The sequence below is a fragment of the Zychaea mexicana genome (genome assembly GCF_025766255.1).
Source record: "Zychaea mexicana strain RSA 1403 chromosome Unknown BDB00scaffold_46, whole genome shotgun sequence".
In the NCBI taxonomy this organism is placed as follows: domain Eukaryota; kingdom Fungi; phylum Mucoromycota; class Mucoromycetes; order Mucorales; family Lichtheimiaceae; genus Zychaea; species Zychaea mexicana.
In genome coordinates, this window is record NW_026516709.1 from 1 (window position 1) to 54,506 (window position 54,506).

The window sequence follows — 54,506 nt, forward strand, 5'->3', positions numbered from 1 at the left end:
TTCCTCCACTTCATTCATTTCGCCATCCACCACCTTTTGCTCTTACTTAAAGTAATATCGTTAATAAACCTGAGATCGTGTAGCAGTAATCATTATCTTACCTTCTTAATATTAGATGTCTTCCAACAACAACACCCCTAACAACAGCAACACTGACGCGCGCCGTCAGCAACACGCGCAGGATACGGAGCTCGGCCGTATCAACGCAAGCGTCCTCCTCCTCCAGGATAGCTACAATCTGCAAGCCGAGAATACAATGATGCGACAGCAGTTGGCATCAATGTCAACTTACTTGGCACAACAGCAGCAACAGCCTACGTCTATGGCAGCACCTGATGTTGACAGACGAAGAGTGGAGGAAGTGCTTGTAAGATTGTCGAGTTTTCATCTTGCCTGGTTTCTAGGACAGTAGAATTAATTCCTTGAGTTGTTAGGCCAAATCCACGCTCGTCATAGCCGGTTTTCGTCCGAGTCTGGTTATCGTTTGGACGAGGACTTTAGATCTGCGCACAATAAGCTGGTCACAAAGATCATCATTGACCACTGCAACGGCGAGGGGGACAGAGGTTGTGTTCTTGGGGACAAGGCCTTACGGGCTAAAGTGCACCAGTACTTTTGCGGCCAGAGGGATGTCGCAAAGCGTAGCCCTGAGCAAAGAGCTGCAATTGCCCTACGCAGTAAGCGCGGCAAACGAGTATGGCAAGTCAGTATCAAGAGAATGTGGTTAAGCAAGAAAAAGAGGTTTAAAGTGGTAAGTGTTTAAAAAGTCTTACTTGTATATATCGCATATTATAGAAAGCCAAAGAGCGCAAGGTCGCTCATACAAGGTATTTGGCCTCTTTGGATGGGCGGTACCTGCATGGTGAGCGCCTTCTGCGTCGTGAGTGTATGTCGCCAGAGCTCTCGGACGGTGAGGCATCAGGCGTGCTTCGCGTTTGCAAGCCGTCGTTTCGAAACAGCAAGGTACATAAGTCCTGCTTTCACATTTTACAGTCAATGTAATATAGATAAATATAGGTCGATGAGTTCTTTCGTGAGTTGGATGTCTTGATCGACAATGGAAAAAAAAAGAAAGTGGAGAAAAAGGAGAGACGCCCTGGCCCGGTCTTTGAAGCTGTGCTTGAAGAAAAGGTGTTGGATAATTTGCCCGCTTGGGCTAAATAAAAGTTTTGTTTTCTCCTTGACAACTACTGCTTTTATTTTATTTTGTGTTTTTACTTTCTACTACTCTTCTACGTGTTAAAGGAATCACAACGATTTTCGCGGACTTAGGATCTGTTTGGTCACTATATGCAACGATTGACACCTGTGAGAATATTCGATGCACCGGCAAGATGGACTGATAATCATCCTGGCCAAAGGTGCTTTTCCATTCCTCGAGACCCTCGTTGGCGAATCGTTGCTCTGTTGTTTCTGTGCAGTACCAACAGACGTATGCGAAGTAGTGGATGGTAGGGACGCGGTCAATGACAAGTAAATGGCGGATGTAGTATTGGACTTGTCCTGTCTAGGCAACATCACGGGTACCTTGGATAAAAAGTACCTAGATGTGCGAACCACGGATCGACCTGGCTGTTGCTGATCGATATGTTTGACCAACAATTCAATGGTACGTATTTTTTCTACCCTATTGTTGGCAAAGATGCGTCTTTGTTCGTGACTGGCACCATGACTAACTCCTTGTGCATAATGGTTGTTGTAGTGTTCTAACAAGAGCGTGTAATGCTCTTCCACCAGTCTTGTTGATTGACCGCCTTCCATTGATCAGTATGTATCTCCTGGTAAAGGCTCACAACCGATGACGTTTTTACTCGTATCTGAGGACAGTTCGCGGAATGCAAGTGGATCGAACGAGGTAGTGCATGGTTGCTGGAAGGGTCTTTGGGATGTGTTGGCGGAGGGTATTACCAGCAATGCTGCCAATCAGTACTGAAACAAAGCTGATGAGGTGGACTGCTGCTCGTTCTGATATGTGGTGCAATTGAAACAAGATGAGAAATGCAAAAACGAAGATCAGTGGATGGGGGATATGGTCCAATGGATCATTGACAGGTATGTCGATTTCTTAATCTATCTATTATTTTTTCGTTATTATCTCTACCTGTATTGATAATAACCTTTTCTCCAAGCGCCAATAACAACGTTTTCTTGTACCTTCTAGATCGTCGATCTCGCCGTTGAACTCTATGTCGATTACCGGGTTGATGTCGTTCTCGCCTACAGACCCTGTTGCAAGTGGTTCCTCGGGCAGATCAAAATGCTGTATCTCTAGCTCTCCTTCCGGCAGTACCACGCTCTGCAGTTGCAGTGCCTCGGGATTCTGTGCATTGTTGTCCCCAATGTCGAAATCTCGTTCTCCTTCTCCATTGTTGGAATGGTCAACAGGGCTATCATCTTTTATTTACCAAAAGTTGTTTGTATATTAGCTGACCGCATGTCTAAACTGGCAACACATACTCATTCAGGTGTCAAATAATATTAACGTACCATTAGTAGCCATTGGAACTTGATCGTCAGTCTCGGTAGCACCGTCAGAAGGCTCACCCATTGCTGTATCACCATCTGGTCCGTGCATATCATGTTAGACCCGTGCAATTCCCCTTCCTTTGAGCATCACGTTAACACCAACACAATTACAGGCGTACCATTATTTACTCGTAGACCAAGGGCAGCAGCAAGCGTAGCCTGCTGTAAAGCTGCATTCTGATGATCAGTATACTGCCGTGGAGTAAGAAGATCATATCGAAACTGTGGATATCGGCTATGGCACAGGTCGCAAAAACACATCATGCTGCGTTCAGGATTACCGGTGTTAGGATGGGGCATGGACATGTTGGATAAAAATTCAAAAACGGTAAGTGTGACAGAGGATGATAAGTTTAAATAATCGTACTTTTTTTCTTCTTCTATATCCTTCTTTTATACAGTATGTTTTTTTTTCTTTTCATCAATCAAAACAAATATTACACATGATGTATAGTGAGCGATGGATATAAATTGTTGGTTTCTTTATTGATACAGCTTAGCAATGTATTTTCAAGCTTCTTGGCAATGTGCTTTTCATCCAGCAAATATGTATAACTTCTTGAGCGTAAATGAGCTGCATCAAAAAACGTGTCGGATCAAATTTCTTTGAAAACGTGTAATATATTAGAAATAGAAGCGGCACCACCGTTTTGCTTGGTATTAGCTCTTTTATTAAATGGTTTTATTATAGAGAATCATTCACATCATCACTCAACTCAAACTTTTGCAAACCACTGCTTTTTTCTCTTTTAATAGCTTTTCTCTTTGCCACTGTTTTGTTATTAAATTCGCTAGCTTATGCTGCACGCTTTGGATGTGTTTTGTAGTATGCACATAACATAATAACACCCCCAAACTGATTCTCCCCCCAACGAACGAAGATGCTATTGAACTATTTTTTTGTCTCCACCCCCAAACTACTATTGGACCTGACTATTAACTATTGCTACACTCTTTAAAATTCGGCTTATAATACTACTCCTCATTCCATCATCGCTTGCCATTGAGAAAAAGAATGCCATTACAACCCTTGACTCTTTTTTTCTTCCCTCCGATGTCAGCGCCGGCATGTTTCGAAATAAAGGGAAAGGATTTCTCTTCTTTATATTTTAAAAACATATAGCAATACACATGCAGCAACGTGTATATACCTACTTTTTTTAACGTCGCAGGTCATTTTTGCATCCTTATCAGGCGGTGTTCCTCTCCTAAAATTAATTCTTAAGAATCAGGTACTTTTTACTACCTGATTCTTCTGCAGTTTGCGCAGTGCCAGGACATGTAGGTGCTACAGTGCACTTTAGAGGAAGACAGTTAGTACTTTGATTCCTTAATATCAATAAAAGAATCCAATTTGCCACTGTATTCTATGCTGTGCAATAGTCGTGCTGTTAATGCGTTGATTGACTCTAGTGCTACTGGCTCGTATGTCTCAGCTAGAATTGCCGCTGGTTTGCCTGCTCGCTCGGTGGTTGGTCGCAAGGTCGAAACTGCCAGTGGTTATGTACTGTCAACTTCCAGTCAAGCCACGCTAACATTGAACGCTCAAAGTTACGAGCATCAGGCGGATGCGTACATGCTCAACACCAAGTTTGACATCATCCTCGGTCGCGATTGGCTCAAAGCCGTACAGCCAGTGTCCGATTGGGAGCAAGACACATAGAGTATTAGTAAGGGCTCTCATACTTATGCCCTTAAACCTCGCCACACACACCAAGTCCCTGAGCTCTCTTACCTACTGTCACATCTTCAAGTCTAACGCTTAGAACGCAGTAAGGGGATTGATGAAGTGTTTGTATGCTACGTCCAGACAGAAGACGCTTAAGACAAGCTAACAACCAATGACTACTTCAGGACATCCCTAGTCAAAGACTTTGGAGATGTGGGATGTTAATTCATATTTATTAACTGTCAAGCGTTCTAGTAAATTTCTAATTTCATTGAAATTTATCTGAACTTAAGGCAGCGACTGTAAAGGTCTAGCTTATATGTTTAAATAGAAATGGTTATATGCGTTCCAGATTAAACACATTTATATAAAACATAATATTTAGAATTATTATAATAAAAAATTAAAAAATTTAATTTGTTTTTATTTTTATTATTTATAATTCACCGTTAATATTAATTAGTTAAAGTTCTAACAAATCAAAATTTGTTGAACATTTAATTATTAATGATTAACTCCTATGTTCCATGAATAATTACCTGGATTACTACCAGACCGTGGTGTCCAGCACGTCATTGACACCGAAGATGCTGACCCCGTCTCCTGAAATCCCTACAAGATGAGCCCACTCAAGTTAGATAAGCTGCGTCAACAGCTGAAAGAGTTGCTTGACTTGAAGCTCATTCGCCCAAGCTCATCGCCTTAGGGTGCACCTGTTCTGTTTGTATGCAAGAAAGATAGGTCTATGCATATGTGCGTTGACTACCGTGCAGTAAACCATTTAACTCGTCGTAACACACACCCACTGCTGCGTATCGACAAATGTCTCGAATGATTGGCCAATGCTCGCCAGTTCACAAGCCTTGACCTCAAGAGCGGCTACTACCAAGTATGTATTCGACCGGAGGATGAGGACAAGACAGCCTTCAGCACTTGATACAGCCAGTACAGCTAGAAAGTTTTGCCATTTGGCCTACGAAATTCGCCACCGGTTTTTCAAGCCATGATGAATAAGGCACTGGGAGATAGCCTCGATACGTGCTGCCTCGTGTACTTGGACGATCTTCTCATCTTTAGCACGAGTGATGATGAAGAAGCGCACCTACAAGACGTTTGACGGGTACTCAAGAAACTGCATGAGGCGAAGCTGGTAGCCAACTTGAAAAAGTGTGAATTCAACAAGACCGAGTTGGAGTTCGTTGGTTATCAAGTGTCTGCTCAAGGAATACGGCCATCCACGAAAAAGGTGCAAGCAATTCAAGACTGGCCGGTACCGACAAATGTACAAGAAGTACAGCAATTCGTGGGGTTGGCAAGCTATTACTGACGATTTTTAAAAGGCTTCAGTACACTGGCGGCACCTTTGACGGATTTGACGAAGGGTACAGGAGCGAAGAAAAGGGCGATTGTGTGGACGCCTGAGTGCCAATAGGTTTTTGACACAATCAAGGCCAGAATGTATGACGCGCCCATCCTGATGCCACCTAATCCGGACAAGCCGTACATGATCGAGACTGATATGTCCGACTTTAGTGCTGGTGCTGTACTATTGCAAGAAGGATCCGATGGTCTCCCGCATCCTCTAGTGCTCGAATCTAAAAAATTCTCATCTGTAGAACGATCATACCCTGTACAAGAAAGAGAAATGCTCGCTATCCTTCACGCCTTACGAATGTGGTGTTGTTTTATTGACAGGCGATAGTATACTATATACTCGGACCATTACCCGCTGAAGTATTTCTAGTCTAAGACAAAACCAACGCCACGGCTAATGCGATGGATAGCCGATATAGAGCTCTATGACCCAGACATCCAATACAAACCTGGTAAAAGCAACCATGTACCCGATTTGTTATCAAGACGGGATGGCCCGATTGCTGTCACCAAAAAACCAAGCTTGGAACCCGAATTGCTCTACGCACTCAAGGCGGTGCAGGAATCAGACTGGCCAAAATTCTATGCTTTTGCCGAGGACCAGAAGCCAGCAGTCTACAAAGATTTACTAGAAAACACCAAGATAAGTTTGTGGTATGGAACGCTCAAGTCTACTGCAAGGTCCGAGTCGGTAACACTACCCAAGAAGTGCACTACGTCTTATTCGCTCGCTGCGCCGATTTAGTCGAGCAGTTTCACCGCGCTTTTGCGCAGGCGCAGAAAACAATGGTATATGATTTGATGTGCAAACGATGGTGGTGGCCTAATATGCGTGCGGACATCGAAGAATGGTTAGCCTCCTGCCAGCAATGCAAACTTGCTGCCACTGCTGATTGCCATATCCACCATGCACCAATGAGGCCTCTGGAAGTGCCACCCATATTATCTCAATGGCATTTGGATTTTGTTGGTGAATTACTTACTACCATCAATGGCAACTGCTGGTTACTTGTGGCCGTAGACTATGCCACGAACTGGACCATCGCTCGTGCTGTACTGGATGCAACTGGTGAAGCAATTGCCAACTTCATTTATGAAGAGATCGTACTACCGTTCTCTTGCCTGGTCGAAATCTTGACAGATCGTGCACTAATTTTATGTCCAAGGTCCTCACGTACTATTTGGGCCGCTTCAAGGTCAAACATATCTTGTCAAACAAATGTTACGCAAGTATATGCAAGAGGAAATCCTTCGTTGGGATCAATTCGTCCAGCCTACCGTGTCCGAAAACACTGTACGTCCGGTTTTTCACTATACCTTTTGGCATATGGTGTTGAGCCAATATTATCAGGTGACCATTTGCCCCTTTTTTTGCTACTACCTGAATCAAACACAGACGACGCTCCCATCGTTTCCGGCCGTGTCCCTGAGGTCCGCCGACTGTGCGAAACGAGGTTACTTGCAGAAAGCCGCCTCAAGAAAAACACTGCCAAGGACAAGGCGTGCTGGGATGCCCTACTCAAGCCACAACAATTTGCTGTGGGTGACCATGTCTTGATGCAGTACGAGAACAAATTGAGCCTCGAGCTCAACTGGAAGGGACCATATAAGATTCTGGCTGTAAAACTAGATACGGATATCTACTAGCTGCAAGATTCACAAGGACAAGTCTATAATTCCTGGGTCTACACAGATCACCTCCACCCGATACATGTTGTGTCAAAGATCCCTGACGAGTCTTGGTACGCCCCCACACTCACTCGTGCAGCCAAACGCCGTTACCTCGATGCTGCGGGTCAGATCGCTTTGTTGCTCGAGGATGATCAATAGTCTGCGGAGGGGATATTGTCATAGCGAAATTGACCAGCCTTAAATTATTCTGTTTTGACGGCGCTAATGAGTTTCTGTAGGCAAATGTGGCATGATTCTATCGCACCATTGACGGTATTCCGTTTGCTTGTTAACATAGGTTTTCTTCATATTGGCTAGGCGTGCTTCGAGTGCTTCATGGTGTGTTTCATTCATAGATTCATGCATAGCCGTTTGTGAGGCCTGATACGTAGAGGAGTTGGCAGTGGTGTTAAGAGACATAATTGACAAAGATGTGTTAGAAAAAAGTGTAGAGCTTGAAAAGTTGGAAATGTATTGCAAAAAAATAAAGGCAACATTTTTGAGAATAGTAAACAGTCTTTTATTTATATCATTTGTGATAGCAAAGAAAACACTGATGCTCATCTAATTGAGAATGAGTCAATGTACATGTTATTGTATTGCTACTACTATGCTTGTTGAGCCTAAGGATGTATGGCATGTCAAAGGCATATACAAGATGTGGCATAAATGATTCATAGCGGTGACCTAGTGCGTACTCAATTTTTTTCTACAATGTGATTATTGTATGTAAGGTCACAATTTGGCTGGTGACTCAGTTTTGTGTCCCAAGCCAATCCCCGAAGATAACTCCTTATTATATTATATTATATAAACTGGTCCCTCCGCTTCGCTTCCGGACGATGTGAGCCCCTCCGCTTCGCTGCGTGTCAGCATCTGTCCTCCAGGGACCAGTTTACTGGGGCTCTGCCCCAGACCCCGGGTGGGGGGCAAAGCCCCCCTACCGCCCCCCAAGTGTTCTTCAAACAATGCTGAAAATATGTTCTCAAAGTATTCTGCTTAAAAGTGATGTCGAAAACAGTTGTGGAAATTGTTTTTATTGTTTGGTTAAAAAAAGGATACCGTCACTGCTTTAAAAAATGCCCAAAGTTAATACTTCATACACAGTAAGAATATTTGTATGATTTTACCGTGTCAACGCTAATTACCCGAGTTAATGCATTCCGTACTCTCAGATGATTCATGCCCAACACATCGGCAATCCTCGCAAATAATGAGGTGGTCGTGTAATTCGATGTACACCTCGCAACTGAACAGATCGTGTTCAGTTTCTTCGCAAAATTTACACGTTAGAATTTTCAAAGGTGGAATTCTCTTGCTCTTGAAATGGGTCTTAGACATTTTGTTGAGATAGAAAACTTTGGACATTATGAAAGATGCGATGGTTACACGCTCAATCAAGCTCGCTCTACTTACTAAAGCAAAGACCGAAACCCAATTCATTGTTACGGTCTAGAGATGCTTTTGCTAATATGACATTGATGATCATATTTGCGTCCCCCCAACACCCCCTCTAAACCCGAACCCCAACCTAATTATATTGTATTTTAGAATCAAAAAACAGGGCGACAGATGATGCTTGACAGTGGAATAGAAAGAAATAGATGGATAATAATAATAATGGAAATAACAGAAAAAAAAGAAATCTATATTGTGATGATGGGTAGCACAGCGTAAAGCTTTACTCGTCGGTGGTAGTGGGTTGTGTGTGTTGTGATGGTTGTGATGGTTGTGTTTGCGGTTGTGGAGGAGGATTTAGAAGCACCTCATGGTAGACAATGTTGATAGTGGAAGCTGTATTGAGGTCGGTAATGTTTTGAAGGTCGATGGCAATGCGGATGTTATTTGGGTTGGTGGCGCGGGAAAGTGCAACATACAGTTGACCATGCACAAACACAGGTTCTTGAAGGCGAATGCCAACATATTCTAATGTTTGGCCTTGCGCTTTGTGAATGGTCATTGCGAAGGCCGGGCGGACAGGGAATTGACGGCGCGAAAGGATGAAAGGATAATCACCCTCAGCAGTACACATATAGATGCGAGGGAGATAATGCACTTGCCCTGCATGGCCTTGATCGATTCGCTTAACAGCAATCGAATGGTCGAGAAGACGGGTGACAAAAACTTTTGTGCCGTTGCACAGACCTGCATCAGGATTGATGTTGCGCAAAAGCACCAATGGCATACCCACTTTGAGCTGCAGAGAATGGGATAGAAGTCCACTGGCACTCAAACTGTTGAGGAATTCAACGGGATAGTTGGCTCGAGCATAGTCAGGGTCATCCGCATCGACAATTCGATCAGTAGAGTTATACTCTCTGCCTTCGCCAGGGAAAAGTGTGTACGCTGTTTCATTAATGTCGTCAACGTCAACGTTTTTAGCGGCTAAAATAGCGCGGCCATGGTAGTGCTCTGGTTGCGGATCAAAAGCTCGAATGGATGGATACACGACATCAATGAGTGACATAGTGTCACTTGCATCCATACGCCATTCTGCAGGAATCTGAACAGCTTCAGTATAAGGTGGCTGCCCATCACCGATTGCAAGGAGGGTATCAGCAAATGCAGCAGCATCAGGGCCAGCCTGACGCACGCGCATATTGACAGTGAGGTGCAAGACCTGGACATGATTCTCCCAAAAGGTAGCTGAACGGATGGTCTCGCCTACTATCTCTGAACGTGTACCCCTCTTGACAACAGGAAGCACTTGACGGAAATCGCCACCAAACACCACGACCTTGCCACCAAAAGGAATCTGTCCATATACTGGATCAATGGCGCCCATGATGTCACGCAATGACCGGTCGACAGCCTCAAAATTGTGCTTACTGCACATAACAGCCTCATCCCAAATAATGAGAGAGGCTTGTTGTACCAGATATGCATGTGGTCCACCAAGACGAAGGTTACATGTCGTATCAGCATCAGCGTTTATAGGAATCTTAAAACGACTGTGCGCGGTACGGCCACCAGGAAGCAGAATTGCAGCAATACCCGATGTAGCAACAGGCAGTGCTATTTCACCACGCGATCGGACACAGCTCAACAGCGTTTTAAACAACTGCGATTTGCCAGTACCACCGGCTCCATTCACAAAGAAAACGCGAGAGAAGTAGTGTGGAGCGAAAACATCCATTGCATTGGTGATAGCATCATATGCAGCTTGCTGTTCGTCGTTGAGAGTAGGTAGCAGCGTTTGCAGGATGCGATTCTGCTCATTCACCTCATATTCACGACCTTCAAGGAGTGCCAGACCTTCAAGGCGTAGTAGCAGATCCAGCTCGGTCACAAAGGTCTGCAGCAACGACGGAAACTCGGAGAGATGATGACTGGTGACCTGCAACCGGGTCTCAATGTCACCAAGGGTGCGCTGGTAGATCTGTTCGAGTTGTTGCTCAGACAATTCGGCTTCATTGGGAATAGAGAGCGTCCTGCACATCTCAAAGAAGTAGTCGTCTGCCATACACTCGCAATAGGTGGTCCACAGGGATGCTGGGTCAGCAGGAGAGCAGTTCGTCAGAATATAGACAAAAAGCTGTCTAATTGCTGCAGCTGATGGGGCAACCTGGACAACCTCAGCCATACAGCGATCCCATTCCTCGTCGGACTCCAGAAGGCCACAGGCAACAGCAGCTTCCTAGAACGTCGCATATGTTGTTCCCTCATACTGCCTCAGAGAAACAAAACTAGTGGGAGCACGGACAGACAGCAGAAGGAGGCGAAGGCAATATAATTCCATGTTCGAGAGGGAAGCATGGAATATATGCGTAACAACATTTTGGACGGGAGGGTTGGTGCGAGGATTCCAACGGCGATTTCTGTTGTCCCAGGTGTAGTGGCATAGGATCTCTGAGTAAAGATACTCTTCTGTTGCACGATTTTCGCTGTAAAGGCGGAAAAAGGCAAGAAGCTTAGTGCCGGATTCTGCCGCGTCACGCGCTGCACGAACTTCCTGTGGTGTCATATCGTCACGTAGATTGACAATCTGTTCGCCAGGTAAGTGAAGGTCCAAACGTACGACTGTTGGATAGTGCATATGCACATCAAACTCGAACGTACGATGGATAGCCTCGCACGGACCAATGTATCGAGCGTTTTGAAACTGCTCTACTTCATTGACCGGCTCGGCAGCGGCATTATCGGTATTGGTGGTGGTTGTGGTGGCGGTTGCGGTGGTTTGTATTTGTGCTCGGTCGGTGCCCTTGGTGATGTATTTGCACAAATACTTGATGGCGCGGTTGGATGTGCAAATTTCAACGTTAATGTGTGCATCGTACTTGTGGCTAAGGTAGGGGTTGTACGGCACAACATGTCGGTTGTCGGCGAGAAAGTTGGAAGTAGGGAAGAGGTGGCGGTTTTGTTGATTTTCACGGCGTCGGTAGATGGGATATCCATCTCGGTTGACGCGTGTCTCGTTGGTAAATGGTTTTGGATAGCCTTGTGAGCACCGGTTATCCTTCATGCACACAGCATTGGTGCCTGGACCACATGGGCCGTGTATCATGCACGCTGTCACCGTGCGATACAACTGTGGTTGTGTGACGGGATTCGGCAACTCAGCAGATACAAATTGGTCGTAGTCGGTGGGGTTGCGTGGACGGTCTTCTTGCTCCAAAATGACCAGGATATGGACGTGCGGCAAACCACGCTTCTGGAACTCGACAGTTGCCAAGTATCCAGCGACTTGACCAAAGCATTTCGACTCCTTGATATCCTTGAGCAACTGGGTGAGTTTGAGGTGAAACACCCGAGTTGCAATATCTGGTCGGTCGTATGCTTGCTGGCTAGGAAGAAGCTCCGCAACGATTTCAGGCCATCTTGGATTGCAAGTAAACGTAACGAAAAGCGTTGGGTTACCCCGCTGGCGAACGATTGCTAACCCATCCTGTAGCATCTGCTTCATGTAGCGAGGGCCACCTGTAAACGACGCTGGCAAAATGACTGCACGACCAATTTGCCTGAGATCGACGTTATCACCAACACCACTATACAACTCAGCATGTATCGTTCGTTGGTGGGTGAGGATGAAGTTAAGGCGGGAAAATTCGATACGTGCGTAGTTGTCAACCACCATCTGCTGGAAGAGACGCCCATAGTAGTGCAGGAACGATTCGTGGTCGCTATTACGGATCATGAGCAAGTACGTGTAGTGCTCACGCAGCGTTACTTGGATCGTGTCATGCGACACCGACTCGCAAGTCAAACCTTGGAACCATCCATTATCGCCAAATGGGAACATCAGGACGTAATGGAGCGGCATATACGATGCGTGCAAGGAGCTGATACGACGAAGACCTTCTGCACGATCGTGAATGACGAAGTCATGCTCCCGTGCAGTGCCATCTACAGTACGTTCTACCACCATTGCTGCTACTTCAGGGTAACCCTGTTGATCGTAGCGACGGCCCAAGTTGCTTTGACGAATTACAGCCTGAAGTGTTCCAAGTGGCTGATCACCGTGGGTTTCGACAGCAGAAACGAATGTGCGCGCCAAAGGATTGTGCGTCTCCATTACACCTTGCAGCATTTCGATCGTCTCGCGGAGGAGCCCAGAATACAAAGTCGTACGTCTTGCCAATTGCTCCTGTGTATCCGCGAAATAGATCTGCGAATAGTTCGCTTGCGCCTGGTTATCAGGTCTTAGTGCACCAACAGCATGATACAATGTACCATTGATACGGTAAGTGGGTACGCCGCCTGCACCACTTGCTAAGACAGGATCGACGTTGCCACCAAGAATGGATGCAAATGCAAACATACTGTTATATGCCCTGATGTTGGTATGGAAGTTGACACTAACGGGATCATTACTGTTACGATTCGTTAGGAGGTCACGGAGAGGAACAGGAGGAGCGCGAGGAATTGGCAGCTGGATCTTTCCAGAAAGGCAGCAGAGACCAAAGCGAGGATTGCGTATAGATGATATCGTGAGCTTTTCATCCAACCATATTAGTGCACCACAATACGGACAAACAGTATCCATACGTGGCAACACATGACGATGGAAGGAGTCGCCGGCAGTATAGCATATGTTTGGCCCAAAAACGTCTTCTAGATCGAAGGGGACTACATGCGCAATGCGGTATTGCGCCCCATGCTCATGCTCGACATTGCTTGGGTTAAATGGACAGAGGCGGTGGGTGCGGCGCGTGTGCGTTGGTGCCCAGCAATTGGAGCAACGCGTAACTGGTGGGGTGGCAGTAATAGCAGCAGGCGTTACTGGAGGAGGATTGGCGGCAGGTGTAGGTGGAGGAGACGGAGAGTTGGTAGCGACGACAGGAGGCGGCTGAGCGTTGACAGTGGCGGGTGGTGCTGGTAGAGGAGGAGCGGATGGCTGAGCATCGACGGCAACAATGGTGGCAGCTGCTGAAGACAGAGAAGTAGGAAGTGTGGCAACTGTAGTTTTATCAGCAACAATATTATATACCAAACTGATCAATTCAGGTAAAATACCTTGGTTGCGAGGGTTAAGGGGGCAAAGCCCGTAGGAACGTCTTTGGTAGGTGGTTGAGCCACAGACGCAAATTCTCGAAGTAGCAGGAGCGGTGGGGTCTTCAAAAACAATCTACATACCGATTTCTCAAAGTAAACAGACTGCAGTAATACAAATATAAATATATATAGACTCGCAAAACATACATTGCCTATTCTACGACGAACATTGCGAGAATGAGCTGGGCATGGTCCATTGTCGACATTTGAACCACAGTTACAGTTTTGATGAGTAGTAGATTGCTTCAACACCCCAACAAAAAAAATTAGTTATCATAGTGATTTAAGCTTTTTGCAACGAATTTCAAGAAAATGCCTCAAATATTGTTGGCGGTTGATTAAGTCAAGTAACACACCTCTTGCGAACTCATTGTACTATTGAATACAGTATTTTCAATAAGTAATGTCGCAGCCAATGAAAATCAATGTCGCGCCCGATGAAAATCAATGTCGTTGTCCAATGGAAATCAATGTCGCTAGCCAATGAAAATTTATGTCGCATGTCCAGAAACGGATGTCGCTTGCTTAGAAATCAATGTCGCATAGGTCAGCAAGGAATTTCTTGGCACACTAAAAATATATATAGGGGTGCGCTGCCTTTTTCCCCAAGCTTTTTTTTCTTCCTCACTACATCGCAATTCAACATGAGTGCACAATTTTTGTACGAAGATGGACAGGGAAATGTTGTTGATGAACATGGCAATCTGGAACCTATGGATTATATTGTTGACCAGGAACAATTTGTCGTTGAAACAATTACCTCTTACACTGAGTACTTAGAGAAGACGGCTTCTGTGGGATCTCAAAGCATCGCAATGCAGGTGGATAAACCAAGCAGCGAAGATTCTCATATGAAGAAAGTGGGTGAAAAGCGAGAATATGTACGCTACACTTGCCAAGATAAGACCAGGTTCTTTAAGCTGAAGATTGACAAGTGCTTGACTGCATCAGCTGCAGCAAAACAGCTTAGTATTCATGTTCGCACTGCCCAGAGATGGGTTAAGCAGTATGATGAACGACCTGATAGTATTTTCGACAAGGGTAAAAAGTCTGGTCGTAGACCCATTTTGACTGCAGAACACAAGCAGACTGTCACCGACTTCATTGATGATAATCCTTCTACTGCAGTCATCGAAGTAGCTGAACATTTAGCGAAGAAGTATAAGGACCTTCAAGTTTCTCGCAGCACTGTTTACAACTTCATGAGGTTTCACTGCAACCTTTCGTTGAAAAAAGCAGACTTTCAATCTGTTGAAAGAAACAGTGTGGAAAAAATATAAGAGCGATATGACTGGGTCCGTCAGTGGGAACAAACTGACTTGAACTTCCTGACAAACTGCGTATTTCTTGATGAGTCTGCATTTCATATAAACATGAAACGCACAAGAGCTTGGTCAAAGAAGGGTGTTCCTGCTGTTGTTACTGTTCCTACAACAAGAGCGAAAACAACGTCTATTTTAGGTGCCATCTCTGCTTCAGGCTTAATTAAGGTAAGCGTGAGAATCCCACAGCCTCGTAAGAAGAGAAAGGCTGATGACCAATATGAGAAAGTGAGCACTGGCACTGTAACCGGTCACTACATCAGCTTTTTGAAGGATACTTTGGATGAAATGGACAAGTTTCCTCACATGAAGGGACACTATATTGTTATGGATAATGCACCTATTCATGTCAACAAAGATATCGCAAAGTATATTCAGTATCGAGGATATAAATGTGTATATCTTCCTAAGTATTCTCCTGAGCTTAACCCAATAGAACAATTCTGGTCTGTGGCGAAAAGCAAGGTTAAGCGCAACCGGTTCCTGTCAGAGGACACCTTATCGACAAGGATCCGCGATGCATGCAACAGTGTAAGGTCAAGCGACTTCCAAGGTTTTGCTTCACATTCTCACAACTGCTGGGATAAATGTCGGAACAAAGAAAACTTGTAATATTGTACAGCCTCATTAACAACTAATAATATGCATTCAGGTAAGTATCAATCTTTTCTTTTTTTCAGTTGCGCAATATAGGTAAGTAGCAGTGGTAGAAGTCGAATATGGTCAGGAGAAAAAGGGTCAATGACCTGGAAATGGGTCTGCCAAGAAAATCCTAGCTTGGCTATGCGACATTGATCTCTAAGCAAGTGTAACGACTTACTCGTGACACTGTGATGACTGCGTATATCAATATCTGTAATGGCCTCTTCATGACCTCGTGATGTTTGCACACATATTAATTCACGCGCATCCATCTTCATAATTGAATCCATATAAATACCCAACACCCATTCATCAAATAGAAGTCAATTCGATTGTCTTGCTATATCTTGTCTTATCTGGTAACATCCAGTCATTCGACTATCTATCCGGAACTATCCCGTTCTTCCTGTCTTGTTCTGCTCGATCTTCGTCTCACCCTTTCAGTGATCTTTCAATCCGATCTCTGATTCTTGTCTTGTCTCGTCTTATCTAGCGAAAGCACCTAGTACCTTGCCGTTTCCCCGGTTCCCATCTTGTCTTGTTTTGATTAATCTCTGGTCTTGGTCCTGTCTTGTCCTAGTCCTGAAACCTTACATAATTATAGCAAAACGATCTATTGCAAAACAGTTTACAGTAGTTTGCGTTTGAAAATGTAAAAATCGAGATAGCAAGATGTAATTTTTAGATCGTATGATGTAATTTTGCCAAACACATTGTACTTTAAAAACGGTCGATGTCATTTCTTTGAGCCTGATGTAATCATTGACAACAAAATAGCCGCACAGAATTTGGTAAGGTCAATTAACGCATTGGTACTGTTCTCCTGCGGCTTATTTGACGTGGTCTATTCTGACAAATACGAGTTCAGAATACGTGCATTAAGAAGTATTATCAGTCAAAGGAACAGCTCTTGAGAGACAAAGTAAAGATGCATTTATGGGATAAAGCAACATGAGTACAAAAAAAAATGAATGGGGGTCGGCCAGGTGATCCATTTAAATGTTCACAGAGAGTTTAGTCAAAGGGGCACTAGCACTATGGTATCTATCCACATGACGTTTATCAACATTGATCCCTAGGCAAATATGACTCGACAAAGAGGTATTTGGCAATGTATAGAAAGTTAGTACACAAAACTCGTCCAGAACCGTCAACATAAGTAGCTTACTGATTCGACGGTAGCACTTGGAAGAGCAAAAGAGAGTATTGACCCTGGAGCCACGGCCCATGGTTTGGTTGTTGCAAAGAAGAAAACACATGGGGCGCTATTGTCTTCGGTAATTGGGAAACCGAGCGAGCTCCCAAAAGGATCAAGCTGACCAGAGACATACGCCATCACCATAAGGTGTCCCAAAGGCGTACGTAGTCCTATTGTCATCCCGTCTTCATACCCGACATCGAGTCAGTTCGAGATGGGCAAAAGGCAAAATATTTTTACGCTGCTCCAGTTTTAATTCCCACAGGCGACGTCATAGGCTTTTGAAATAAGAGTCCGACGTCAGCAAAATATGCTCGCGACACTTTCGCCTGCCTTCACTTGCATTACACATGGACCTTAGCGAGTATTACGATACGTACAATGGGAATGACAAGTACCGTCGCTTCTTCGCCGCAAATAGCCTTAAGGATTGGGGATTCTATCACTTCAAAAATCATTTTAAAAAAACAATGCGCAATCCTCCTTCGTCCAACACGCTAGAATCTTCCTACCAGAGGTGTCTCGACGCTATCCAGAAGGATTCCTCGACACCAGATAGCGTCAAGCAAGAACTAAAGGAGTTGTTAAAGGAGGTATGAACAAGATAAGAATGATCCACGTTACCGTTTCCTCATCTTTTTCGTATTAGAACGACAATGGCACTTCGTCACCAGCAGTCTCGTCGAACACATATCACTTACACCAAGGAGATAATTCGTTCGCATTCGTCAACTCTACTAATTACGGGGCTAATATGGTTGGGAAGGAAGGTCCCGGTGACACCACCACCACCACCACCATCACAGAACCACGCTCCGAAGGGTCTGTCCTTGGCAAACGAGGTAAGTTTTCCCGTTGTGCACGTATGTGTATACTTAGAGCTGATGATCTCATACAAAAAAGCAGCAAGTTCTGAAAACCAATCCGACCAGGATACGCATCCTTTACCCGCACAACGTGCCCGAATAGTGGAGATGATGTACAACGCGCTGGCTTCGAACGAGCTACAAAAGACTCCAGAGCCAATTACGCCCAAAGATTTTAGAAAAGCCGTGTACGAAGCTGGCGTCAAAGTGGTAAGCGCGCAGTTGGCTCATCGATAGTTGTGGATTAACATACCTTTTCTAGCTGAATAAGCAGCTGTCTCTCCAGGATGCCAGCAACCTGCGCAAGCTCCTGAACAATTTCACCGCATCTGATTCGCTTGGAGAGCAGCTGGACGTCATGTCGGCCAACCTTGCCCTAAAGATAAACTTGTCTGAAATTCACCAAGTCAACGCATTGAAGCTTTCCTTGTCACGGATCGTCGATACCGTCAATAGCTAAACTGAAAAGATATTTCGCAAGCATATTACCAATAGCAGCTTCTGGGAGCGAGTTGCAAAAGTACAAGAAATTAACCTTGGCCATGGCATGGCCCCAGCGGTCAGGGCACTTTATGGTGAAATGATTGCCTTGGGCACGGATATCCCACCTGACATGAAGCAGATGTACCAAAACGCTGTAGAATGTCAGTCGTTATCAGCTAAAGAGGCAAAGCAATTGCACCTTGAGTCAGTAGCCAAAGCTGCGCCTATGTACAAGAAACTTGATACGAAGCTTTTGCGGATCGCGATTGCCGAGGAAAAGGTGGCTCTACTGAAATCTGACGACACCCAGTGCTTGCAATTATTGGATATCCTTGAAATTGTGGCCAAGGCTTGCCTGACTGACCCCGCCGCCTCCCCTAATGACAACGACAGTAGTGAACTCACTTGCTACAGGAAGTGTACGAAAATACTTGATGAGGTACTAAACGGTAGCAGGCTGCAAATCTTCGATGGGGATACGACGTGCAAAGCCTCCAAATCGATCGCAAAAATGCATAAAAGGGTTTTTGGTTCGAACATTCCGTTGAACAAAGGATTTGGGCGCCGGATCGATCTGATTCTTTCTGCTCAGAATGAGGAACTATCTACGAGCGAATGGAAGAGACTCAAAGTATCACCGCGAAAGTCGCTGATCCAGCAGGCCAAGAACATTAGGATGAATACAGGATTTTTCCTAATGATTGGCGGGGCTTTTTTTCCCATTATGGCGGGGCTTTTTTTTCACTTTGTCGTTGGGGGTGTTTGTGATTGGCGGTGTGATTTTCGTGAATGGCAGGAGGAAAAAAATACAATGGCGGCCGAATTACAGGTTGATGGCAGAATAATAAATTCATAATGGCGGCCGTAATTTCAGGTTGATGGCAGAATAGTAAATTCATAATGGCGGTTTGAATTATATCATTAGCGGCATCATTTTTAAAAAATGACATTAGATACTAAAGCAGTTCATCTCATTAAATACATCACAAACATGGGAAGATGTATGAGACATGATAATAGGAGTGGCAAGTTTCTACTAGATGATTAGCACATCACCCTTATATAGCAACATAGATGCTCTGAGAACCATAAAAGAATCGCAAAAAAAGATATCGAAAACGAAAAATAATGATCATGTGTATGTAAAAGGTTTTATTTACAATACAAGAGGTACTTCACATCACAAGAGAAACTTCAATCTTGCGAAAATTTCTTCAATCCACAAAAGCCGATCCTGCATTAGAAGCAATGTCCAGCGGACTTCATTCCATTCGGCCAAAACTCGGTGAACGGTTCTTTGGTCTTCACTGGCAGCTTGACTGGTCGTCGCCAGATTACATCCAGCAGCTCCTCTCCATCTATTTCATCTAGTAGGAAATATAGTTCTTTGTCGAAGTATACGCGATATTCGAGATCTGTTTGATGGCGCTCTATAATAGAAGTATAAACAAAAGAAGAATAAATAAGATTAATAAGAATAGATGTAATACCTTTTATTTGCAGAGCTGTGACGATGTGATACGACGTAATGAAGTAACGCCAGAGATTAAGCGACATCTTGAGAATGAGTGAAACAATTCTTGCCATTGCAGGTATGCTGCTTTATATGTTTTTAAAATGTAACCCAAGCTCAATCTCACATGTCACTCACACCCGCACCCACACTCATACCACAATATAAATCTATGGTTACAGGAATATATAAAAATAGTAAGACTAGATGTTATATCATATTTTTAATTGATCATTATTGCTATCTACAACCATTTTGTCCCTGAATATTCCTATAGTCCTACTCACTCATACCACCACCATTTATCTATGACTCAAACCAGTCAAAGTAATTTTTTCCAAGAAAGCTTATTTATTTATTTTTTTTATTTTTTTATTTTTTATGTATCTTTGTGCTGTTGATTTCGGGATCTTTGCTTCCTCCGCTGCCTTTCGTATTGACCACCCCATATTAAAGTAGAGGTGGATCAAGTATGCTTGTTTGGAGTCAGTATGAAAGGTTCTGTTAACCCCATAATTGTTGTTGCTGACCTGGTCTTCCTGGCTACCTTGATTATGGACCAGTTGACCTAGACAGAAGATATGTTTTTGTTACATCAGTAAACTAAAAATTAACAAGTTGCACGCATCTTTTGAATAATGGTAAAATGTGTTTGGGACGTACTGGTTTCCATTTTGTCAACTACAAGGTAAACCAGGTTGCCCAGGTCTTCTTCCGGAAGAATATCCGTAGGTGTAGCTATATATAATGGAAATAGATGAGTAACGCGCTGTTTTTTGATAGTAATGTTTAGTTGAACTTACTCGGATCGAATGGTTCCAACATGGATTCATCCCACAATTCAAATTCCAGAAATTTTGTAAAGGAGATGTTGTTGTTGTTGTTGTTCATTGTTACGAAAAAGATAGAGTGATTTATACATTCGGAAAATAGACTTGTCTTTGGTTTAAATAGTTTATGGTTTTCTCTTATGTAACCACATGCTTTTGGGATACAAAATAGTTACAAACGGCTTAGTTTTCTTACGCATATGCCGTTAAACTATATTGCTGGTTTGTGACACCACCAAAAAGATCCAGTAATAGATGTTTGTAAGGTTATCTTATCCAGTATTTGTGATGATTCACAAAAATAAAGAGACAGACTACTGTATGAAGAAAAAAAATAATTTTTTGACAAAAGAAATGCATTTATTTGGTTTTCAAATGATGCTCTCGCAAAACTGCTTGACCTTCCTCAGTATCGATAAATTGCATAACCCAGCGATGCATTGTAGCTGCTGGAACTTTGGTTCTACCGTAGTCGCGTCTTTCAAGGGCACAATCTTTAATTGCTTTCTTGATTACTTCATCATCCTTGTTCCATTTACTATATGTTCGTTTTTTGACAGTTGTCAGTGTTGTGATTTCTTCTTGGAGCTGTTCCACCAGTTGCACTAGATCTTGAACTGCCTTAACACAGGGGAGCTCGTCGACTGGTTCGTAATCTTCTTCCAGCCGCATTGCATCTAAGGTTCTTATAAATTCCTCTATTAAAGCATTAGAATAGTGGCCAAAGGATATAATCTTCGATTATATAAACATACCAATGTAAGGGTCTTCTCCCTCACTGACATTGACAGCTTCACGTATTTCTTTATGAGAAAGGACAATGCTTGCCATGCTGGAAAGGACTATGTAGTGAGAATTCAGACAGATAGAGTAAAAAGAAAGTTTATAATCAGAAATTTTCAGGTAGGAAATAAATAAACTATAAGTAAGATATGATCCTTGCAAACCTACAGTACTGTAGAAGAATAGGGTAGAGTATCCACATGAAGATCTAGCAAGAAGCATAATGAAATGTTGCACGAAATGGGGCGGCATAAAGTACGGAAGGTGATTTCATTCCATTATCTGTATATGAAAATAAAATATAACGAAGTGTTGCACGAAATGGGACAAAAAAAATCACAGCAAAGTTTAATAGCTTGTATCCATATGAAGATCTAGCAAGAAGTATAATGAAGCGTTGCACGAAATGGGACAAAAAAAAACCACAGCGAGGATCTAGTAAGAAGTATAAAGCGTTGCACGAAATGGAATGCAATCACCCTCCGCTATTACTTTATGCCGTCCCAGTTCGTGCAACACTCCATTATACTTCTTACTAGATCCTCACACATACACGTAATTATACTTTGCTGTCGGTTTTTTGTCCCACTTCGTGCAACGCTTCATTATACTTCTTGGTAGATCCTCACGCATATACGCTACTATGCTTTGCTGTTATATTTTATTTTCTTATTCAAACAATGGAATGGAACCACATAAGATGGAATGGAATCACCCTCCACTATTACTTTATGCCGTCCCAGTTCGTGCAACACTGCATTATACTTCTTACTAGATCTTCACACATACACGTAATTATGCTTTGCTGTGATTTTTTTGTCCCATCTGGTGTAGCATTCATATATACTCTATGTTGAAACTTCAAGTCTATGCGTTATAATGGAATGTTGTCATCTGTTGTAGATACCATTGTGGATTGCTTAATTATATATATCTGTAGGTACGGAACAAAAAAGTATATAAACCGATGATTCAAATCCATTGCTTGTAATAACTCATTCTAAATTTACTATTAATCATGTCCGATATCATTTCTACAAACGACTCCTCCCTCGACCTCATGCAGTTTGAATTAGACGTGGACATGCAAGGCAGTCTCGATGTATACAATACTCAGGAATTGAGCAAGGCTCTTCCTTTTGGTGACTTTGAAGAAGACACTACAACATCACCATCATCATCATCATCATCAGCATCGCGGTCTCCATCCTCCTCCGCCTCCTCTGCCTCCTCTGCCCCATCATCGCCATCACTACCACGAAGACGGCAACGAGCACCCCGCCGCGGGTACAACCAAGACGAGGTCGTAGTGGTGCTGCGCGCCTATTTTTGGGATAGGCTTACAATCGAGCAAGCCGGCGCCAAGGTGAAGATGCCGAAGGGAACGCATCAAGACTCATCTGCATCTACCGCCCCCACATGCCACCACCACCCAAACGGCCCCGTGCTCCCAAGAGTAACCACTTTTGACGAAGGTTAATGATGATATTCTGGAGGCAGCTTTACAACATCCGTAGTTTTTTTTTATTAATAAATATTTTTTTCTCTGCTGGTTGTCTCTAAACAAATACTTGCTTTATGTAACAATGGTGGGATACTTTTTATAATTAGCTACAAACTGTATCTTGCTTAGTGGGTTTAACATGGGTGACATTATTGCGAGTTGATCTGATGGATTTAAAAAAACTACTATTTTTTGTCCCATTTGGTGTTACCTTACAAGTTCTGTTCAATAACAAATTCACAGAATTGAAAAGTATGAATCATTTTATTTATTGTACTTGTCCATACAGTATTATTATCACTCGATTTTTTACATCAACTATCACCATGTTATCCATCAAAAATTTAACGCTACCATACAATACTGACATTGATATGCATGAAGAGGAGATGGAAGTAGACGACGTGTACCAAATCGTATCTGATGAATTTAGTGGCCATACTGGTGGTGGACACTCCCTTGTATCGATGACCAAGATAAAAACTACATCGCAGGTACTTACAAAATATATTGGTCAATAATTCTGTAGAACATGATATGTATTCTATATATTTTATTAATTAATGGTTGGTAATTCATAGGAAATTTCTACATCCAAGGTAATCGATCCTCCAACGTCCACTTCGCCTGGTACTGAAGCCGCAGAAAACCAAACGGAATCAGTGAAAAAGGGAAGGGGAAGACCTCGCAAAAACCCTCCAAAAGAGCCTGTCATCCCAAAAAGTATGCTACTTACTATTACTAAACCTTACTTAATAACATTAAACCTCTAGTTGCTTCTGATATCTAATCCAAAACTCTTAATTCCTATAGGAGCTCATCGAGTGTATCGAGATCCAGAAATTATCCAATTGATCGATAGAATCCAAAATGTCACTTTAAACGCTGCAGAGGCTGGGCGCGACTTGTTGATCCCTGAACGAACCGCACAGCGATACTGGAAACGATTTGTCGACGGTGAGCCATATCTCCCAAGTACAATGGGTAAATCTCCCGGTCCTCCACCAACCTTGACACCCGAACACACAGCATTTCTCCAGGCGTATTACGATACCAAGTCAGATGCGACCCTCAAAGAAGCACAGCAATTGCTTGTTGATCGATTCGGCATCAGCATCACTCAAAGTGGCCTCCAGAAGCACCTTGTTAGCAAATGCGGGCTTACTATGAAGAAGTTGGAACGGATCTCTGAGTACCGCAACTCCGATGAAACGATCGCTTCCCGGATCAACTGGGCACACGCATTTGAAGCCAGTGGCATTAATTACCACAAATGCGTCTTTATTGATGAGGCTGGCTTCAACATGCACATCAAGCGTAGCTTTGGTCGATCGAGACGAGGTGAGCCCGCCAAGGCCTTGGTTTCTAAGTCGCGTGGGGTCAATATTACGATCTTGGGTGCCATCACTGGTGAAGGTGTAATCAACTTGAGTCTCCGGAGACCTCAAGCGGTTGTCGCTTCCAAGAAACGCAAGACGCGTGACGGTGAAGAAAAGGTGATGGGCAAAATCGGCACTCGGGCGGAGCATTTTATCGAATTTTTGGAAGTGATGATGAAGGTGCTCACCGAAAATGGTATGGGTGGAAGGACCTTGGTATTGGATAATGCCGCTATCCACAAGACTGATGAAGTTCGGGATGCCATTGCCAAGCAAGGATTCGAGATCCTCTTTCTCCCGCCCTACAGCCCATTCCTCAATCCAATTGAGGAATTTTGGTCAAAGCTCAAGGCAGGTGTCAAACGCCATTTACTGACCACAGACGACACCTTGCTGCCGCGCATCATCAACTCCGCCCATGAAGTCACCGCCCAAGATTGCCAAGGATGGATTCGCCACTCCCTTACGTTTGTGCCTAGGTGTATAGAAGGAGAGAAGATGCTGTAGTTTTTTTTCATATTTTATATGTTTTTTTACTACCCTTCTATATTTTTTCCTTTTACTTTTTTTTTCATATATATATATATGTTTTTTTTAATAAAATATAGAGTTGTCGAAAATCATTAACTGTCATGCTGAGAAAAAGAAGGCAAAACGATTACCATAATTACCCAACCGCCATTATGGATTTACTATTCTGCCATCAACCTGAAATTACGGCCGCCATTATGAATTTATTATTCTGCCATCAACCTGTAACTCGGCTGCCATTGTATTTTTTTCCTCCTGCCATTCACGAAAATCACACCGCCAATCACAAACACCCCCAACGACAAAGTGAAAAAAAAGCCCCGCCATGATGGGAAAAAAAGCCCCGCCAATCATTAGGAAAAATCCTGTAAGGCCATCCTTTCCTATCTGCTGAGTCTTCCCATTGACGATAATCTCATAGATAATGTATATACCGTTGGTATGGACTTCACCGGCCCGATGGGGTATATGTTTGCGGTGAAACGCATCGAAGATGTGTATGTCTCTCGCCGTCTTTCAACGCTTGTAATACCTACATATCTCGATGAGCTACCTTCATTCATTGATACGCTGGACGGTTGTATGCTTGGCGACAACACCACTGCAATCTCAAGGATATTGTTCTCCCGGCCATCCAAAGTCAAAAGCAAGCCGCACATTTCGCCAACATCTGCGGGTCTGATGATGCCGGTATTCCCGGATCACCAAACATTTACTTGACACCTACCAAAAAAGCTCATGGCAGATTGATTGATAATGACATCATTGAAAATGACGATGGTGATGACGCTGAGGAAGACTATGATAGTGATTAATTGTTTTCGCCGGGAAAATCTTACACGCTCATTTCTCCTTTATACCACCACACTGTACATTTTAGCAACTTTTAGTCCAATATTCTCATCCTGCAGCATCAGTAAAAAAGGCTACACTCATTGTTCTTGTAATTAGGGTGGCAACCGAAAGTATATGTCAAATATGTTTTCACCAATAAAACTAGTTTCAGCTTCTACAGAAGACGCTACGGAAAATACATCTTCAGTCAAGCTGATATTCACCAAGTGCTAAATGGAAATTTGTTGCATGCTAAGACGAAAAATACTGTCAGGGCGGGGCAGGGTTCAAGGCAGGGAGAGTTGATCTGTTTTTACAATAGGACAAGAGACGAGGGCAATGGACGGGGAGCAAGGTTGGCTTTACTAGGATACAAAGGGTACAAGATACAAGATACAAGATACAAGATACTTCTCTATAGCAGTCTATGATCCTACTATTTATATTCTAACACTAAGCAAAGAGGATAAGATATAGAGGCTTGAGAGGGCTGAGGGATAACGGGCTGGTGGATAACGGGCTGATGGAGGCTGAAGAAAAGGAGGTAGGAGTAACACGTGATCCATGCCATGGCTCATGGTTCATGACAAATACTAAGCGCCAATCATTAGGAAAAATCCAATATTAGATCCCATGATTGCCTTGATTACTGATGCTTTGATCCGGGGGATATCATGCTACTTTGGTTCCTCTTTTTGGTATTCCCTCCTTTTTGGCATGCTAGTGACGCCTTGGATTCAGCACCTTCTCGACATGGGGTTGTTGCATACATCGAGTACTCCAGTTACTCAATCCAGGCGAGTCAATCTTACCCATCTAATAGCTCTGACATGTTTATATAACCCTTCTTAGCATCCTCAGCTTACCGACCGTATCAAATTCTGTGTGGCTATTTTCTTTCTGTGTTGCAGAAGAAGCTTTATGCCAACCTCCAGGCACATGCTCCACTTTACGTTCTGTTGCCATTAGTTACATCAAGGTCCAAAAAAATGACATCGACTGTTTCAAAACTACAATGTGTTTGGCAAACCTACATCGCAGAATCTAAAAACTACATATCGCTATCTCAACGTCTACATTTTCAAACGCAAACTACTATATCTTGCAGCAATGGCGAACGATCTATGGCGAGAAATGGCGAACGATCTATGAGAGCAATAGCTAACGATCTATGGCGAGAAATGGCAAACGATCTATGGCAACAATGGGTAGACCATTTTTAGTATGCCAAGAAATTCCTTGCTGACCTATGCGACATTGATTTCTAAGCAAGCGACATCCGTTTCTGGACATGCGACATAAATTTTCATTGGCTAGTATAGCAGTGCAGAATAGTGTGACTTGTGTCACTTGGTGAGTCGACCATTGAGTAACAAGCCTAGCTATGCATGATAGAAAATTATAAATTCTCATCCCATATGCACAATAAAAAAAACCCCTTTTTCTCTCGTACTTTTCGTTTACTATCCTTTTGACTCCGTTTAAGTCAAACCGACCGTACCCATTGCATACTGTATGTAACGATATAAGAAACCAGACCGCTCGTTCAAGCTTGAGAACTATTATTGATGGATTTTACGGACATATATAGCTTACTATCGCTTCACAACTTTGTACCTCGCCCTAGCTTGTAAACCTCATATATTTTATATACTTGATTGATTCCACGGTACTTATACGCTTTTCTACCATCGTACATCCCCTTTATGCTGTATATGAATCTCATGCGCTATATGTTTTGTGGCATGTTTAGTCGTCTATTCCAATCTCAGACAATACAATAAAACTGGTGGAGAAGCTGAGCATAGGCCATCCACATTGCCACAACATCGTAAAACCTCAAAGAACAAAGCCAACCGGCGAAAATACAAAGCAACTACTTCTGCCTGTGCGGTGGTGATAATGTCAGACCAAACAGGAGACGAAACCGCGCGTGACCAAAACAACCGCATTGTCGTGCATATGGAAACATCACGCGTAGATGCACCTAAATTTGGAGGAGATCCCAATCATGACGATCCCTTGAAGTTTCTTAACGCATTCAAAGATGCTGCAGTAGCGAACAATTGGCAGAACGACAGACGACGTATCGAAATGGCAGGACTATCATTGTATGCCCATGCCAAAGATTGGTTTGAACATGATCTGAATCTCGAACGTAGCACCGCTTTTGACGACGAATCCGACGACTGTTTTGTCCAACAATTCAAGAACGAATTCCTAACAGCACGATGGCAGGAGCGCTATCGGTGGGAATATCGGCAACGCATACAGCTGCAACATGAATCCGGACTACAATATACAACAAACAAACTTGCCTTGGCGAGTCGATACGAAAAGGGGTGCAATACCCAGCTATTGGCCAGTGACAAGATCGCTGATGTCATTGAAGGCCTCAGATTGGAATATCGAGAGCAGCTTCGCGGTGCGGCACCTACCAGAATCAGTGAGCTCAAAGAAGCCGTCCGAGCAGCCGAGCGGCATATGGAGGTCATACGACACACTGTCGGTCTTGGCAACTTGCCTCAGCAGGCAGTGCCACAACATGACGGACGCCAAATCGTTCCTGTCTATCAAACCACTGCTCGTCAGCAAACGAGGCCACCCAGAGGCGACCGCTAAGACACATCGACTTTGCAAGACCATTTTGATAACAGTTTGGCGAATGCGTTAGACAAGATGGAGGCGATGATGAGGTCGTACGCATCATCACAAGCACCAAGGCAGATTCTAAAACGACCTGAGGCCGGAGGAGCCGCACATGCAGGAAACGCATACAGTGCGGCGCGTTGCTACAATTGTAACAAGACCGGTCACCTAGCTCGCCAGTGTCGAGGCCCTTGCAGCACATGTCCAGAACAAGAGCACAATGCTATGAACTGTCCTAGAAGACAAGCAGGAGCACAAGTAACTGACGCCAAGAGCGCGAACAGAAACAATGCAGACATTCAAGGCGGAAACTCCACGACGGATTTTCAGGGCGGCCGCCAGTAAAGGCAGGCACTGCGGCCGAACCCTCATCAATGACAAGACCTGTCAACTTTATACAAGGGGTGTACGCTACTGGCGACGGCGATACACCTGCAACTAGCACCAGAAGTCGCAAACGAGAACATGACAGCAACATGGAGGTCGACTCCTCGCAACCACCCGCTCAACACAACAATCAACAAACATCACCAAATGTTCATGTCAGCGACGAAAGATACAACAAGCTGTTGGCAAATCTGGAAAAAGCACGTCAAGCAAAAGCACAATACAAACGAGCCGATGATGAGGCGCGAGCGCGAGGAGAGATCCCGCCATCATTGCAGCATAAAGCATCATCTTAATTCCCCTTGATCGTGGATCAGAAGGGAAACGTACAGCAATTCGATATCTGTCAAGCCCTCAAAAACATGAAAATTGAAGTGCCATTTCCTCAATTGATGTACTATGCACCGGTCCTGCGGCAAGAAGCGTTAAATGCCATGGGAGCCACCAGCAATAGTAGTCATCGACGCAGGCAAGAGCCTCTGGTATCAACAGTAAACACCACTATCACCGCGAAGAAATTGCATTACGATACCACTGACAAGCAAGAAATGCGAGCGCTTCAGGCAATCTATGCAATCATCGCAGATGAACAGATTGAGGCGTTGGTTGACTGTGGGTCCAATGTGTCTATTTTGCCGATATCACTGGTCCAACGAGTGAAGCTGGATATGAACATTCGTCCGACAGAAAGAGTCATCCGCTTTGGTGGAGGAAGTCTCGAGCATCCCGTTGGTACCATTGACCTGAACATCACGTTGAGCAAGGAGCTTGTTGTCTACCACCGGTTCATGGAGGTACAAAATCACAATACTCCTCTAATTCTTGGGCACGATTTCTTGTACCACACTTGCGCCAGCGTTATACCGTACCAACAACGCATCACCTTCCTCAAACCAGACAGACATCCAGACGACACGTCAAATGATGCTATTTGGGAGGTACCAACGCATTGGGGGTTTGGGCCTGAACCCTGTCGAGAAGTGCTACCAGTTTCGGACGAAAACGTCGAGATGGAGGCGGTCTATGCACATATGGCCATTGAACGAGAAAGCGATAACAACAATGCGGACAGAATAATCACGCTGCACAATGATCTGGTCCTTGACAAAGGTGAAGTCCTGGCGCTAAGACTCAAAATCCAAGGAGACTCAGCAGCAATTGGCGAACACCTCGTCCTCGAAACTCACCCTGTCGGGCACCACGACATAGTGATTTGGCCATCAAAGATTGAATCAGATCAATCTGCTTTTCTGTTTATCGCGAACCGTGGGCAGCAGCGTCTTGGGGTAAAAGCCGGGGATATCATCGGTGCCGCCAAGAATATGTTGACATTGCCTCAGCGGCCCACCACCACTGACTTGGATGAGGTAATGCGGCAACTACAAGAACTGACGTGGTACCCAGATGCACCAACACCAAGCGGCGACAGGGTGCCAATCTACCAACAAGATGTCAACGAAAGCATTATAGTGCGCTCAAATATGGCTATCGCAGAACCACCCAAAACACCTGCGACTAAACGCTTCAACATCAATCCAACGCTATCATCCCACGAACAAAACCGACTGCAAGCCGTTTTGGACAAGCATGAAGATCGATTTGCAACATCGCTATCCGAAGTGGGAGAGCTTAACGTGCCACCGTACCATATTCAGCTGAAACCAGGCGCGAAACCTACCAAGGTTGCACCGTACGCAATTCCTTTCGAAGCAAATCAATGGTTAAAAGGGTACCTAAAAGATTTGGAAGCCATGAATCTGATTGAGCCCTGTTCAGGCCCTTGGGCAGCAGGCACTGTTCTGATACCTGCTGATGCTGAGAAGCGTAAGCCGAGAGTACGACGAAAAGCCAAGGCCCTGCATAAAACGCCACGTGTAAAATTGTCCCGACAAGGTAAACCTATGCCGGTTTGGTCGCTCCTTGCTGGAGAAGAAACCAATCGCGACCGGAGTGATGACGAGTTGAACGGCGATAACCAAGAGCTATACATGCCGGCATTTGCAGCGAAAAATGGTCAAGAACGAATTGGCTACGATGCGCATGGGAACGCTGTGCAGTACAGTTGTGCCGCGCCTGTTGCAGATCACGCAGGAAGCAAGGATCGCTACCGGCTATGCCTCAACTACAAACCTGTCAATGCCGCTTGCGAGGACTCAGCGTATCCAATACCCAACACGAACTTTCTGTTTACTCTACTGTGGGGATCAAAATACATATCGATATGTGATGCGCTTCGAGGATACTGGCAGCTTCCAATTCAAGAAGACGACCGTGATCTCACCGGTTTTGTGACACAGTACGGGCAATACAGGTGGACTCGTTTGGCGATGGGCTTGAAAGGTGCTCCAGGCGCTTGGCAATCTATTATGGACGACTGTTTCCGAGAAGTGTTGTATGACTATCTCTTAGTCTACATCGATGACCTGATCATCTTCAGCAAGACTTTTGAAGAACACCTGGAGCATATTGACAAGGTCCTCTCAATGGCGGCGAAGATAAATCTATCACTCTCCCAGCGGAAATGCAAGTTTGGGTATCAAGAATTACGAGTCCTCGGGTACATCGTAGGCGAACAAGGATTTGAGATGGAGCAATCGAAAGTCGACAAAATCGTCCAATGGCCACCGCCGAAAAATGTTCATGAACTAAACCGGTTCATAGGCCTGATTCAATACTACCGTCGGTTTTTGCCTAACCTGTCAACTAAGATGGCACCATTGAACGCGCTCAAAAAGAAGGATCAGCCATTCGTGTGGGGTGATCAAGAACAAGAGTGCTTCGATTTATGCAAGAGCCTTGTCAGCACCGAACCTGTTCTTGCACATCCTGACTTCACGCGACCGTTCACCTTGTTCACCGATGCTTCTAATACCGGGATAGGCGGACTCCTCAGCCAAGAGAGCAAAGAGCATCCAGGCGTGTATTTGCCTATATACTTTGGAAGCCGTGCCCTTTCTGATGCCGAAAAAAAGCTGTCCACATATGAAAGGGAGTTTATGGCCATTGTATACTTTACTCATTTCTTTCGCCTGTATCTACTTGGTCGTCATTTCCACGTGGTAACGGATCACAAGGCGTTAGAGTTCATTGCCAATCTCAAGGAAGGAACATCTGCACGAGTCGCACGTTGGCTAATGACCTTGGCCATGTACGACTTCACCATTAGTTACAAGCCAGGCAAAGCGAACGTTCAAGCAGATGCCTTATCAAGGCTACCCCAGAATGTGATGGACAACATTGATCTCGATGAGGTCATTGTTGACGACTACCTTCCTGTACACGTGATACAAGATCTCCCCGAAGAAGCTCGCAGAAAACGCCCGCGTATTCAGGATGATGGTGAACAATGGGGTGGAATGGCTCGGGATCGTTATGCATCATTGGTCAAATACTTGTTGACGTTGAGCATGGATGAAGGCATCAGCGAAAAAGAAAAGCGTGCGATCCGATAAGCTGCGCGGTACTACTATTGGCATGATGACAAACTATATCGACGATCTTCGAAAAGTACAGGCGTGCGTATGGTAGTGCGACAAGGCGAAGTACTACAGATATTGCAAGAAAATCACGATCACCTCCTGGCAGGTCATCAAGGGGTTGGACGGACTTTCGCGCGAATAAAGGACAGATATTATTGGCCCGGCTACTTTGCCGATGTGAGGAAGTACGTGCTCTCATGTCCGACTTGTCAACAATATGGACCACGCAAGCCGCCTACACCACTGCACCCTTGGGCTCCTGCAAAAGAGGGTCCCTTTGGACGACTCTTTATTGACTTCCTGACCATGCCGACATCGGAGCACGGAAACAACGCCATATTGCTTGGAGTCGACAGCTTTAGCGGCTGGATGGAGGCAATGCCTACAGCAACCAAGAGTAGCGATGCTACCCTGGTGTTCCTATTCGAGTGGATCTGTCGATATGGCCAGCCTGAAATCGTGATCAGCGACAATGCAAGCCATTTTACTGGGCACGACTTGAATCGACGCATGAAATATCAGTATGGCTTAACAATCAAAACGGGCGCAGCACATCATCCCCAACGTCAGGGACAAGTAGAACGAGCAGTGAGAACGGTGCGCACAATCCTACGCCGCCTTGGCACACATTACCTCGGATCTTGGGAAACTTGGCTTTCAGCAGCGTTATTTGTCATCAGGACATCGGCAAGGCGTGACCATGGTTGTACCCCGTTCTACTTAGCTTTTGGGCGAGAGCCACGATTGCCTATAAGTATGACGGCAGCATCTGAGAAGATTGCGGCTCCCTTGGATGATGTGGATGAAGAAACGGCATACGCGGTTGTTTCCGAGCGCATGGAGGATTTTACACGGATGCAGGCGACGGCGCTAACTTTTGCCAAACAACGCATGAAGGAGTACAAGCAAGCGATGAAGATCCGGTATGATGCGAAGGCCAAAGCGAGGCAATTTATGGTGGGCGATAAGAGATTGGGCTACGACACATACAAATTGCGCGACGAAGCATTATCTCTTCCTGGGGTATTCCATGCAAACCGGCTCAAGTTTTATTATACTCGTCCTCGATTGGAACGAACATCCATCCGCCACGAACATGAACTGTGGTATCAGTCCTAATCAGCTGTCGATATATCTTCTTATCTATGTCTTTATTCTTTTTCTTTTCTTTCCCTGACGTCTCTCCTATTCACTTTCGTTTCAACATTTCTTCTACTGTGGATTCCATCAAGAATTTACTTATGCGAGGTTCTTATGTCAATTTCCCCCCCCCTACGTTCGTATTGTTCCCTATATGTTGTTTCTACATGTTCTATTCTTACCATGTATCTATCTGCCCGATTCTGCCCTTCTCTTTAATGATAACTCGCTTGGGGACCATAGCGAGTCATCAAGGCCCTCTTTATAGCAGTGCAGAATAGTGTGACTTGTGTCACTTGGTGAGTCGACCATTGAGTAACAAGCCTAGCTATGCATGATAGAAAATTATAAATTCTCATCCCATATGCACAATAAAAAAAAACCCCTTTTTCTCTCGTACTTTTCGTTTACTATCCTTTTGACTCCGTTTAAGTCAAACCGACCGTACCCATTGCATACTGTATGTAACGATATAAGAAACCAGACCGCTCGTTCAAGCTTGAGAACTATTATTGATGGATTTTACGGACATATATAGCTTACTATCGCTTCACAACTTTGTACCTCGCCCTAGCTTGTAAACCTCATATATTTTATATACTTGATTGATTCCACGGTACTTATACGCTTTTCTACCATCGTACATCCCCTTTATGCTGTATATGAATCTCATGCGCTATATGTTTTGTGGCATGTTTAGTCGTCTATTCCAATCTCAGACAATACAATACTAGCGACATTGATTTCCATTGGACAACGACATTGATTTTCATCGGGCGCGACATTGATTTTCATTGGCTGCGACATTACTTATTGAAAATACTGTACTTGAAAGCACAGTAATAATTGTTTTGAGACAACAACGGAATATGCACACGTTCCTGACAGTGAAAAAACACAAACAAAAAACATGTTGCTATTTCCAAATCCGGTTTTTACGCTGGGATTGAAAAGCTGTTTTACTGAGGAATTGCCTACAGGATGACCATATTTGGATTTTACGCTGGGATTGAAATCGTAAGGACTATGCTCTATTTAATAGAAGATCAACATCCACCTGCCTCGCTTCGCTCGGCTGAATGAGCCCCTTTGCTGCGCTCCGGGTCATTCAACGGATTGGATGTTTCCTGGGGGTTCCCCCCAGACCCCCAAGGTGGGGGGTTCCCCCCCACACCCCCCTTCTAAACCCGAAACTGCTCGCTTCGCGAGCTTATTGATTGCTATGACTACATATAACCCTAAACGTCATCATTTTTGCTATGACACGAAATCCTACTGCATATTGGTTTGTCAAATTTAAAAGGAACGACAGAGTAACTTTTGACTGGTATTTTCACTTTTAATATGAGTATAACTTATTTGTTGCTATCGACAGCTCTTACATATTTTTGAAAGTTCATCAATGTGTCCGCTTTCATTTGAACATCGTGGTAGATTATTGCTGCTTGTCGTAATTAGCTGAAAGGTGACGGCAGTTTCGCGCAGTTCTATATCTTATCGTTTCGCAGCAGATCTACTTACAAAAAAATACTGTGAAAAGGTAAGAATATTCTATTGTACGTTAAACGATATTAAGTTAAAATAAGAGTTTAGAAGAAAGCAAAAAGAAAAAGAGCAGAAAAGGGTTTAGGGTGATGGAGGTGGAGATGCGGTGATTGTTGTAGTGGGAGAGGTTGGTGGTGAATTTTCGGCTTGTTCAGGAACAGAGGCCGGCGGATGCAAGAGGACTTCTTGGTATACGATGTTGGTGGTTTGTGGTGGTCCAGACCCTGACAGATCGATGGCAACACGAATGTTATTAGGATTTGTTGCTCTTGAAAAAGCAACATAGAGCTGGCCATGCGCAAAAACGTCTTCTTGAAGCCGGATGCCAACATGCGAAAGGGTTTGACCTTGAGCCTTATGTATCGTCATTGCAAATGCTGGTCGGACAGGAAATTGGCGGCGACATAGGATGAATGGGTAATCACCCTCGGTTGTGCACATATTTATCCGTGGCAGATAATGCTCAGTACCTTCATGTCCTTCATCAATTTTCTTAACACCAATACTCCATTCAAGAAGTCTGGTGACAAAAACTTTTGTACCATTGCATAAGCCAGCGTCAGGATCAAGGTTCCGAAGGATGACCAATGGCATGCCAACTTTAAGCTGCAGGGAATGTGCTGGAACACCACTTGCGCTAATGCTGTTCAAGAACTCAACTGGATAGTTGGCAGCAGCAGCTTCTGGGTCATCGTGATCAATGACGCGGTCGTTCGAATTATATATGCGTGCTGTGCCAGGGAAAACAGAGAATGCTGCATCGTTGATAATGTCGACGTCGATATTTTTTGCTGCTAATATAGCTTGGTTGCTGAATTCATGTGGTTGAGGATCGGGATTGCGGATAGTAGGGTAGATGGCGTCAATCAATGACATTGGATCGCTTGTGTTGATGCGCCATTCTGGTGGTATCTCGACACTGGTTGTATATGGTGGACGACCATCCCCAATGGCGAGAAGGGTATCGGCAAATGCTGCAGCATCAGGACTTGCATTGAGTACTCGCATGTTGACAGTCAAATGCAGTACTTGAACTGCCGACCAAAAAGAAGCAGAGCGAATGCATTCTCCAACAACTTGGGACCGTGTCCCTCTTTTGACGACAGGGAGTAGCTGGCGAAAGTCACCACCGAAAACAACGACTTTTCCTCCAAACGAAACACGTTCCAAGTGGGGATCTACAGCACCCATGATATCCCTCAAGGATCTGTCGACTGCTTCAAAATTGTGCTTGCTGCACATGACTGCTTCATCCCAAATAATAAGCGATGCTCTCTGTATGAGATATGCATGCGGACCACCAAGACGCAAATTGCAGCTCGTGCTTTCGTCGGCATTTAAGGGAATTTTAAAGCGACTATGCGCAGTTCGCCCACCGGGTAACAAAATAGCAGCAATACCTGAAGAAGCAACAGGCAAGGCTATCTGATCGTGGGAGCGAGTGTGGCTCAAGAGTGCCTTGAAGAGCTGCGACTTGCTGGTACCACCAGGACCATTGACAAAGAAAATATGCGAAGTATACTCAGTTGTAGGAGCATCTATGGCATTGGCAATGGTATCGAACGCATGACGTTGGCCTTCATTCAACGTGGGAAGCAAAGCTTGAATTAGCTGGTGCTGTACTTCTATATTGTACTCGCGCCTTTCTACAATTTCCAGAGCTTCTAGTGGTGGCAGACGATCTAATTCGGTAACGAATTCTTGTGGCATGGAGGGGAATTCGGAAAGATGGTGGCCTGTTGAATTCAATCGCATTTCTAAATCACCGAGTGCGCGTTGATATATTTGCTCGATTTGATCAGGTTGCAACTCATCCTCATTGGAAAGTGATAGCGTTCTACGCATTTCGAAAAAGTAGTCGTCGGCCATTCGATCACAGTGGTTGTTCCATAAGGTAAGTGGGTCGGTTGGTGATGAATTGATGAGAATATACACAAAGAGTGCTCGAATTGCAGCTGCGGATGGCGCGGTAATGGATGCCTCAGCCAAACAGTCGTCCCATTCTAGATCTGACTCCAAAAAACCATAGGCGACGGCCGCTTCTTGAAAAGTTGCATATACAACCCCATCCTTTGTCCTCAACGCTTCGAAGCTTGTTGGTCCTCGGACATGCGAAAGAAGGAGACGAAGGGCATATAATGGCATGTTGGAAATTGAAGCAGCATATATGCGAGACACTACGTTCTGTACTGGTGGGTTGGTGCGAGGATTCCATCTATCGTTTCGGTCGTCCCAAGTATAGTGGCAAGGAATTTGCGTATACGTGTACTGACATGCAGTAGGATCCCGAGCACAAAGAGCAAAGAAACCGAGTAGCCTGGTCCCAGTAGCTGCAGCATTGCGAGCTAACTCGAATTCCTGAGGTGTCATATCGCCCCGAAATACCATCAGCTGTTCGCCAGGCAGATGGATGTCTAAGCGCGCTACGGTTGGATGGTGCATATGCACTCTGAATTCCAGCGTTCTCCAAACTGCCTCACATGGTCCTATGTATCGTGCATTCTGATACTCGACTACTTCATCAATGGCATCAGGTTGGGCAGCTGTGTCAGTGGTAGCAGTCCGCGTTCTCGCTTCAAGTTGCGCTCGGTCGGATCCCTTAGTGATGTACTTGCACAAATATTTGATGGCTCGAGCAGAGGTACAGATTTCGACGTTAATATGAGCATCATACTTTTGGCTAAGATACGGGTTGTAGGGAACGACGTGTCGGTTGGTGGCGGTGAATCGGCTTCGTTGGAAAGTATGCTGGCATTGATTTTGGCGTCGTCGATACATAGGATAACCATCACGATTCACGCGTGTCTCTGGGGAAAATGGCTTGGGATAATGCTGTGAACAACAACTGTTTTTCATACAAACAGCATCTGGTGCAGCATCTCCGCAAGGGCCATGTATCATGCAGGAAGTGACCGTTGCATACAATTGAGGGTGAGTCAACGGATTGGGTAGTTCCGCACACACAAATCTGTCATAATCAGTTGGCGTGTGGGGTCGGTCTTGCTCGTTTAAAATAAGTAGGGTATGCACATGCAGCAATCCTCTTTTTTGAAATTCCACAGTTGCCAAATACCCTTCAACCTGACCAAAGCACTTCGAGTCCACAATATGGTGTAGCAATTCGGTGATCTTCATGTTGAAAACTCGAGAACAAATGTCCGGTCGATCAAAAGCCTTTTGCCCAGGGAGCAGCTCAGCAACGATTTTTGGCCACTGCGGATTGCAGGTGAAAGTGATGAAGAGGGTAGGATTTCCACGTTGACGAACAATAGCAAGGCCGTCTTGAAGCACTTGTTTCATATAGCGTGGTCCACCCGTAAATGAAGAAGGAAGAATGATGGAGCGACCAACTTGACGTGGATCCACAGCGTCACCAACACCGCTATACAATTCAGCACGAAGATCTTGTTGATGTGTCGAAATGAAAAACAACCGGGCACTCTCAATACGGGCGTAGTTGTCTACGACCAACTGCTGAAACAAACGCCTGAAATGATGATGGAATGTTTGATCATCGCCACGAAACATCAGCATATATGCGCAGAAATCGAGCAAAGTGATAGTAACTATTTGGCTATCTGCTGATCGACACCTTATTCCGTGATATCATCCATTTTCACCGTTAGGAAACATAAGCACATAATAGAGCGGCATATAGGATGGGTGAAGGGAGCTTATTTGGCGTAGTCCTTCAGTGCGGTCATGGATCACGATATCATGCGGTGTTGCTGAACCATCAACTGAATTTTCAACGACCATTGCTGCTACTTTGGGATAAGCTTGTTGATCGTATCGCCTTCCCAAATCGCTCGCTGTACGAATGACAACACTGATAGATCCCACGGGTTGATCGCCATGTGTTTCAGCTGCTGTCATGAGAGTTGATGCAAATGGATTGTGTTCCTGCATCACACGTTGCAAAGTTGCAATCGTGTCCGGATTTAATCTAGAACGCAACGTCGTTCTTCTCGCCAATTGTTCCTGTGCATCTGCAAAGTATATTTGCGCGAATTGAGCCTGTGCGGTTTCAGGTGCACGCAACGAACCAAGACAGTGGTACATAGTGCCATTAATTCGGAAAGTAGAAACTCCATTTCTTCCACTTACCAGATCACGATCCCAATTGGCGCGGATGGAGGCGAAGGCAAACAAATTGTTGTAAGCCCTAATATTAGTATGGAAATCCACAGCTACTCGGTCCGTTGGATCATGATTGATCAGAAGATCACGAAGTGGTGCAGGAGGAGCGCGAGGAAGAGGGAGACGTATCTTTCCATGAGTACAGCAAATGCCAAAGCGTGGTCTCAAGAGAGAGGAGGATTTGATACGCTCATCTATCCACATTTGAGCATGACAAAAAGAGCAGGTGGTGTCCATTCGAGGGAAAATATGACGACGATACGAAGTTCCGTGCATATAGCAGATGTTTGGACCGAAAATATGTTCAGGTGCGAAAGGAATAGTGCAGGCTTTTTAAAATTGAGCGCCATGTTGGGATTCAACGTTACTGGGATAGAAAGGACAGCTGCGGTTAGAAGAGCGCGAATGATCGGGTGATCCACATCTAGAGCAACTGCGTACAGAAGCAGTACTATTATTGTTGGTAGTGGTGTTGGTGCTTGTTGTCACATCATCGTTGGTTGCTGAGTCACTGACAGGAGTGTCCTCATCCTCAATAATGTTATCCTCAGCAACTATTCGAAATTTCATTTGTAAACTTTCTTTTTCCTAAAGGATGACATGGATCGCCTATCAAGGAAACACGCACTCTCTGTTGCTCTCTCTCTCTCTCTCTCACGCCTTATGTATATAGCAGCTGCAATACCTTCAATGGTGCTAGCTTGCTGTTCCACTGGATTCTCAATAATGATATTCATAGTGTCTTCCTGCTGTTCCTACGTTCAAAGGGAATAAGAAAGGAAAAATAGACAACATAAGCTAGTTCAAGTGCATACATTTTCAGAATCAAGAAGTCTGCGCCGGACATTGCGCTCATTCAAAGGACATCCATGGAAAGAAACACGTTGGTGAGTAGTCGACCCGCAGCGACAGGTGTGAACTTCGAGTGATTGCTTTTTGTGAAAAAAAAAATTAAAAAAATGAGTAAAATGCCCGGCTTTTGTAAGAAGTCATTTTTGCGACTGAATTTGGTTCCGAATGAAGCTTCCAGCGACACATTTGGTGTTCATAAGTTGTCTGATTCCGGGGCAATACCTCTTGAGAACTCATATTATGCAAAAACAACAGCTTGTAGGTTAAACAAATTGCTACATAACAAAAAAAGTAAGCTGGGCAATAGATACCAACGCCAGCCATAACTATTTCCTTTTTTGTACAATAACGTAAGGGCTAATCGATTTTTAATAGAAGATAGCTGCCTTGAATATCAGGAGAAATGGGGTGCTTGTTATGCTGGAAAACTTTTAAACATGGGAATGAGGGCGTCATCGCGTGTTGAAGGAACACACTTGCGCATCAAAGATACCATGCAAGCTACCAGAAGCTTGTTTAAAACGGTCAAAGAATTGATTGTGTCATGCATAAATTGGTATGAACTACACCCTTTGTTTTTGGATTGAAAAGATAATGTGTTAACAGATATGCTAATCAAAATTATGTACTAGTTGGCTGATGAAGAGACTCAGTTTTTGCAAGAAAGACATAAAATGCCACTGTATAGAAAGCGTGAATCGGCTGCGATGCAAGAGCTCTTTGGCACTATTTCGTTTTGTGCTTTGAATCGACTCCAAAGGGAGCTCAAATGAGCTTGGGATAACTGCGATAAATATCAACTTGGCTCAAGCGACTGCTGGTGTAGTACCACACTAAACTATGGACTGCTGTATCAATATAGTATCGCACGAAAAGGGTTCAGTATAAGCTTGTCGGATATCCGTGATCGATGGCATTTGAAATATGACAGAGGTATAATTTTCTGCTATAGTAATACTGATTATACTATGCGCCTGTAATATACTTCATATCCTAATATGAGAGTTATTTATCCACAGATAGCTTCCAAAAGGTGTATACTCCTGAAGCAATTGTATTAGAGCAACAGAACATGGTACTACAGAAGCTGCATGATGTACTCTACAATATGCGGTCGGATCAGCAAAAATCCGATTTACTTAGTAGTATCGATGGGACTATCGACGAATATACAATGAGTATCGACAGTAGCGACATCGAATTACCAAGCAATGTAAGACGAAAGGACGCCCTGCTAACACAGAAATGCACGATTACCGTCAAAGTTTGAACTCAATGAAAAGGATAGCCAGAGGGCTTGTCGGTTTGGCTCTATATTAGGTTGCATCAACAAGTTTCTTATTATCTACAAAATTTTAAAAAATGATAATAAATTTATTTGTCGAATTGATAATTTCAAACTCAATTACTTTTATTTCTAAAAATTGAATTTTTATTTATTTAAAAATTAAATATCAATATATTACTTACAATTTAAAAATGGTTTTACTTAACGTTGACATTTTGGTATGTAAAAAATCAATGGAAAATTCAATTAAAAATTACTTAAATCAGGTTATGGAAGAGTATTTTGATGATGAAAAATATTACGAAAAAGTTGAAAATAAAAAAAATATATGAGTAATATTATTAAGGAAAAAATTGAAACGGTCAAATCTAATAACTTTTGGTAGGTTAATTCATCTTATAATGTATGTACATTCGTTCACAAAAGAGGAAAAAAAGAAGGCCATATGTGCCATAAATGTATAAGAACTAATCTCGGTGATAATAAAGTGGACTATTTATGTTCTATTTACAGCAAGGTTCATATTCCTAAAAAAAAGAGTAAAAAAATAGAACTTCAAAAGCAGCCACCTTGTATTATATCTAATGATGGTCATCTTAAGAAAGATATAAAAGAAATTCAAAAAAGAAAATCTAAAAAAGTAAAAAAAGTATATATATGCAATGGAGGTATCTTTGATTTAGCAGAAGCTATAAAACTCTTATTATAATATCTTTAATATATTAAAATAATATTTATTTTGAAAATAAAATTAAAAATTTATTATAATAGGTTTATATGTTATATAAAATATAAATAATTATATACATAATTATAATATTTTATTATGAGGGTAAGAGTATGTCTTTATATAAATAAAGGAATTCCTCCAACTAAAGATAATAACAGAACTTATCCTATCTTATTTTAAGAGTTGATCATTATTATTCTTTATTTTAGATAACTATCTGTATTGTTTTTATTATTCATTTAAATAATTGTTATAAAAGTTTATAAAAGTTTTCAAAAATTAATTTATTTCTTTATTTTTAATTCAATATAATAGTAATATAAGTTGGGTTTATTATGATATTTGTTATTATATATGGCTATATGAATTACTATTATAATATAGGTAATTATTAAATTTTCATAATCAAAATGACTTCAACTTGTCCCCCCAGCAACGCTTTCAAAGTAGAAATGCAATGAGTCAGAGGAACTCTCCAAAGGCAGCAACACTGAGGATGACAACACCTACATTTTTCCTCAAGAAGGGAAAAGAAAGGATCCAGAGATAAACTTCCTTGAAAGCACGAACAAAAGGTATGTGCTCTTCTGATGGAATTCTAGCTAACAAATACTTGCAGCTATCACGATTTTTTATAACCACTCAAGCTAAAGTTCTTCGTTCATCCAACCATCCCTCACAAGTTCATTGTAACAACTGTCGACATTATGTCCGATGGCTTCTGTGGCTTCTGCACAATCGCACATCATGTACACGGCAATCGAGAGGCTTTTATGTTGGTCAAGCTACAAATGCTGCAGTGCTTCAAGATAAACAAGGATATATATCAGTAGCACTATGTATTTATGTGTGAGAATTTACGGCGCATTGAAACATCACTATCTTACGCACTTGAATGCTCCACGACCCCCAGAATCGTGCCCATCCGATTATTGGTTCCTTGCACCTGACTTTGCATAGATCACTGCAGACACTTATCAACGACCTGTTGCAATTTATCCAGACAATAATAAGAAAAAGCCAGGCTCTGACGAATACGCTTATGAGCCATCTCTAATTTTGCCAATGCAAGGTCCATCGTCTGACAACAAGAATCCTCTCTCCATCATTATGCAGCATCTCAATAACAATCATTAGGCTACCATCGATACAAAAGGACGCGTTATTAAGATGAACTGGCCTATTATCAACTCGATGTGTATAAAGGCATATCAATCAATGGGTAATATTGATAACCTGCATAAAACAAAGTGCCATTATCTGTAGATAAAAAAGCGTGACGACGAAAAGACAGTGCGTGCTGGACCCTTTACACTAGATTAATCATTCTACTACTTCCTATACAGTAATTCCCTCTCTACTTGAACACCACTCTGTACATTTCATTGTTATTTGATATATTTTGGTATGTGTTAAATAGCGATGTTAATAAGATTTACTCCATAACTTAAAGGAACATTATATTTTACATCACTTTGATTTATGATTCTCCCATTATATGGTATAGGAAATAAAAGAGCAAACCACTTAGGTATACTCATAACCTTGCAGACATCCCCACAAGTACATATTTATAGGATGGGTCGGGTCAAGGGTCTGACCTGTTGACCCACGGGTCAAGAAAACACTGACCTGACCCGACCCGTTCAACCCGATGGGTCATAACTTGGGTTGACGGGTCAATACTGATTTCGATTTGGTGACGAAGGAAGTGTCAATCAACCTAAGCTTGAGCACTGGAAGTGCAAAAATCCATATGTATATACACAGCTCTCCAAGATGATGGCGCACAAATTCCTGGCAGTGCTAGCAGCATCTACTTCGTGTGCAATTGTTTCTAAAGGTAAAGGGTTTTATGCCGTCAGAAAGGAATCGCTTGGGTTCACATGTATTAAAGAAAGCTTAATGGTTAAAGTAGTGTGGTTGAAGTTGACTTCCTTGGACGCCCCTAATTCTTTTCCCTCTTTCCTTTTCTTTTCACTTCTTCCTTCTTCCTTCATATTTCCTTTCTCAGTCTTTTATCAAATCTCATCTCTTACTGCCACCCTCTATTGTCCGTTCTCATCATTGTACTATTGCTGCTTCTTTATTTCCTTTTACATATATTGCTTATAGCTTACTGATCCTTTACTCTTGAATACAAAATATAATCCCGCAATAAAAAGAATATAAGGACATTTTATGTTATAGTTCTATAGTAGACAATTGACAACATATAATGATGCTTCCCAATAGAAAGATTGACTGATTGAATACAAGTACCTCATACATATTGAGCGTATACACGGGTGACAATAGGTCGACGGGTCGGGTCAAGGGTTAGACGGGTTGACCCACGGGTCAGAAAAGCATCAACCCGACCTGTTGACCCGTCCTCAACCCATAGGTCGGTTTTGATCCATGGGTCAGATTACCACCCCTAATCAAGGATGCTTCATCCCAGATGATCAATCTTGCCAAACGTATAAGCTATGTAGTGTCAGAGCGTGGGGTAGAACTATACACTGTGTTTTATTGCCCTCTAAAGGTATTTTGAACGTTGAGTGGGCATTTCATCTACTATTAAGCAACAAAGTGGCAGTTCTACTTGCAGCTACAGCAAGGGCAATATCTCCGTCACGACGAATATGTTGGAGAAGTACATTGAAAAGGTATGTCTTGCCAGTACCACCAGGGCCATCCACAAAATGCACCTTTGGCTGATTTGCCTTAGTGTAAAGATGCATTGACTGCATCAAAAACAGATTGCTGATGTTCGTTAAAGTCTTATTGAGTAGTAGGCGTCAATGCAAGTCGTTCCACAAGTCGATGGTGCTCACGGATCAACAAAGGCTCGTTGTTGGCATTATTGTTTGGGTTGGCTGGAAGCACAAAGGGATTCAATTCATATTAATTAATTTAGTGATAAATCACTAATTAATTTATTATTCATTTCATATTAAGCATGTAGTAGTTTTTTGAACTCGTTCTAAAAAATTATGTCACTAGTACAGCATTGACTGTAAAGGTCTAGCCTATACGTTTAAATATAAATAGTGTTATTTGTTCTAAAAACTAAACATATTTATATAATAATAAAAATTAAAAGATTAATTTTTTTTTATTTTTATTATTTATAATCCACCATTAATATTAATTATATAAAGTTCTAACAAATTAAAATTTGTTGAACATTTAATTATTAATGATTAACTCCTAAACCTATCAATTTCAAGAAGCGATCTTGACAATCTAGAGAGCACCAATTCAATATCCAAAAGGCCTTGGTCATAAATGGCATCTGTGATGAACAAATTTGGATCACTTAGATCTTGGCAGGCAGCGTACAGAAAGTCTTCAACCATACTGGGAATTAATCATTATATACTAATCAAAAAACATTTAATCAAACTTGCTTATATTTAAAAAACCCCCTCCCCAACATAATAACTTCATATAGTTCTAATAAATCCTATAAATTTTTCAATAGTAACATATACAAGTTACTATAGAAACAAATAAAATTGCAATTCTATAATTTTTAACTTAAAATTAAATATAGCGATATATTATCTTTATCCAAACCTGGCAACAAGGTTTTTTATTATGTGATGGGCAATTTTGGAAAAAAAATAAAGCTTACATAAAGAATTAACAATTTGCTATAGCAAATTGTAAAATGAATACCCTTTTATTTTTTCCAAAAAACCCAAAAATCCATTATTTCTATAAAAAACAATTTTCTTTTGTAACCATAGTTACAAATATGTTACACAAATATCCAAATAAGGAAATATTGATACCACTATTACCACCATAATTACTACCACTATCACAATCACCATATAATATATAAAAAGAAAAAAATTCTTTCTTCCTTTTTTCTGTCTAGTACATATATCCAAAAATTTTATTTTTGAGATACAGCATTTTGTGTTTGAAACTATAAAATTTCTAGGGGGTGTAATATAGAGATGAACACTGGTGCGGAATACTGTATTTGATTGGTTGGAGAATAGAAATGTTTCGTGATAAACAGACTCTCCCTGGTGAGAAATTAAGGGTGTCTAACGGCTCACTTCCTTTTTTTCCATGGGCGATGGACGCTGTCTAAGAACGCATCAGGCTTATTTTCATAGTATGAATCAATCTTATATTCATCACGACAAAATTTCATTAAACAGAGTCTTGCCTCATGGCTAACTTCCTTTTCCCCGTGGGCGATGGAGGGCATTCAACAGTGCATCGCGCTTGCTTCCCCGACACCAATCGAGCTTTTTCATCCATAACAACAAGACATTCAATGAACAGTGTGACATGTTCCACTAGTACGCAGCCAATTTTTAGAGCTTCAAAATCTATTTTGTAACAAGGCTTTCTGAATCTACAGTGGATCAATTCCTTCCTGCATCTCATTCTTTTTTTTATCGTCCAACAGGTAAGCTCGCATTGCTGGCCATACCAGCTGTACTGCCATAGTTCAAGCGTGAAGACTGAAAATTTTAGCAAGTGCACAAGTGATGTATATGACCTGATGCATTTCATCATAGAATTTATTCATTAGCTGGTGAGAGTGATTGCTCTGTAACAACTGCACACTGTACAAAATGTTCTAATAGGTGGACAGATCATTTTTCCCTGGTATGGCCTACTCGAACATTGTAGCAAGCTAAAATCACTTTTAGTACAAAGCTTCCCAAAGCAGGCGTGCTGTATGTAGCACCTTTGAGCGGTGAATTTATTATGTGGAAGGAAGATAGGAAGTCTGAGAGCGAGGATCTCTGATTTATATGTAGAATCAACTTTGCTACAGTAGAAGAGTGATAATACGAGCGTAATTTACTGTAACCAATGTCCACGCCCAGCTACACTATCGTTTCTAACGACATAATTATACTGTTCCAAAACGTGTTTTATATAATCTAGAGGGTGAAATGTATTGGTATTACATTAAAAGTAGTAAAAGGAAGAGAACTAAAATCAGGGCTATACCTATATAATAGGCTGCTTTGCTAGGCATGTAGGAAAGTAGGATTGCGAGTGATCGACCCAGTGTTGGCAATCGGTTTCGGTCACTGTAAATGCTGCTTTTTCGATTCGTCCAATAAGGTCATCTTCAGTTGTCAGCAGTTTTTTGTAACGTGGCCCTTGATCTTTGACCAGCATTCTTCGATGGGATTTAAAAATGGTGAATATGTAGGGACAAAAATAATGCGATGGCCGCCTCTTTCGATTACTTCTTCGATCTTGTCCCACTTGTGGATCCTTGCATTGTCCATAACTATGCACATGTTTCGAAAGCCCAACTCCTCCAGAATGTCCACCAAATTGTTAATGAAATCCAAAAAATGATCGCGTGTTGTACCATGGGCCGTTCTTTTCCGTTTACGAGATGACTCTGGTGTCGTTTGCTTGTATTCTTCTAGTGGTGCATGCCTTGAAAGCAATATAACGCCTTTGCTCGACATAGCGCCAATAATACTGACGTTGATGGATCGCAGTGCTGGGACAGTAACAGCTGCTGGAGTGCCTATCTTTGACCAAGCTGAAGGACGTGCGTATGCCTTCGAGAACCCATACTCGTCAATGAAGACACAATTTGTACTATAAGCGATTCCCTGGGTTTTTAGGTCAGCAACAAAGGCAGCTCGCTCGTCAAGGCCCCTGGTGGAATTACGGTCGGCAGGTATTCTTTTAGTGCGCTTCAAGGAGTATTTGAGCTTTTCTGTAATATGCCGATATACAGCACTTTTACTAATAGTAAGATCTTCAATATAATTTTAGCGATGTAGACTATGCAACAAGTTTACTTATACATTCTGTTGATACTTTGCTAAGAAACCTTTAAAAGTACTGTATAGTTTTTCATGCACGTCCTTCACAGCTATAGTGGGACACTGGTCAATCGTGGCTTTGATAAAAGCGGAATGTAGGCCGTTCAGCTTCTTGTTGTTTCCTCATTCAACATCGGTTGCTGGTAGATATCCAGGGAGCACCTTTCTGTCGTTTGCTGCTTCCTTTATGATGTTGTATGCCGACGCTTGTACAATACCAGCCTTTGCAGCAGCTATACAAACCGGATCACCTCGGTCGATATGGAGATTGACGAGTTGACCGACTTGGCGTGCAGAATATTTATAACGCGTCCATGTATAGTTGACTGGCTCTGAAGTCATGATGATATCGTCGTCGAGTGTTGGTGCTTCATCGATGTTCATGTTACCAGCTTCGCCTGCGTCACCATCCTCAGGGACAACAGTCATCCTGTACACGGTACGAACACATGAATCTGCCTCAGTTTCTGGGCCGTCGCGCACGTAGTAATCACCATCTAGTTGATAGTGATACATGGTGATAGTAGACTGTGAATCAGTAGCGACGGTGGCAGGTTGTTCTTGTTGCATGTTGTGATCCTTAATATTAACGATAACGAGTTGTTTAGAAAAATAGATAGAAGTGAAGAGTTGTGTATGTTCAAATGAGAAAAAGAGAGACTATATATATCAACTATAAAAAGTGCAAGGCACTTTGGCCAAGAACATAGCATTGGCCATGTAAATAAGCCAGTAATGTGTATATGGTATGCACCTACCAGTCACTTGCAGCAAAATTGAACTTCCATGTAGTAGTTCATCTGCAGTAATAGAATCACGTTCGTATCATTTCATGGTCACTATCTTAGTTTGTTGCCACTAGCAACAATGAGAATAATTGGATGAATATATTTTGTTACAGTGCTATTAGAACACATACACACTCAATCTAAAAATACAACAGCGTATTTGATAGAGGGAAAATCATAAATAGTATATGGGTATTGATCACCATTATATAAATGGGTGGCACAAGCAGCGTTGTGCTGCAAGTGCTACATGCACACAGACATGGTCATTAAATATGAGTCTAAGAATTTCTGGAAGACTTTTACAACTATGGATAATAGAGATATGTACATTATAATAAATAAGATTGAGATGGAAGCCATAAAATATAAACAGATCATCAATCAAAGGGGGTGCTCAGATGGTATGAAAAAGGGGGTGATAGATTTGCTACATACACTGTCTATGCCATACTGTTTTTGTTACCTTAAGATTTTCATGATTTGATACACGCGTGCTATTGCATCTCGAAAACCATTTACGTACGATCGATATGCTCGTTGAGCAGATTCTATTTATTACTCTCTTGTCATCAGTATACCTTTCTTTTGGCAAATGTCAGTCACTAGTAGACTGTTCACTTCTCCTTTTTTGTATGTGTTCTTTCTGTGCTAGTTCGCTCTGTGCAACTGTAGGCTATTATGTAGTTTGCTTAGAGTGCATTTGAACTATAATTTTATATGTCAGTACGTCCAATATGGCGATTCATTTCGATATGTGTATCTATTTAAAAAGCTTATTCTTCTCTCTCTGTTCTATTCATTTTTTTTGTTTCCCTTTTAGGTTAATTTCTCCGTGCAAAACGATAGTCCTACCCTGTAAAGGAGATTTGAATCGTTTGCATAATAGATTTTCTGCTAGTATACATATAATCGCGTGTTATAATCTTTGCATGGCGCACCATTTATGCATTATGTTTGTCGGATCAATGATTTCGTTTTATTAATTTATTCGCTCTATACGAATGGTTCATACATCTGTTAGTTAAGTTCATTCTTTTCCTAAAATAGACTATCTGTACAGACTATCTGTTGCATTCGTTTTGATATATGTGCTCACTCGTTTAATATATTGGATCACGCATTCGTTCTGCTCATTTCGCTTTTTAATTATTTGCTAAACACTTTATTGCATTTGTTAGCTTCATTCTCTCCTTTTACTATTGCGTTTCATTAGCTATGTTTGCCCCCTGTGTATGTTACATTTTGTAATGCTTGCTTGCCATGATCATTAAATTCGTTAGATTCGCTCGCCACATTCATATCATTCGTTAGATTTGCTTGCCATGTTCGTTTCATTTGTTAGATTTGCTCGCCACGTTCGTTTCATTCGTTAGATTTGCTTGCCACGTTCGTTTCATTTGTTAGATTTGCTTGCCACGTTCGTTTCATTTGTTAGATTTGCTCGCCACGTTCGTTTCATTCGTTAGATTTGCTCGCCACGTTCGTTTCATTCGTTAGATTTGCTTGCTATGTTCGTTTCATTTGTTAGATTTGCTTGCCACGTTCCTTTCATTTGTTAGATTTGCTTGCCACGTTCGTTTTATTTGTTTGATTTGCTTACTACGTTCGCTTTACTACTATTGTGATGCTTGTTCCATCGATCATGTATGCTTCTATTATTATGGTTATTCGTTATATCTATTCATTCGTCGTGTTTTTTGCATTCATTCAACGTTATGCTCGCTCATTCTATAGCTATTCTTACTCCATTTAGCCCCTTTTAGATTAGCTCAATGTTTTTTGGGCTGCATGGAGTTTTCTATACGATCTAGTTCCCTGATTTGTTTCGTAGCACACAACAGAGAACCACATGGAGCTTTGCTGCTGTAATTCGTTTTGACAGCATGTTATAATAACAGAAGACCATGGTTGCATGTATCTTTCCGACCTAATAGCTATTTTAAGCTCAATAATATTAAATTAGATAGTGCTCCAATACATTCGCTGCTGTATCATGGATAACAAAACCAACTTCATATTCGACCGATGCTAATACAGTAGCCACCATTCAAGGAGAGCGTACATAACTAGAAAACTTTTTTATCGATCATAACAGATGGATCGACCATGCGACGAGTATTTACTGCATACAGTCTAATATGATTTCAGATAACATTTTTACATAACTACATACCTATTATATTTTTTTTGCTATACTATCTGCTATCCAATTTCCTTTTGACGAAATCATCGATCTCTCCTATGCATAGTATGAGGCGCAACCACACGTATCGTCGTACAGACAATGCCCTTGTAAGCTTCTCATTAGTAGTACAGAGTGTCCGTTAGCACTGTTTCTGATGTCGCATCGTCAGCTCGCAAAATATTAAGGAACCTCGCATTAAGAAATCCTGCCGTGTTTCATGCAATTTCGATATAAAAATCCGGCAAATTTGATCATTCAAGCCCGTTAAATGTTTTACATTATCCATACGCTTATTTCTTTGTCGCTATATATCATCTCATCAATATAATTTTCGTCATTACCTACCGTCAAGTAACCAGTAAACGTATCATGGAACGCATATTGAACGACCCAGCTATGCAGAGTATGATTGTAGTGCTACATATACTTTTGTTATTACTCTAATTAGCCAGGTGATATTAACTGCATCTATTAATAAGGATACCTAGAGCTCCATGAGGAGTATATGCGGGACAACCCGGGTGTTCTCGATGATTGGGATGCCTGCCGAAGGTTCGACTACACAAGCCGCCTACCAGAAAGGCAACAAGCGCCCCTGGGTACTCCACACCGCCGTCGCAGGGTAATCTCTTTGCAAGAAAGGGGGACGATGATACATTTTTATCAGGCTGGGCACACAATGAAAAGCATAGGCGAATACATTAAACTGCCCACAGCCACGGTGCATTGGACATGGTGTTACCCCGAGAACCACCCATAACAAATAAACCAAACATACAAAAGAACCACACACCAAGCGGCAATCAGAATACATTACATAACTACCACAGCAACCGCAGTAACTCTACAACTCTTTTGCACCCCCAAATTATCAAAAGGAACAACTATAAATAGAACGAACCCTTTACCCTGTAAAGATTCGATGAACAGCTTATTAAATAAGAGCCTTACCGCAGCATCCGCAGTAGCAACAACTACCGCAGCATCCACAGTAACAGCAAGCTACCGCAGTATTGGCGTTGCGCAGCAGCCGCAGCAACCGCAGCATGAATTATCGTAGACATTATTTAATAACCAGAAAGATATAAATACCCCATCATTTTTATTTGAATAAAGACATTGAATTTCTACCTCCCACTTTTGACTTAACTTTTCAAGTGTTGTTTTCAATCACTCAAGACCTAAACACGGCTTGTTTTAAGTTACATATTGTTTATTGCTCATAACTGAAGCTAAATAAACTCTTCTATTAAGACCAGACGTAACATTCCTGCTCTTATTTCTCACTTACTTGGACAGACGTAGCATTCCTGATCCTTATTTCTCATTCATTTTGGACAGACGTAACATCCCTGATCCTTATTTCTACTCACTGAGCTTAATCAAGACATCAGCTCACTACTATTTACAACCTTGGACATAACCCATACACATTTTTACCTTACTTTACACTCATATCACTTCACAACCCGTCTGTAATAAACGATATTATTACTGGTGCTCACTACTAAACATACACATAAACCGTTACGCAACTACCTAGAATACCCCTAAATCACCGTAACACATCTGGTGCTCACTAGAGGGATAACAAGCACAAAACAAGACAATTACCAAGGATAACGATCTCAAGAACATCCTACTTCAAGGCATTCCCACGAAACAATCACAAGGACAAGAACTACCTGCCCGCTCAGATATTTATCAAGGACAAGAAGACAAGTCAAGATGCAAAAATACATGCCAGGAGCTTTCCAAACAAACAATGTGCGAGACGAACTTACTCTGTTGGACGACAGCACACGCTCTTCCATGCCCCCTCATTGGCTGACTTACAGTGGATTCGAGCATGAGAGTTTCCGCACATTTCGTCGTGCGTTCACGTCTTACATACTCGTCACAGGCGCTCAATCAGAGACAAGACGACTAGAAATTTTGCAAGGAGTATTGCAAGGACCGGCTTTAACCTATTATCAAACTCAAGTCTTGCCTGAATTACAGGAAGAGAGAGATGAGAACAACTCCCCCGTCACAGTTACAGCAGCATTAGATTTGCTCGAAGACAACTACGTAACTGAATATGACATCCAACGATTCCGCGAACACTTCTACACCATAATGCAAAAGATCGATGAAAGCCCCAGATCCTTCCTCGGAAGACTACGCGAAGCAGCTCATGAAGCTGGCATCACGGAAGCAAGCCAAGTACAATCTCGATTCAAAGCTGGATTACTACCCGAGATCAGAAAGCATTGCATTAGAAGCCGCACATTGACGCACGAATTGGTACTTCAATACGCTGAAGGATACTGGAATGCTGAAAGAGACAACGGAAGCATTCGCAGAGTAAACCATAGACGAAGAGACGGCCAGACGCTCGCCGTCATGGGTGAACCCCACAACCAACTAGACACGGAAGAAGATCAAATCTTGGATGAAAAGATCGAACAACTGGTTGAGGCAGGATACTCCCCTGCAACAGCAGCACGAATTGCTATCAGATCACAACAAAGAAACAACGGGTTTCAGCAAAACAATGCCAACTACAATGGACGACGACCGAGCTATCCACCTCGAAGTCAAGAAAGACGATACCCTTACCAACCAGGTCGACGACAAAACTACAATGACCAGCAAAATGGGAATGAAAAACAACGCCCATATCAAGACCGCCGACCTTACTACAACAACAACCAGCGACCATATCAACAGCAGCAAAGCCATAACAACGGACGTCCGCAACAACAAAAGGACCACGATCAAAGACAGTCGAACGGAAGACCCAACCAGAATGAGGAACCTACCATGAGAACAGCGAAAGAAGATCGCCCGAACAGTAATAGCCAACCCAATGTGTACAGCAATTTCGCACATTTGGAAGAGCGATACCAAGAGGGCTACTACGACGATGATGACGATTATTGGCATTCAGAAGAAGAATACTACGACGACTAGTATTACGAAGAATCTCAAGGATACAACAAGCCAAAAAACTACTAGGGCCAGTTGCTCATGAGAGACGTGGTCAACTGAACGCCCCCACCAACTATAACAAACCCACAAGGAACAGAAGAACACCTAAAAGCAAAAACAAATCCGACCTGCAACATTGAGAATATAACAATGCTCAAGACTTATACACTGTACAAAAGCGACCCTTGAGCTTAGAAAACACTGAAAAACGACGAAGTATGAGCCTGAGATCAGGATCAAAAGTCAACAAAATTGTACACGCAGACAAACCCGATCCAGCAAAGAAACGACAACGACGAGTACAATTCCAGGAACAAGAAATCAACAAACGACCATCATCTTCAAGAACCAATGAGCCGACGAACCAACCACAGGCTATACCAAGAGAGATGGCTACACCAATGGATACTACTAGGAATGACCAAACGATGACGGATCGACCAGTTGAACGACCGATGGAAATAGACAGATCCCCGAACAAAGGAAAGGAACCTATACGGAAGAACAACATCGACGAAGCAAGAAAACCAAAGCCACGACGCGCGCCTAGAACGAAACCAATTATCGACTACGATATTGTAGAAGATGTATCCAACATAACAGCCCAAATAAAGATCGGAGAACTTATCAAGGCTTGTCCTAAATTTAGACGAGACCTACATAGCTTCACTGCTGTACGCAGAGGAAAAGATAAATCTCTAAACATATTGGAACTGAAGCCAAATCTAGACTCAACTGCAGCATACGCAAATTTTCATCTGAAAGGACATCCAGTTGAAACACTTATTGATACAGGAGCAGCCAAAACCTGCATATCAAGAATGCTTGCGGACACATTAAGTCTAAAGATTGATGGACCGTCAAACACAGTGTTTACTTTGGGAAATGGGAAGTTTCAAGCCTCCCAAGGAGTAATT

General features: G+C 42.7%; 5 protein-coding genes across 5 annotated transcripts; 4 read left to right on the forward strand and 1 right to left on the reverse strand.

Annotated features, from left to right (window-relative positions):
• Positions 1-115: 115 nt before the first annotated feature.
• On the forward strand, positions 116-1,164 carry BDB00DRAFT_873248 (uncharacterized protein; the record flags this gene model as incomplete). The annotated part of the gene is made up of 4 exons (XM_053127068.1): positions 116-367; positions 428-694; positions 796-963; positions 1,018-1,164. The coding sequence occupies 4 exons, from the start codon at positions 116-118 to the stop codon at positions 1,162-1,164; spliced, it is 834 nt and encodes a 277-aa protein (XP_052978769.1).
• A 993-nt stretch (positions 1,165-2,157) lies between these two features.
• BDB00DRAFT_788655 (uncharacterized protein) lies at positions 2,158-2,575 on the reverse strand (the record flags this gene model as incomplete). Its single annotated transcript, XM_053120827.1, is given in 3 exon segments — positions 2,158-2,184; positions 2,198-2,394; positions 2,488-2,575. 3 exon segments carry the CDS (start codon positions 2,573-2,575, stop codon positions 2,158-2,160), a joined length of 312 nt encoding a protein of 103 aa, XP_052978770.1.
• A 14,789-nt stretch (positions 2,576-17,364) lies between these two features.
• On the forward strand, positions 17,365-18,427 carry BDB00DRAFT_909763 (uncharacterized protein; the record flags this gene model as incomplete). The annotated part of the gene is made up of 4 exons (XM_053128641.1): positions 17,365-17,487; positions 17,544-17,736; positions 17,774-17,970; positions 18,023-18,427. 4 exons carry the CDS (start codon positions 17,365-17,367, stop codon positions 18,218-18,220), a joined length of 711 nt encoding a protein of 236 aa, XP_052978771.1. The 3' UTR covers positions 18,221-18,427.
• Positions 18,428-18,631: 204 nt separating this feature from the next.
• BDB00DRAFT_737753 (uncharacterized protein) lies at positions 18,632-18,937 on the forward strand (the record flags this gene model as incomplete). The annotated part of the gene is made up of 1 exon (XM_053118409.1): positions 18,632-18,937. A coding segment is annotated over one exon (306 nt), but the record flags the coding sequence as incomplete, so codon positions are not given.
• A 6,217-nt stretch (positions 18,938-25,154) lies between these two features.
• BDB00DRAFT_427679 (uncharacterized protein) lies at positions 25,155-25,695 on the forward strand. Its single transcript, XM_053117351.1, has one exon. It carries the CDS (start codon positions 25,225-25,227, stop codon positions 25,501-25,503), a length of 279 nt encoding a protein of 92 aa, XP_052978773.1. The 5' UTR covers positions 25,155-25,224; the 3' UTR covers positions 25,504-25,695.
• The last annotated feature ends 28,811 nt before the right edge of the window (positions 25,696-54,506 follow it).

Coding starts and splice junctions, on each gene's coding strand:
- BDB00DRAFT_427679 (XM_053117351.1), top strand. CDS start 25,225: ATGGACTTCACCGGCCCGATGGGGTATATGTTTGCGGTGAAACGCATC.